This window comes from Hoplias malabaricus, chromosome 1, assembly GCF_029633855.1.
Source record: "Hoplias malabaricus isolate fHopMal1 chromosome 1, fHopMal1.hap1, whole genome shotgun sequence".
In the NCBI taxonomy this organism is placed as follows: Eukaryota; Metazoa; Chordata; class Actinopteri; order Characiformes; family Erythrinidae; genus Hoplias; species Hoplias malabaricus.
In genome coordinates this window covers 43315134-43369787 of record NC_089800.1, presented here as the reverse complement: position 1 = coordinate 43369787, position 54654 = coordinate 43315134, and the positions used below count along the sequence as shown (strand labels likewise).

At 40.9% G+C, this 54654-nt stretch overlaps 1 protein-coding gene across 3 annotated transcripts; it reads right to left on the bottom strand.

Annotated features, from left to right (window-relative positions):
* Nucleotides 1-294: 294 nt before the first annotated feature.
* Nucleotides 295-53611, bottom strand: LOC136690985 (alpha-2-macroglobulin-like). 3 transcript variants are annotated; one of them, XM_066663160.1, is made up of 34 exons: nucleotides 53488-53611; nucleotides 36585-36748; nucleotides 33985-34165; nucleotides 33429-33585; nucleotides 27385-27437; nucleotides 27135-27155; nucleotides 26300-26465; nucleotides 26135-26219; nucleotides 23119-23233; nucleotides 22901-23021; nucleotides 18156-18265; nucleotides 17491-17661; nucleotides 17184-17414; nucleotides 16636-16785; nucleotides 10242-10352; nucleotides 10016-10088; nucleotides 9827-9926; nucleotides 7814-8039; nucleotides 7603-7729; nucleotides 7380-7501; nucleotides 7238-7289; nucleotides 7058-7141; nucleotides 6432-6608; nucleotides 6270-6357; nucleotides 5964-6120; nucleotides 5801-5875; nucleotides 5283-5445; nucleotides 4944-5134; nucleotides 4614-4826; nucleotides 3486-3607; nucleotides 3140-3221; nucleotides 2945-3013; nucleotides 2589-2694; nucleotides 295-2498 (listed from the first exon to the last, which is right to left on the bottom strand). In XM_066663160.1, the coding sequence occupies exons 2-34, from the start codon at nucleotides 36668-36670 to the stop codon at nucleotides 2458-2460; spliced, it is 4026 nt and encodes a 1341-aa protein (XP_066519257.1). In that variant the 5' UTR covers nucleotides 36671-36748; nucleotides 53488-53611; the 3' UTR covers nucleotides 295-2457. The 3 variants fall into 3 exon arrangements, with proteins under 3 accessions (XP_066519257.1, XP_066519266.1, XP_066519274.1); XM_066663169.1 differs by lacking the exons at nucleotides 27135-27155; nucleotides 27385-27437; nucleotides 33429-33585; ... (1 more) ...; nucleotides 36585-36748; nucleotides 53488-53611 and adding an exon at nucleotides 26798-26963; XM_066663177.1 differs by lacking the exons at nucleotides 26135-26219; nucleotides 26300-26465; nucleotides 27135-27155; ... (3 more) ...; nucleotides 36585-36748; nucleotides 53488-53611 and adding an exon at nucleotides 23433-23566.
* Nucleotides 53612-54654: the final 1043 nt, after the last annotated feature.

The window sequence follows — 54654 nt, the reverse complement described above, 5'->3', positions numbered from 1 at the left end:
GTAGTGTCGCAGTCACACAGCTACAGGGACCTGGAGGTTGTGGGTTCAAGTCCCACTCCGGGTGACTGTCTGTGAGGAGTTGGTGTGTTCTCCCCGTGCCTGCGTGGGTTTCCTCTGAGTGCTCCGGTTTCCTCCCACAGTCCAAAAACACACGTTGGTAGATGGATTGGCGACTTAAAAGTGGCCGTAGGTGTGAGTGAATGTGTGTGTGTGTGTCTGTGTTGCCCTGTGAAGGACTGGCGTCCCCTCCAGGGTGTATTCCCACCTTGCACTCAATGATTCCAGGTAGGCTCTGGACCCACCGCGACCCTGAACTGGATAAGCGGTTACAGATAATGAATGAATGCTTTTAGCCCTCTTGAGTGACTGAGGTGCAGCACCAAGAGCAAAGAGGCTTATCTCTCCACAGTGGGAATGGTGATTTGCTGCCAAGTCAATATAAATATATAAATATGGCACAAAAATCCCTTAAACAGACCAAGCTGATCATACAACTAAAAAATAAGAATATTTCAGGTGCTAAAAAGAAAAATGCAGGAGCAGAAAATATAACTGACCATATCAACTTATTTTGAAACATAATAATAATGATAAAGTAATAGCTCTTATTCCCTTGCTGTGTAAGAGTTAAATTTTGCTTCTTTGCACTGGCTCTGGCTAAAATGCTGTTTGAATACTCTCAAAATGGCATGAAAAAACAATTTTGCAAGTCTATAACACGTTTGGAGTGTATTAGTCTAATGAGTAGGAGAACAATATGAGGAACAGTTCTGATATAATGTGAATAGCTTTTTAATTATTTAGAGTTGTTTCTTGGAATTACTGGGGAAACAATGCACAACTACAAGGGCAAGTGGCTCATCAGCCAAACTCAACTCTGTCCATTAGAAAAAGTGCTAATGGACCTTCATTCATTGTTCATAACCACTTATACAATTCAGGATCACGGTGGGTTCAGAGCCTACCCAGAATAACTGGGCACAAGGGCGGAGCACACCCTTGAGAGGGTGCCAGTCCTTCACAGGGCGACACACAAACACCCTCACATCTATGGACACTTGAGTCGCCAATCCACCTATGAATATGTGTTTGTGGAACATGGGAGGAAATCCATGCAGACACGGAGAGAACACACCAAACTCCTCACAGACAGTCACCCGGAGCGGGACTTGAACCCACAACCTCTGTGTGACTGTTACACTAACTGCTGCGCCACTCTAGCTTCATCTAACTGAGAATTTTTTCTGTTTCATATACTCTCACATTTTTGAAAGCTGATATGCAGATCAAGACAAATGTTCACTCTGATCAACATAATACAACCAATGTAAAAATGAGTCAAAATAAATGTATATAATATACACAACACACACATTTATATTAATGTAATCATTTTGTTTACATTATTATAATACTGTACTAGTAACCATAATAAAGCAAGTAGCAGGCAGTGTCGCAGTCACACAGCTCCAGGGACCCTTGAGTTTGTGGGTTCAGGTCCTGCCTGGGTGACTGTCTGTGAGGAGTTTGGTGTGTTTTCTCTCTGTCCGCATGGGTTTCCTCCGGGTGCTCTGGTTTCCTCCCATGGTTGGAAACGCTGACCTCACGCCAGTCTCTGGCTGAAATTCAAACAGCTCACCACTCTCTATCTAGTTCGTTCATTTGAATGTCTGTAACCACTTATCCATTTCTGGGTCACAGTGGGTCCACAGCCTACATGGAATCACTGGGCGCAAGGCCGGGACACCCTGGAGAGGGGCGTCAGTCCTTCGCAGGTCAACACACACACACACACACACACATTCACTCACATCTAGGGACACATTTGAATAGCCAGTCCACCTACCAATGTGTTTTTGGACCATGACACGAAACTGGAGCATCCAGAGGAAACCCATGCAAATACAAGGAGAACACACCAAATTCCTCACAGTCAGTCACCCGGAGCAGGGATCAAACCCACAACCCCAGGACCCTGGAGCTGTGTGCCACCCCTACTCTCTATATAGTGAATTCAGATATCAGTAGATTTCAGATTCCCACATATAAATATTTATAAAAATGTTGTACCAGAAATGACTATTAAGATCTAGATTCAGTAATTTCATGCCCTGCATAGTGTACTATATAGGGAGTATAGAGTGATTTGATTAAACCTCATTTTCCTATGTTTCACTGTTTAATAAATGTCCGTTTCTGCATAAGCCTCTGCTTTCCATGTCCAATTTTTACTGCAAACATGGCATGAACAGCATAGCGAAATATTATTGCAATGGCCATCTTGGGAACTGTAGTTGAAAAGGCCTGAACTGACTACATTTTTTATTGAATGTTAGACATTATAGCACAAATTAACACTTTTATAACAATAATAAACTTCTTGTCGGAAGTTCACATTTATTTAAATGAAATAATCTGGATGTCTTTGTCTCATCCTGAGGCTTCAGATCTGAAAGTTTACACACAGGGGAAGGAGTACTCAGTCTCAGACTGGTCACCTAAAATAAACACATTTTAAATAAACAAATTGAAACCAAATCAATCACAGTAAAAATATTTGAAACAAACTTATTTGTACAAAATCTTACTTGTTTGGTAGTAATCATAAACTCTGATGACAGCTGGCTTAAGGTTCTTGACTGGAAGCACCTGTTTAATATGTAGCTGATAATTCATAGGAACATCCTTTGGGACCTGTGGACAGTAAGATATCACACTGTAGAACTGCTTCATCACCAGCTCTTTCTGAGCTGAGGTGGATTTGGTAAGTGTGCTGTGTAATTAAACCTTTTGTGAATATGAAAAAAAAATGCCTTTATCTCAGAGTCTACAGCATTCTTCTAACTTAAAAATACATATACACTAAAGGAATGTACTTATTTACTGCTGATTATTTCCATTAATACACACAGTAACCAGTGCATTAAACTATTTTGTCTCTCACCTTTTTCATATACATCATAAGATGGTCATCTTGGAAATCAACCCGTTCCACAAGTGGTTTCGTATTCAGCTGGGGAAAAAAAATATTTCTCTTTTATGACTTCTGTTAAAATGTTTAATAGTACATAATAATTGTAAGATGGAGGATTATATAGTGTATAAACACTGTGTTTACTAATAAATCAATACAGCGTACTTCAGAGGGATCTGCAGTGAATCCTGATAAGATTTTTATATCCACTATCACCATGTTAGTGCTATGTAGTGCCCCGGTATATCTGAAAAATGCAACATTTTAAGGTTAGACATTTGCTAGTCTGTCATATTTAAATGTAGACATCAAGGTGCCAGATTGTTTGGTCATTTTGCTAAATATAACTTAGCAGGTGAAAGTATTCTGCATGTATACATGTATATTGTAACATTTAAAATTGCTTCAAGCCATCTGTGTGTGTGTTTATGTTTTCTCAGAATGACTAAAACATCAGTTATTGTTCCCAGTTTCAGTCATCATTTCTGTTTATTAACAAATGCACACTCACTCGACTGTGAAGCTGATGGCTACAACATGTCCAAATGATTTTGTGCAATCTCCACCAGTCTTAGCCTTGATGCTCAATGTGCTGGGTACAGTAGGTGTAGGGATATTGTAGAAAAGGGCCATCTGCATTTGGGAATAAAAGAGATGTGTTTTTTAAAGCTGCTAGAAATCACATTTTAAAAAATTGTAATTAAATGTAAAAAGTACTGTTAATAATGGGAGAGGCAGAATAGTATTATTCTTTTAGAAACTGGATTTGCATTTTGTCTGCAGGTAGTGTGACACATGGATCAACAGTGTAATATGGAAAAAAAACACATGACCCTGTGTAATAATGGGGGTGTGTAGGAGTGGTCAAGGAGTGAGGGAAGGAGGTAGGTGCAGGAGACTAACTAAAAGGAAAGTAAATAAAGGGGAGGTAAACACAAGGGCAAAACACAGAGGCTAAACACTAAACAATGACTACAAAGAACTAAGGGGATAAGCACAAAACAAGGCTAAGAAACAGAGATATCAAGCTAGGTTTAGACCCCCCCCCCCACACACACAAATATGTTTTTACATATGGGTTTATTGATGCATGCCACACATGCTGTTCTTGCAATGGTTTTAATTAGAGCCCTTTTGTTAAAGAACGTTATTGTCTGTTTTAATGTTAATAGGATGAACCCACATGTCTCTCCCCTCCTCAAAAACAATCTCAGCAAAATGTGTGATTGCATGCATTTATTTCGGCACTCTGACATGAGATCTTTTACTGGAAGGTGCCAGTGTAATGGTGCTTTTCCACTGTATGGAACCTATATAGCGCTGAACTTTACAGCTGGAGTTGGGGGTTTTTCAATCATATGGATCTCATTAGAAATTGGGTTTTACAACGTCACCGTCTCCATTTTCACCAGCTAAAAGTGAGTCGAGTCGACCTGATCGCATGCAGTGGAAAAGCAGCATAAAAAGGCACATGGTCAATGCCTCACATATTCTGCCAGTTATACAGTTTCAGTAAAAACTCTGACCTCCCCTAACAGCTTTAAAGCTTAGCAGGACTACTAAGGCTTTACAAGTTACTCTCACTTACATAACCATATATGTATATCAGATACAAGATTAATAAGACACACACACAGACCTGCGCAGATGCACAGGTGGAGCCTGTCACTGAAATGCTGTATTTGCCAGGAATATCCTGCAGTGGTTTCTCCTGGTACAGTAGCTTGTTGCTCTGGTCGACTTCAAAGATGTGACTCTCTTTATCTGACTGCACGGTGACTGTGCTGGAGCCATCAGAGCTGTACACTTTGGTGGCGTACAGAGCCAGAGCCTGGAGGGCCACCACTGTGTCCTGATCCAAAAACACAAAATCAAGGAATGAGGGACTACACGGTCAAAATACTATGTTTATGTATTATCTGACCAGTACAGAAAAGATTTTAAAATGTGCTGAAATGCATTGGAATACCTGGGTAGAGGCGAAGCCTCCATAGGGATTCTGCTGTCTCACTAGCCAATGAACAATCCTGTTAGCATAGCCCAAATCAGCAGCACTAGCTTCACCTGTAGTGAGAACAGCTAGCAGAACATAGGAACTGATCTCCACTGCCAAAGATTCAGAGTCTTCTGTCACAGACTGAGTCCAGTGAAGATTGCCATCTCATTATTAAAGGAATATCAGAGAGATTATTAAAATCATGTTTAGAGACTGATCAAAATATCTCACCATAATATTATACAAATCATGAAATATGACACTGAAATTCCCTTTTATGCAACTGTTACAATTACTATAATCCTACCACACCTCCTGTAATGGCAATACTATCCAGTTTCTGTAGCAGTTCCCCTCGAGATTTATTGTCTCCAGCCAGACTGAAAGTGTAGGCCAACAGGGCAGTGGTGTAGGGGTTTGTTAGTCTACCAATAGAAGACTTTACACACGACAACCCTTTACTCACAACAGCATCCTGAAAATATATATATTTAGGAGTAGATGAAAAAACAATGATTTGTATAATGCCATACATCAAGATAAATGGCACCATCATATACTCAACAATCACGTCCCTACTTCAAATGAACTCTTCACAAAGGAGGATCTCATATATTGACTTGTGTACATGACTAAAATGACATCAGGATGAGGCCCTATGCTCAAAAAAGCTTTTATATTGTATACGTTTAAATTCTAAAGCTGTGAAGTACAGCTGTCTAAAGTTAATGGTAGAGGTCATAGTAGAGCAATGTGGAAAATTAACATAAATTATAATAATGAACTAATTATTACCATTATACTTTACAAAGGCTAATCAATGGTCTCACCTCAGAAGTATGGCCCAATTCAAGTAATGAAACAGTGATGTAAGCAGTCATGGTCACGTCATCGTTTACACCACCCTACAAGAAATATATATATACACACAGGTGACAATATGCTAGATTTACACCACAGTCTAAAAAATGTATGTAGTATTTAATAACGCACCTTCATTCTGTTGTTGAACAGTGTTCCCTGTCTGATATAACAACCACCTGATCTCTGCTGGTTTATCAGCCATTGTTTTGCACTGTTAATATTTTCTGGATCAATAAAGGTGTAACGCTGTGCTTTGCCAAATGTCTTCAATACAAATGTGGTTAGCCTGTAGGTGAAGATAGATTCGTATTTACAAACAGAACTGTCTTTTTATAATCTGTTTCATAAACATGGGATCATTTATAACATAAATTACTTTAAGTTTTTAAAGAAGTCATACAATGTCCACTGTGCAGGTGTTGATGTTTTTCTCACCATGTATTATCTTCTCCTCTGCCAAATGTGCTGTATGCACCATTAAAATGCTTGTAGTTCAGTTGTCTCTGATATCCTGTGTTTAAAACTGATTATTTTTATCATGGTTTATTCAGTAACAGGCGTAATGAAAAAAATTGTCATAAAGTTAGGTTCTTTCACCATTTTTCAGGAAGACAGTAGCTCTCTCACGAATGGCTGCAGTGAGCTGCTCAGTGTTCTCTAGGTACTGAAGAATGTAGATATTGGGGGCAAGAATAGCAATATTTTGTTCTCCACAGCCATACGGCATTCTCAGCAATCCATCAATATTCTTCAGTGCACGCCCCAGTATGTCTCCTACAAACGACACATAAATACTAGTTAATTATTCGTTCAGAAAAACATGTGCATCATTTATGAATAATCCATATTGCAACATCAACATGCCAGATTAAGATCATGTAAATATTATGCTACATTTCTTGTTTTGAAGTCTCAATGCAGCCATATATTTCCCTCCTTGGCTATGGCTCAAAGGATAATGCTTTCTTCAAGGTAATGCCCCCAATGTCTGCTTTAAGACCAATTCAGACCAAGACAGCAGCACAGACACTGACAACAAGAGAGACTGTACAAATCTATAGATTAAAACAATTTTATTCCTTGAAGTAAAAATGAATATATGCTTCTTTGAAACTAGCTGCTCTATGGAACGCTACAGATCTATCAGAAAATAAGTCTTATAGAAATCAAAAGTGTTTTAAATTAAAAAAAAAAAAACTTTTGGTGAGTGTTTTCTCTTTTACCCAGCACTGAAACAGAAGCACGTGCTGATCCCTCTATCACATCTACAGGAAGAACCAGCTCCAGCGTTTCTGAAACACTGTTCCCTGTCAATGAAATAGGCAGTTCATTTGTTATTGAGAAGTACACTGCAAAAATTAAAAGTAAATACGTAAGATCAAGAACACAAAAAAACAACTAACCCTGTGGACACAGCAACAAACTCTGGCTCTTGGCTTTTTCAGTTCCTTCAGCCTACAAGAGAAAATTGGATGATCATAAAAACAATGAGTGACAATAAATGTACCCAACGTACAGTTTTACATCTATTTTCAATAGTTCTACCTTTACAAGCAGGGTCCGTATGACCGTGTCAATGCGGCCTCGGTCAGGCACACTCACAATCTCATTATCACACACTGCTTGTGACTGTTCTGCCTCAGCACTGACCGTCACTTTCAACTCCCCTACAACACATGTAAAGACACACAGAGATGAGTTTATTAGCAACAACTCAAGCCAAAGACAAATGAGAGTTCATGACAGTCTTAGAGGTTTTGGAACTCACCGAGCACAGAGGGAATAAGAGTCCATTTGAAAGTTTTTCTGCCATTTGCACACAGACAGGATGAATACTGGTCATCAGAGGAGGCTTCCAGGGTGTAGTCTGAGGAAGGAGCTGGAGTCACTTTAACCTGTTGGTGAATCAGGAGATTAACTCTTTGTTCACGTTAAGTGATGAGAGACTGGTGAAGACAAGCATATGGAGTTTACAGTACCATAATGCACTTGGAGAGATAGTTGAAGACAGTGGCCTTCAGTTCAAACACCTCTCCCCGGATGATGGAGTAGGGCAGTGAGAGCTCCAGGAAGAAGGGCTGGAAAGCAAGAAGCTGAGAAGGAGGGGCCACTCCTAGACCTTTAGAGGACAGACAGAAAGCCTCCGTCTCCCAAGTGGTGATAGTGTCTGGAACAGTGACAGGAACCTGTGCTGATCCAGAATCCCTGTGGGAAAGAAACAATTATACGGTCAGCTGAAACCCTAAACAATATATGTTTTTAGTTGATGAAAGTTACACAGAGCTGGCCATAAGGTTCCAGTTCGCTACAATGTTTTTGTTCTTTTTGTAGGCCTATACATTTTTGTTTATTATAATGAAACTTCTTCACTGTTAATCATTTCACCACAGTAGATTTCTAGAAAGCTCAAATTGATTCCTTAACAGTTTCATGGTTAATACTGTCTAAAGTTTAAGTATTCCTGTGCATTTGCAAAGACGTCATATTACAATTTCACTTTACATTAGCTCGGTGAACTGAGCAACAGTTGTTGGAAAGTTAGCTTTGTTGTATAAGCAGCTCCATGATATTGTAGTCTAGATTTATTACATTATTAAATCAGTTCCTCTGTCACCCCTCCAATAACCAATCCAGTATTTCCTGCTGGCATCGACCTGATACTAATACAGAAAACCATATGACCTTTGATTTCTGTGAGAGTAAAGGGCACTCTTTCACCGCCTTGGCACAGGGGTGCCATCAGAATTTGTGAAACCTTTGCCAAGGCGCATTTGTGCCAATTAGCACATTCACAGAATTCAACCAGCTATACATTTCAAAAGATTTTCTCAGTAGTCTAGAAAGAGGTACAGTATCCTTCATTATTTAAGGTAGGTTTCATTGTTTACATAATGTAATATACAGGGGTTGGACAATGAAACTGAAACACCTGTCATTTTAGTGTGGGAGGTTTCATGGCTAAATTGGACCAGTCTGGTGGCCAATCTTCATTAATTGCACGTTGCACCAGTAAGAGCAGAGTGTGAAGGTTCAATTAGCAGAGGGTAAGAGCACAGTTTTGCTCAAAATATTGCAATGCACACAACATTATGGGTGACATAACAGAGTTTAAAAGAGGACAAATTGTTGGTGCACGTCTTGCTGGCGCATCTGTGACCAAGACAGCAAGTCTTTGTGATGTATCAAGAGCCACGGTATCCAGGGTAATGTCAGCATACCACCAAGAAGAACGAAACACATCCAACAGGATTAACTGTGGACGCAAGGGGAAGCTGTCTGAAAGGGATGTTCGGGAGCTCCACAGGGTCAATATACACGGCCGGACTGCTATAGCCAAACCTTTGGTCACTCATGCCAATCACAAATGTCGGTTTCAATGGTGCAAGAAGCGCAAATCTTGGGCTGTGGACAATGTGAAACATGTATTTTTCTCTGATGAGTCCACCTTTACTGTTTTCCCCACATCTGAGAGAATTACGGTGTGGAGAAGCCCCAAAGAAGCGTGCCACCCAGACTGTTGCATGCCCAGAGTGAAGCATGGGGTGGATCATCCAATGGTTCAAACACTGTATCCTGAAGGCGGTGCCGTGTATCAGGATGACAATGCACCAATACACACAGCAAGACTGGTTAAAGATTGGTTTGATGAACATGAAAGTGAAGTTGAACATCTCCCATGGCCTACACAGTCACCAGATCTAAATATTACTGAGCCACTTTGGGGTGTTTTGGAGGAGCGAGTCAGGAAACATTTACCTGGCCACTATCCTGCAAGAAGAATGGCTTAAAATCCCTCTGACCATTGTGCAGGACTTGTATATGTCATTCCCAAGACGAATTGACGCTGTATTGGCCGCAAATGGAGGCCCTGCACCATACTAACAAATTATTGTGGTCTAAAACCAGGTGTTTCAGTTTCATTGTCCAAATGAAATATTACCCTGTAGATAATATAAAAATAAGACAATAAAAGAAAACACTGAATCACTTACCCAACTTCAGCAAGCTGCCATATCCAAGTTTCTGGGAAAAATTTACGAACCGTTTCGATGGGTTCAGACTCCCCATACTCACTGTACATATCAAACATGTCTTAAAAACCACAAAACACATAAAAAGTGATCATACAACAGCAGCAGTTAAATGTTGTAAGTAGTAAATATTAATGGATTGACATTTACCATAATAATGTTCATAGATAAAACACCGAGGATCTCTTAAAGCCAGGTTAGTCACCATCTTGATCCCAGCATTCTATCAGACAATGAATTACAAAATCACAAAAGTTAGTTCCACATTAAGTTAATTAACATAATAAATAAAATGTTTATTTTCATTTTTAAATTTAATACTTAGAGCAATAACATTTGCACAAAATCATTTACTCTAAAATATAATGTCTCTTACCTCTACAGTAGTGTATGTATGATCTCTGGGTAAATCAAAAGTACACTTCGGTATATCTTCAATGTCAGAGGTATATGTTGATACTGCTTTTACTGGCAACAAATTAAATATCTGAAACAAACATAATTTAAGTTGTAAATGTTGTCATTATTAAAAGTGCTTTGTAGTGTATGTTTTTTTTTTTTTTCATACACCGTGATACCTATGTGAATATATATTTAATATATATATTTATATATTGTGTTTATAGCGTTGACCTTATTCAAACTCTTATAATTACTGATATTTGAATAATGATAGCAATTAAAGTTCATAATTGGCTTAAACAATTAAAACGTTACTAATTAGTTTGAGAATGAATAATAGTCAAGCTAAGTGAGTTCTTCAGGATTTTCAGACTTTTTAATGAACAGACTATACACACTGTAATTTCAAATAATGAAAGTTTTATTAACAAAGAGAAGGATATTTAATTAACATAGCATAATCTTAAAATCTCACGGCATCAACGCAGGGGAAACCGATTTGACTTTAAAGATAAGCTAGGTACTATGGCTTATGACTAATCGGTCGCTAAATGAAGTTTAATTAACGTATACAATTTATCAAGAAACTTAATTCAATTTTCAGCTCTGGGAATGCGTAGGTTTAGCTTACTTTTTCGTCGATTCTCACCACTCGTTGGATACAGAGGTTCTCTGAGGTCCTGGGAGTGAAGGCGTCTCACTTGGTTTCGCGGTTCTCCCGCGGAAGTTTCCAGGCTGAATCAGCGTGGAGGTCTTTCTTCGTCGGTTGAGTCGCCTCGGGCGTACTCGGAGCGTGATGACGCAGGCGGCAGGATCCTCTCTTTGGCTTACTGTCTTGAGCAGGAGTGTCCAACCATATGGACTTTTTGGACGAAAAGTTTCGCTAGTTACTGCAGATCCAGAACTGAAAATCGATTCAATAGACTTACTTATTCTACGACTTTCTTCTATCTCGGCAGTGTTTCTTAATCTGGCCATGAATAAGTTCACCTGCTTTGATCAGTCGTGAGATTAAACTTAGATTGGGCGATAAAACATAAACACGATTAAAAGAAAAGAAGATATTCAAATCACTCGACGTGTTAGTAAGGCTTCATACTCTAGCTAATTCAAGACGTCTCTTGTGAGCTTTAGTGAAGTCTTTTAAGGTTCTTCTTTGTTCGTCGTCGTGAGGAGGAGAAAACGTCTCGCTTGGAGAGGTTTGGAGCTTGAAGAAAAAAACAAAGAGAACGCGTGCAGGCGTTCAGAGCGGAAACAAAGTTAAGAGTCAGAGAGAAAAAGAGCGAGTTGAGCTTCCGATCTTCTGAGCTGAGCTGCACTGCACGGGCGAACTGCTCTCTGAACTGCACACTCTCTTTTTCTTGTTGCGAACTGTGTTGATGTGCCGAGCTGAACTTCTTTCAAAACCAGCGCGGTCACGCCCTATTGGGAGGTGTCCTTTCTTCGATTGGGTCGAGTCCGAGGCTCACGTGACTCTCCCAAAAGAGAGAAGAGGGGGAGTTTGAATCAGAGATTCACACAGAAGGAATAGAAATTTCGCGTATTGAAATTTCTTATACATGTTAGTAATATACAACAATGAGCGTCCTGGATTATTAATATCAAACATTTACATAAGATTTCATCTTGGGTACGTTGTGTTTACGTCCCATTTACGATATTGTAGAAGGTATTAATTAGTTTTTCTAATCAGAGACAGAAATTTCTTTCATGATTGACAACAGTAATACACATCACTTCATTGGTTGATAGATGTCCATCTGAAGACAATAGGATGACACTCGTACATATTGTTTATGCATATTAATCAGAATTTGATTTCATTTTCGTTATTGTTTAGGCGAACTCGAGCGAGCCGTAGTTTCGCCAGTGTCCACTTGGGGTCGCTGTTTATCCATGTTGTTCGTCCGGTGCGGATGAGTTAACGGGAGGTCACCCCGAGTTCAATCAGTTTGACCATCTGGGGCTGTCTGTTTAGTGGGCTCGAGATAAGGACGAGACATTTAGGTGCCATTGTCATAAACTCCCCCCTTTTGTTCGAGGTTCCTGTTTCTTGAAAGCATTATAAACTTGTTATCTTTAGTTCCTGAAGAGAGGAAGGGGGCCGGGGGCCAGGTGTCGCTGGAAAGTGTCCCGCTCCAGTCTTTGATGTTAGATCTTATGTGCGTGCGTGTGTGTGTGGGGGGCTGCAGGGTCTTTGCCCCCCCGCGGTTTGTGGAATGTTAATTCGGTCGCCGACAGAAGGTCCTGGTCAGAATGAAAAAGTTTTAATTCAAAACTTTTCATTTCTTCATTTGACTGTTCATTTTGTTATCCGGTCTATACTCCATTACAGCTTTGTAAAATGTATAACAAATAAACCTTTAAGAGATATTTTAAATTGCCACCACTTTTTAAATTGCTTCATATATATATATATATATATATATATATATATATATATATACTGTCTCACAGACTGCAATTTGTACAAATACAGTCACATTTATTTGTATTGTACTGTTGTTTCCCCCAGTGTCTCAGAACTGACCTGTTGCTCTCAGGGCCGCAGCAAAACATCCCCCTGTAGGCGGAACTATGACTCCATTAGCTGCCGCAGTAAATGATAGACAGCTAACTCTGGCTATGTATTGGCTAAATAAAAGTGATGACCAATGAGAAGCGCATATTCTGTTTCGGAGCCGTGGAGTATCTGCCCCTCCCTCCGGCTGAGGGAGAGTATCTGAAACTAATCACCCGTTTTAACAATACAGTCTCAAAATTATGAAACATATCAGTTCAATAAGCAACACGGTCCAAATACAAGATGGTTTTAACGTATTTTATTTGACACCCCTAGTCTGCAGTGAAATTAGGGAAGTTCCACTGGACTTTAACGTCGTTAAATTTAGGGCACCTTCAAAAGTGTTCCCCAGTGATCCCCGCTCCTAACTGTCTGTGATATGAAGCTGAATTCAGCGGCTTAGGGACTTTTTGTTCGAACTTCCACATTAAATGTTGCGCAAATGCGTCTCTATTTAAGTTGACCCCACACGTCCTTGTTCGCCTGCTGGCCACATTTGTGGATCCGGCTGCATTTGTATTTGGATCGGGTGAAACGCGAAAGGAAAGTCTCAAAATCCAAAAACCCGCGGGAGGAAATAAACAAATGCACATAACGGAAAACTCGTGAGTGACTCGATTCACAAACGCAGATTCAACAATTTAGTTGTTGAAAAGTGTTTAATTTGTGGATTAACATTTACGCATTTGTAAAGTATTTTGAGACTAATCTCTCTCCATAAACAAGTAGCATTTGTGTCACTGTATTTTTGTTTTAATTCTGGCAATTTCACAGTATATCAAGTACTTGTTTTACATATTTATTTAATGACATGAGTATGGCGTATATTTTTGTGTCAAAACTACATAGAATATTAAAAACATAAGAATTTTATGTGTATAATGAAGCCATTTGGTAATTTAGAGAGCCACACAAAATGTCAGTATAGGTGTTAAGCACAGAAGGTTTAAACACAAACTAGTTGTCACGGATCACGAGGCAGACACACTTGCTAAAACACAAACACTTTTATTTACAAGACAAGACAACCAAACAAAGACAGACTAAGATAACTAGTGAGAAGACAAACAAATAAATACTGAGACTGAGAAACTTGGAAACAATGACTTGGACAGAGAAAGGGAACTGGACATAGAAACCTAGAAAGAGAGAGCTAAACACACAAAGAGAGAAACAGACTAATCTTAGACAGAACTAAATAGACACTTGAACAGCTAGAACTAAACAGACACAGAAAGCAACACAGACTAAACTTGAACATATGCATAAACCGAGTAAACTCACCAACAGACAAAGAGACAAAAGAGATACAAAGACTGACTTAGAGGGTAAAAGAAAATAGTAAGACAGACAGACCAGCGAGTACAACATATAGCTGAAATGTTCAACAAACAGGAGAGACAAGGGAACTTAAATACAGGACACAAATGAGACACACCTGGACAGATAACGAGGACGGGTTAACAAATGACAGATGAGGAGGCGGAACAAAGGCGGAGACTAGAGCATAAACAAACATAGCCATGTGCTAAAAAGAGCACATGACCGGGGAAAACAGAGGTGACGAGACGAGGGCGTGACACTAGTGTGTTCATATATATATATACTTAGCACAAAAAGTAAGGCAATTTATATTTGGTAAATTATTTCACTGTTGCTTATTGGCAATAAAAATTATTGGCAAACAATGCTTATTGGCAATAAATCTTATACCGTTGGATTGGCGACTCAAAAGTGTCCGTAGGTGTGAGTGTGTGTGTTTCCCTGTGAAGGACTAGCGCCCCCTTCAGGGTGTATTCCTGCCTTGTGCCCAATGATTCCAGGTAGACTCTGGACCAACCGCGACCCTGAACTGGATAAGCGGTTACAGATAATGAATGAATAAATGAATGCTTTTGTGGGATGAGCATTGGAGCTGAGTACGTGGATTGGGCCCATTAAAAATATGTGAAATCCTCTCTGCCAATGCCAAACAGCTTATTCTGCCATTGACTCCATAGGTCGACTGGATGATTGAAGTTTGAAGAAACAAGACATATTGGCAATTTAACAATTTAAACAATTTTTTCATTTAACAAACAAGAGCCTCAGTGGCATGTGGAAGAACCATACACAGCCACAAGAGCATGGCACCTCCTCCTTGTGCTGGTCACCAGCCTGGGCACACACTGCTGTGGGATGGCATCCCATTCTTCAACCAGCATTTGTTGGAAGCTAGCCAGCATGGTTGTGTTAGTCACTCTGGCACGAACAGCACACCAAAGCTGATCCCACAAATATTCAATGGGGTGGAAGTCAGGACTGCTGGCAGGCCATTCCATCCTCTCCACTCCCAAATTCTGAAGGTAGTCTCTGATAAACCCTGCTCTGTAAGTGCGAGTGTTTTCATCCACCAAAAGATGTTACTCTATTGATGCAGCAATCAGCATAGTGTTCTCCATGCCTTCTCCACACTTTGACACTACGATCCAACTGCCGAAGGCAGAATCTGGACTCATTGCTGAACATAACGTTCAGGGCCAGTGCATGTGTTGCAGAGACCAGCGCTAACGGGCCTGACAGTGAAGGGCAGTGATGGCAGGCCTCCCGGCAGCCATGATGAGACCAGATATTGGCTGCATGCAGTCTGTCTAGGCAGAGAGCCATCTGATATATTTTCCTGCAAACCTTGACTGGAAATCTGTAGAAGACAGCTTCCGGTACCTAGGTGTTGACTGGTTGAGTAAATTATCTTCTTGAGGTGTCGGTATTCTTGGGACACCCATTTGCGGCTTGCCTCTGACATCCCCCTTTATATTGAATGTGCCAGTTCACATTTAAAATGAATTACAGGGTGGGCCATTTATATGGACATCAAACTTATTGGGAATTTCACAACAAAAACAATGGTGTATGAGAATATGTTAAACAATGCATCATATTATGCTGACAAAGTATACTGTATATGATCATTTTACTTAGACAGTTTTAACTTATGCAGCAGTTCAATACCACAACATGGATTTGTTATAATGAATAGGGAATCCTTTACTTCCATTACTGACTTCAGTGATTCACATGTATTCCACAAGCCTGCTTAAATGCTTCAGCTCAATGTGTCATTTTAAATTCGATGCTGATGTCCGGACATTGTTTTGTCAAAACAGACAGACACAATTTGCACAAAAATGTGTGATTTTTCCCATCTGAATCAACACGCAAGTGCTCAAAAGACGGATTCAAATGCTTAAGAAAATGCCGCTTGCACTGGCCATGCTTGGCTGTGTTTTGATGATGTCATGGGGCATACCGTAAACGCTCACGTTCACTTTTTGTAAACTCGTTCAGGGGCGGTACTATGGCACAGCAGGTGTCGCAGTCAGAGCTCCAGGAACCTGGAGGTTAAAAAATGTGCCCATAGGTGTGAGTGAATGTGTGTGTGTTGGTGGACTGACTACTCAAAAGTGTCTATAGGTGTGTGAATGTGTGTGTCGCCTTGTGAAGAACTGATGCCCCTCCAGAATGTGTTAATTTCTGCCTGACGTCCAGTGATTCCGGGTACACTCTAGACCCACCGCGATCCTGAACTGCGGTTATGTATGAATGAGTTGTTCAGTTCAGTGTTCATTGTGTTCATTGAATGCGTTCATGCACAACACTAGTCTTAAACAGCTAAGAGTGGAATCCGTTTCACTTTGTAGTACGTCTAGGGTTTGTGTTTAGCAAATAAACAGGTATATATTTTCCCACTGTTTCACATGAAACACATGCCCTGTCCATCATGCTATAGCTACATGCTCTAACTATGGAAACTAGGAAATATTACCTTGTTTGCATTCAAGCGTTCTTCTGGCTCCATAATAAACACACTCTGATCCACAGCACTGAGGGCACACAGTGAACCAGGCAAGGCAGAAACTTGGAGAGTATTCTCTTCACCAGGAACTGCTTCAATAGCAGAGAACTGAAGCGAAACCTAAATATCATGATGGAAATATTTTTTTACTCACCAGTCATAAGAATATATGCAAAATGAATGATTTCAAGCCAGCAATTTCTTAAAATATAAAGACCCAAATGTGCAATTACTACCGTGTTTCTGAAGCATTTTTCCACATTAAAAGTCTTGTGTGCAGCAATTAAGTTCTCACTGGGCAGTACACAGTAAACCAAAATCTGCACTACAGGAGCCAGCTCAACATCGACAGACAGTTTAAATGAGACTTTTCCCTTTATTAATTTTTTGGAGTCTTTCACTTCAACCTTTTCATACCCATGATGAATTATGGCTCCTTTAGATAACACCTGTTAAGAGTTAAAAAAAAAAACATATTCACAAATAACATCCAAGTCTCTATATTATTAACTACTCACCATGTAAATAATATCTGTGCTGTAATTCTCAGCTGTTTCTCCAACAATATAGTACTTAATGTTTATGGAAATTGCAGCACCACACCTTAGTGGTTCCTCCAAGTTCTCTATTAATAATTCACTGTACACTGGACTGTAAGGTGTAGCAGGTTGGAGAAGAGATATACTTGTGTCACTGATCCTAAAGAAAGGTGTGGTCCTGTGATGTTGGTAGTTTGGATAGACACTTGCCTAGATGACAGAGGAACAATAATTAGTTTCAGAGGAAAACTGAAATGAAAACCACAATTTGATAATTATACCATACCAGCAGTGAAATCTGTGTTTTAGGGTCTTTTGGTGCATTAACTGTGAAATTGACCAAACCATTATCATCTGTAGTAAGATTACGAAGCAGCTTTGCAGACCACCGGTCACCTTCCAAAAGATACACCTCCTTGTTTGGAACTGGTGCTCCACTGAAACTTGTAACTTTAATCTGTGAAATAGATTTGTTATAAGTTTATCAGGCTGTTCAAAATGGTCTAGTGCAATAATTGAAGTTATGTAATAACATAATTTTGGGAGTAGGACCACGCAAAAACTCCTCCTCTCAGTCCTATATATACCCTGCAATTTCACGTCATTTCCGTGTTGAACAAACTCGCTTCATTTAGTTCAGGAGACGGATTTCGACTCGAGTGCTTCACTACGTCAGCTCGCTGGTCTGCGCTGGGTCATTCCTACTGATCCCCATATTCGGAGCCGTGTTTGGCCATTATCAAACCCACTGAGCCTGTTTTAAAACTTGCTCCCACCTCCACCCCGTCTCCACTCTTTTCTCATATACATTTTTCCAATGCGGGGGTCCGACTTCATACGCATTAGCCACCCTGAACTCTTCCTCAAATACTTCTGAGTTCATCTCCCCACTTCAACCTCTACGGGCGTGGCCGTACTAGCAAAATGAAAAGTAGAAAAAAAAAGATTCACCTTTCCTTCTATAACTATGTGCCTTTCAAAAGTTTTTGGAACATCAACAAACTCTGCTCTACCGATTTCATAGGAGATCTCTGTAGTTGCAGATGTTTTCATGGAAATGTCTAGGAAAATAATTAGCACAAATGACAATAGCATTAACAACAGCATAAACAAAAGGCAGGGTTTCCTGGATTTACAAGATGTCTGGAACATAGCAGCATGATTTGGCATCAGAATCAGACAGCAAAGAAAGAGGGTAGGGATCCACATGGCGTTTTCTTAGATTTAGCTTTGCTTTGGCTCAGTGCCACAAAAACTTATGTGAAAAGCTCCTGAGTTCTTCCAGGTCCCAGACAAGGTTAATAGTCTGGTTAAAGCATATTTTGAGGATATTCTGTTTTGCATTAGTACAGGGGAATTACATCTTGGCAGCGATTAGAAATGGGTATAATGGCTGGATATATAATGGTAATGGAGGCAATAATTAGGCCCTCTAAGAGGGTGAGAGGTTTTTTCATGGTTTTCGGCTCCCCCCAATTAGGGCTTACATGGACAACATGACAACACTGACAACTAATGTGCCTTGCACAGGGCGGTTGGGTAGGTTGGCTAGGATGAGAGATAAACCGAGCAAGTCTGGAAGTCTGATGATTGTCGCAGCAGAAAATTTTGTGATGGAAGAAGAAATGATCCCTACGGTAGTGGAGAGACCAGTGAAGCCTTTAGGTAGATGATATAGTGCATCACTAAATTATAACGAGCAAGTGGTGGGACTAAAGGCTGAATTGGTGAAGGCTATTAATATCATTGATAGTTCATGTTTGCTAGGGAAGCTGAAATTGTGATGATTGACTCACTGCCTCATATTAGGTGGCAATTGACAGTTTACAATATTCCAATTACAGAAGTAGAGAGAATGGAAAGGGTTGTTTATGTAGTGTGGCATGGTATGGGAGAGAGGTACTGGATCTAAGGATGGTAAGGTATAGGTAGAAGCAGAAGCACCAGTCACAAAAACAGCAAGAAAGTGTAAACCTCAAATCGCGGTGCCCGTAGCCAGGAGCTCATTTGAGCTAAAGGATGTGTTTGGCCAAGTACAATGTGGAAGAGCAGGCTTTGGGTCAGGTGATTCATGGAAAGCCTTTGGTAAATGCACATCACTCATCTTTTGAATATCTTGCAGTTAATGCACTCCTCATCTACTGCCCTCCCTTATCTACTTCATCCCTTTTCTCTGAACAATCTGAGCTACTCACTCTTGCTAACTCTTCTTCTTCTTGACTGTTGTAACTAGGTTACTTCAGTATACATTTTAACACTCCTGACACCAAGTTTATGACTGACTTTTTAGTACTCCTTAACTGTTTTTTCTCACTCAACATGTAGATTTTCCTACTCACAACAAAGGTCACACACTTGACCTAGCCTGTTGTACTTCTGCCCTGGTTCATAACCTTCATCCTCTCCTGTTTACACTCTATGACCATAATCTCCTTCTATTCTCTGTCCCTATGAATGTAACTCACCAGTCAGCTAAAAGGCTAATCTCTGTCTGCAATACTAAATCTGTTGATCCCTGTTCCCTTGCTCAGTCTATCAATATGAGCTTTCTTTTTTATGCTTCTTCCTCTCCTGAGGTACATGCCACAATGCTCATTCACATTCACTTTGCTCTTTCTGCATCCCTGAATGCATTTGCCCCTGTGAAAACCAAAATGGTCCAATTCACCACTTCTGCTCCCTGGTTCACCACTGAGCTGCACATGGATGGCAGCTTGAAAGGCTGTAAAAAAATTAATGGGGCATGCTGATACTTATATGCAACATGTGCACAATTACAGATTCCTTACATACCTCCAAGTCTATGTATCTCTCAGGCCTTTTTAATAGGCCTAATACTAAGCCCCATACTCTCTTCTCAACAATCTCTTAACTTTTTAAAACCCCTGGAAGCAAAATGTCACCCTCCTCTGGACTCTAACTCCTTCTTATACTTTGAAGATAAAATTTCCAATATTAATTACTTTCTTACAATTATCTCATCTAAACCCACCTTTCCACCCTTACTGACTCCACAGCCCTCAATCTGTTCTCTTACTCTTATCCTTAAAAACCTGGCCTTGACCCAGCAAATCTACATAATTACTGTCCAATTTCAAATCAAAACCGCTCTTTTCTAAAGTCTTTGAGTGTGTTGTAGCCACCCAGCTGACAACATCCCTAGAATCCAATAGCCTACTTGACTCTTTCAGTCGGGTTTTTCTAATAGTGTTGATTTAACATTGGTGAATTTGCTGTGCACGATTCACTGATGCTTAATAGTAATAAAACTGATGTCATCCTCATTGGCTCCAAATCCTAAAACTGGCTCCCTTACACTCAATTGAGGATGATATCATAGTCCTAAATCTTGGTGTCACCCTTGACTCTGCTCTCACATTTCATTCCCATGTTCGTTTCGTCATAAAAACCTCATTCTTTCGCCTTCACCACATTGCTAAAATCTGTCCCCCTCTTTCCCAGTCCGCTGCTGAACGCCTCATCCATGCATTCATCTCCAGCCATCTTGACTATTGTAACTCTCTCCTGTGTTATTTGTTCCTTCCGTTTTGTTTGATTATTGGATGTGATTGTCTCTATGTTTTCATCTTCAAAAATACCATTTATTATTATTATTTTTAAGGTGGATGATGACTAGGTTTATTCACAAGCAGGAAGAGGAAGCATAGTAGGCAACAGCAGCATCACAGGCAAAACAAGGCCAGTGGCTTCGTTGGGAGAAGGTTACATGGCAAGAGCTATATGTGATGGACGCGGCTCGTATTAAGCTTTTGCTGGAAGAAACTTGCAACTTCCTTCCAACACCACAAAATCTTGGACAGTGGGTAGGTGAAGACCCTAGCTGTAGATTACGTACAGGGGTTGGCACATGGAAGCAAATTCTACCACCTTGTAAGGTTAGTTTGCTGCAAGGTCAGTATACATAGAGACATAATCAGGTTCTTAGGGTATTAGCATGTTTATTGGACAGCAAAAACCTAGAGATTAATTCATTGCTGAGTGGTTGTAGTAATAATGAGGTTAGGTTTGTGTGTGAGGGGAAACGTGTTTGAGAGTGTGCGCTAGCTGGGGCCAGATATGGATCTGTACTCTTAAAGTAAACAGTTTATTTCAAAGAGTTAACAGTTCCGTTGAGGAGCCAGAAGATGAAGTTTCAAAAGGAAGAAGCTGAAGTATGCAAACTTGGCAATATGTAAGATCGGTACAGATAGGTGTTAGGGGATTTTTAGGGGATGTTTGCCACGTCCCTGCTTGTACAGTTCTGCATCAGGGGCTGGAAACTAAGGGCAGCTGTGAAGGACATATCAGAAACAGCTAAAAGGTCTAGTCAGTGGTTGTGAATAAGGAGAGCACAGACTAGTTTGGAAAACACACCAGAGGTGCTGTTGTGGTTGTTGGTGATATAGCATGTAAAGATCACGTGGAACTGGTGGCACTGAGCATGCATAAACAGTGCCAGTGGGGTTAGGTACAGCCTTAGTCTCCAGAGAGGCCTTTGTGGATTTACGGTTGTTTATGGTTAAGGGTAAGGTAGGATTTTAAAACTACATGGTGGGCCATTTATATGGATACACCTTAATAAAATGAGAAGGATCTGTGATATTTACTTCCTGTTTGTGGCACATTAGTATATGGGAGGGGGTAACTTTTCAAGATGGGTAGTGACCATGGTGGCCATTTTGAGTCAGACATTTTTGATCAAACTTTTGATTTTTTTTTTTCAATAAGAAGAGGGCCACGTGACACATCAAACTAATTGGGAATTTCACAAGAAAAACAATGGTGTGCTTGGTTTTAGCATCAACTTTATTCTTCCAGGACTTATTTAAAAGTTTCTGACCACTTATAAAATGTGTTCAAAGTGCTGCCTATTGTATTGGATTGTCAATGGTCAGAAACTTGTAAATAACTCATGAAAAATAAAGTTACAACCAACTTAAAAACAAGCACACCATTGTTTTTCTTGTGAAATTCCCAATTAGTTTGATGTGTCACATGACCCTCTTCCCATTGGAAAAAACAAAAGTTAGGTCAAAAATGGCCGACTTCAAAATGGCCACCATTGTCACCACCTGTCTTGTAAAGTTTCCCCCTTCCATATACTAATGTGACACAAACAGGAAGTTAATATCACCAACCATTCCCATTTTATTCAGGTGTATCCATATAAATGGCCCACCATGTAGATTGAAGAGGGGTTGGTCTGGGAAGACGGACTTCACTTCTGAGCATTTCTGGAGGAGTCGTAGGCTTAATTCAGCATAACACTGATGAGGGGAGATGTTTATCTGATGCCCCCTGTGAAGAGCTAGTGATGCAGTGGGTGGTTCTGGTACTCATGGGCTAGGCTCTGTGAGTAACCTTAGTCATTAGGAGTAGCTAGTTGCTCATCAGAACATTGTCAAAGGAACCTTAGTGGGTAGGTGTAGTATACTAACACACCTAAATGTTGCTAGATGTAGTTGGTTGCTAAATGGATAATAAACGGCCACAGCGACCTTAGTGGTTATGTGCAGGAGCAATGGGTGATAACAGGATTTTTTGTGACTGCAGGTAGGAAGAGATTGGGGTGGGCCCTATATGAAGCTTGAATGGATTTGCATAGGATATTTTACATTTACATATTGTGTATGATTATAATTTATATTTGCCACATGTCACAAGTGCATTCTCTACAACCAGTCTTAGAGACTCACCTGTCCCTTCCTCTGTCACTGTAGCTGTAGTGTCAAGAAAATTGTTAACATTTTGTCCCATATCAAAATTCATGAAATGAGAAAAGTTGAATATAGCAGTGGCGCACCCATTCTCCTTCATCTACAGGAAAAAATAATAAAAGAAAATATTTGGTAAGAACAATTTAATTAGAGTGTAAAAAAATGGTTGTACTCTAAAATGAGTGTTATATACACACCTCTACAGCATCAACCAGGCATGGTGAAATCAGGGTGGTGCCCGGATAATGACTATTAAATTTCTGGCACACTTCCACCAGTGCTTTACCAGTTACTGGCTGTCCATAACTGTACCTTTAAATATACACAGCTGCATGAATGGTTGAACAAACATTTTCTTAAACTAAATGATGACAAAACAGAAATTTGTCTTGTTGAGGCTAATGCAAATAGGTATTAAAAATTAGGAAATTAATCCACTCAAGTTAAACTGGTACACTGTCAGAAAAAAAAACGTCACAGCAGTGGAACCCTCAAAGGAACATAATTGTACCTCATTCTATTATAATTGTAGATTTTATAAATGTTGATATTATATGACGGGGCGGCACGGTGGCGCAGCAGGTAGTGTCGCAGTCACACAGCTCCTGGGGCCTGGAGGTTGTGGGTTCGATTCCCGCTCCGGGTGACTGTCTGTGAGGAGTTGGTGTGTTCTCCCCGTGCCTGCGTGGGTTTCCTCCGGGTGCTCCGGTTTCCTCCCACAGTCCAAAAACACATGTTGCAGGTGGATTGGCGACTCGAAAGTGTCCATAGGTGTGAATGTGTGTGTGTCTGTGTTGCCCTGTGAAGGACTGGGTCCCCTCCAGGGTGTATTCCCGATGATTCCAGGTAGGCTCTGGACCCCCCGCGACCCTAAATTGGATAAGCGGTTACAGATAATGGATGGATATTATATGACACATTTCATTTTGTTACATTTATCTGTAATGAAAGATCACAAATATTCACCTCTCTTTCTGGAGTAGAGAAGGTAATGTTTAGGGAACAAAACTGGACTTTAAAACCAAAGTTGTACTATTAAAGATACCTTTACATTGTTTGTATCTTTAATGATAATAATGTACTTATAGAAAACCTTTATCTGGGTATAGTTTTTGAAACTAAATTTACATTTAAAGCACACATGGGAAATTTTATATGATCAACCTTTTTACATTTAAGGAACATTGCTTGTCTCAGACCATATATTAGACTGTAGGACACCAAGAAATTGCCACAAACATTTTTCTTATAACTTGATTATTGTAAATCACTGTTTACAGAGTTGCCCAAAAATGTGACACACTGCAACTTTACCAGAACGTTGCTGTCAGACTTATGATCAATATGTCACATGTCCAAGCACGTCACACCAATACTGGCTTCATTAAACTGGCTTCTGTTTTTTTAGGTTATATTTTCATGTGTTTCACTGGTTTTTCAGCATTAAACGGATTAGCACCAGCATACATTATGGACTGCTTGTCTCTGATTTTCCAAGAACATTGCAGTGCATGAACTGAGCAGTAAATGCCAAACTGGATGCTCAGGTTTCTTTACACAATTTATAAAATGAAAGTGTAATCAAAAGTGTCCAAAGGTGTGAGTGTGTGATTGACTGAGCGATTCTGTGATATCATGTAATGGACTGGTGTCCCACCTCAACACTGAACTAAATGAAGAGGTGAATGGATGAAGTTTTGTTAAATATCTACCCAATTACTTCTCAACTGTAGCCTCACAAATCTACTTTGTTATTCTATTTCTTTACAAGCATTAGTTCTATAGATATGTTCAGTGATGCTGGGGCAATATCAATATAATTCCTATGTAAATTTTACAGCCACACAATTACACAGCTACATATATGACAAAGCATCACACTCCACACCTGAGCCAAAAAACATTACTGCCATCTACAGGCCTATCTTCAAATAATGAATCTAATTCAATTTAAAGTTTTATTTAAAGTGGCTTTTTGAGAAGTATAGTCCCAACACACTCTCAGATTAAAAGGGCAAAAAAAAAAACCACTTTCCTGTGGACATAGCAAAGGTTTTTGGTGACCGTTGTATGTAGAGTATTCTATTCTGGCAGGATTTTAAGATTTTAAAGCCTTTTGCAACATCTGCTGACACAGCACTGGTTACGTCACTATATTAAATGATTCTACTTTTACTGCATCTAGAACAAGCAAGATCTGAGTTTTAATTATTAACTCTTTAGCCCTTCATTTTTATATGTATAAAACATGTAGGAAAGAGATCATGAGTGCACACCATGTGTTCTGCAGATAATAATAACAGTTTAATTTATTAATGTATTCATTAACTATTCTTGCTTTGGATTGGGGGTGAATATAGTGAGCATCTTTTGCTAACTGTTATTAAAATAAATGTACCCTGTATTACTTGAATTCACTTCCCTATTCCTGTGTTCAGACCAATATCTCAAAGCGAACCAGATCTTTAAAACCCAGAAGACATTTGAAGCATCCCTAATATTAAAGTTTTAGAGGTAAAATTGATTATATACTGATTAACTGTCATTGTGTAATGGATTTCACTTTAAATTATTTAAATTACATTACACTTAATAAATAAGAGAAGAACGATATTATTATATATTCATACATCACACATTATTAATCTCCTTTGTTGCTGTGATTGAGCTACCTGCAAAAACTTACTGCATGACTTGTGAATATGAGCATGGAAGTGCAAAAATGGCTATGCACTTCACAAGCAATTGAAAACATTGAGAAAACATCTTGTGCTGAAAAAGAGAGCCATGGTACAACTTAAAACTAGTCTGTTGCTTTGGGTTTTTAAACAGTAATTTTCATTTTTATTTTAAAGTCAATTAGAATTGGCTGCATATTGTCTGAAGGGATCTTGACGCTTTTAAATGTTTTTTTTTCCTTTCTAAATTACTGAAAGTGGTTGACTTTTCCTAATGTTTATGGGTTTCAGGGAGTAATTTTATTAAATTTAATGTATAATGAGAAATCCAATAGCTTTGTCCATTTAAAAAAATCACAGTTGTGTTGGTGATTTTAAACCCATTAAAATATTTTTTAGATATTCTGTATTATTCAGTATCATGTCATCACACCATAAACGTGTCTGACGCATGTAACACAATTTACTGAAAATAAATAATCAATTTGAAGATTCTGATTAAGATTTGGGTTTTACCCCTGAACCCATCACTCACTTTCCACAAACCTCTATCTTCAGCTTCTGTTCTCCCACACTCTGTTGTTGTGGTGCTTTCAGAGTAACCTCAAACCTGGGCAAAACTAAAGGCAAGTTTACTTTGATTGCAATCAATTACACCTTTTATTATTAACAGAAAAAAACAGTATGTGATGTCACTTACCATACTTCTTCACTTTAAATGTCTGCATTATTTCTTCATCACCAGTGACAGCCATCAATTTATACAGACCCTCGACTGCCTCAGGATTGAGTTTGTGAGAAAGCTGCAGTATCAGACCTGTCGAGGACACATTTGTCCACTGACCAATCCTGTTACCTTTAGAGTCCTGTTTGGTTCCAAGAAAGACACTTATAATTTTGTAGTGACAGCAATAAGGAAGAACTGAATTGTCAATACTGATGTTAAAAGTTAAAGAGCATGTCTACAATTGTGAGGAAATGCTGTTCTCTGGTTTGTTTACATTCAGAGGTGCCGTGTCTTGTAAGATGGAAAGATATGTTTAAGGGAAAAAAAATTGTTGAATTACCACAGAACTAATTCCTTAACCTAGTTGTTTAATTTTAAAGCATTTTCTGTGTTTTTACTTTAATGCAGTTAGTGCTCTTCTGAGTTTAGAGTCAGTTCTGTTTACAGCAACAGTAAGTAAATATTACCCACCTATTGAGCATGAATAGAGCAAATTCCTCTTGGTTCATGCTTTTCAAGGTTTAGAGGTCTATTCATTGTCTAAAAACTTCCAGATGCTGTTTCTTTGCAATAAGCAAAGAGAGAAACCCTAGCATAATGGACCCTTTGTTTTTCTACCCATTTACACATACTGGGACTTCGTAAACATATTAGACAGGTTTCGAGCACGCAAATAGACAGGAGAGCTAGAAAATGGTGAAGAAACAGAATTGAATAAAAAGCGTTTTTGATTAAAATCATGAATGTCACCTTTAACATAAATAAATAAGTTTAATAAAACGTGTTTTTGTGTGTGATTTCATCTTACCTCAAGGGCTACTAGGCTGTACTGGAGAGAAGAGTGAGATATAACATCATATTTTACTCATTTTGATTAAAAAATTATACATTTAATATATATTTAAATATAAATAAAGTCAGAAATCACTCAAAATATTAGTTTCCGGGGTGCTGAGCCCAGATTAGCAAAGACAGAGTCTACAGTCTATATTGAAGGTCAGTGAAACATTGGATTTAACACAAAGATTTTTATAAATTGTCAAAAACACTTCCCTTACCTTTTGTTGAAGTGGGACAAAATTAGCATCCATGGCGACAATTCTGAAATTCACTGTGAATATAAAAATATCTGACATTAACGTCAAAACCAAACAAAACGTAACGAATATTAAGATATTATTGGAGAATTCTAATATATTGAGAATCTAAACTCTGTCCCAGGGTAAATCCTGTACTGGAAGACCAGATTTCTGATTCCTGCTCCTGCTTTATCTACACATACTCAAACCAATGATATTAAATACACTTAAAATAGAAACCATTGGGAATTTTTTACACTAAAAACATTTTTGATTTTAAAAAATAATTGAAAGCAGTTTGTAAATGAAACATTGAATACAGGGAATTCCTGATTAAATTGTTTTTCCCCCGATCTAAGTCACTTACTATTAATATTATCTTCCCATATCAAGTCTTAATCTGATGCCTGTATTTTCCTAAACCAGGGGTCGGCAACCTTTACCACTCAAAGAGCCATTTGGACCCGTTTCACACAGTAAAGAAAACACTGGGAGTCACAAAACCCTTTTGAAATTCTAAATGAAATAACACTGCGCATAACAGGGTTGTTTTTTTTTTTTTTTTTTGCCTTTGTGCTATGTATAACAAATACTGTGTTACATTTATGAAATCAATGAACGACTGCAGAGAAAATTAAATAAATTTTCTGCATGCAACAAAACATTTTTAACTCCGAAAAAAAGACGTTGGGTTGAAGGTTAAGTAAAATATTCAATGTCTATTTGAGTCCTTGTAGTAATGAAAAAAAAAAACGCTGAACTTAAATTATCCATTGGCAGCAAACAAAAATGCTGTCCTCTCTCTGCGTGCCGTCATCCTTTTACTGGCGCTGTGCAGTCAGCTGTCAAAAAGTATAAGAAACCGCACACTGGCGGGTGTCGCACATTGGAAGTTGTGACGTGTATTAAGAGTGACAGAAATATTTTAAATATAAAATATTTTACATGTTACAAGATCGCCATAATCTTCATAGAATTACATTTTGAAAATGAACACACTAAAATAAAATACATTTTAATAAAAAAAAGCTGAGCCGCATCAGAGGGATCAAAGAGCCGCGGGATGCCAACCACTGTTCTAGAGCTTACATAGAACTTCGAGATCGTTTCGTTCACAAACTAGTCCCGCCCTCCCCTACTCCGATTGGTTCGCTTGAGTGAGGAGGGGGCGTGGTGAAGTAGCCTAAAATCTTCGGATTGGACGGTCTGACTGTTTAATGATATTAAATACACTTAAAATAGAAGCCATTGGGCATGTGTTTACACTAAAAATAATTTAGATATCTCTTTAAAAAAAAAATTGAAAGCAGTCTGTAAATGAAACATTGAGTACAGAGAATTCCTGATTAATAATTTTGCCCCAATCTAAGTCACTTACTATTAATATTATCTTCCGATATCAAGTCTTAATCTGATGCCTGTATTTTCCCAGACCATACACCTCACAGTACACACTTTTAGTGCATTAGTTATCCAAAGCAATCCATTGTATGTGTTTAACAAATGAGTAGCTCAGCAGTACTATTACAAAAAAAAAAACATGCATCAAAGTTTTTGCTTACATTCTTTTATTAAAAAAAACTAAGTAAACAAAGGATGTCTTTATAAACAGCTCATATATATTCAACTTAATAAATCACTGCAGTAATGTCCAGATTTGTTGCTGCCCTCCTATGATTTCAGTTTTTTTCCTGTTTTTCCTGTGTTTCCTTCACACATTGTTCTGTGTTAATTCTACTTCCACGCCCCTTTGGGTCATGTGTTCTGTTCACAGGTCTTTCTGTGTACTCAGTCTTTGTGTATTTGTATGGTTTCTCATATTATTTTTATTGTTGTTGGTCATTTTTCTGTGCTGATTTTTTACTTGTTTCTACTGTTATCTCTTTTGTTTTTGTAGTTTACTCTTAGTCTCTTGTCATGTGTGTGATTCTTGTCAGGTTGTAGTTTTCATGGTTATGGTTTGTTTCTAGTCTTTTATGTTGCTCCTAGTTCCTGTTTACTTGCCATCCTGTGTCACAGTGCATAGAGTCTGCTGATTTATTTGTAGTAAATGTGGTGTCATGTGTCTGTCTTTCTTGTTCTAGGCTTTTCTTGTACGGTTTATATGTATTTCCTAGTTTCCTGTGCTCTTTAGGTCTTTAATTAGTAGTTCTCTCTGTGTTCATTCCCTGGATCTCAATTTATTTGATCAGCTTATGTTCCTTTCCATCTAGGTTATTTTGTTTGTCTTTGTCTCGGGGAAGTGATGAGTGGAATTTACGGAAGCGGACACACTCGCTACAACACAGAGTTTAATAATGAAATAACAAAACAATCGAACTAGACGAGAAACACGAAAAAACATGACTTATAAACATAGCAAAGGGCAGGAGACAACACTAGAGGACTGGGGCAGGAAACAGGCAAGAGAGACGGGTAAGAGCGAGGACGAAACCACAACACAAACACAACAAACGACAAAACATGAACAGCGCAAAACTACAAATGACAAACAACAACGAAACATAACACAATACAATACAAATGACTAGGAATGACGGCACGACTGGGATAGGAAACAAACAATACCAATGACAATAACAAATGACCGATCACAGGAAGTGACAAGACCGGAAGTTATATACATCAACAAACAAGAGACACCTGACACAGATAATGATGGAAAATGAACAGGAGGCGGAGCAAAGGTGAAACGAGGGTGGAGATAGGAAAAACAACAAACAGACAGAGCCACATGGAAGGGGAAAACAAACAAGAAAGTGCCAGGGTGTGACAGACACCCCCCCCCCCCCCAAGACGCGCAACTCCCGGAGCGCGAAAAACTAGACTCTCCAGGAGCTGGCGCAGGAGGGGCCAGAAGAAACAAAACAAACATGAAACCAAAAAACTCAGGATGGAACAGGGAACAAGTAACTAGAGTTAAACGGACACTGGACAGAACTAGAGAGAAGAGACGGAGAACGAGAGAAGACAGGAGACAAGGCAGGAGAAAACACACGTGATTGGACTTTTGATTGAACACTAAACGGGGACTGAGATGGAACAGGAGCAGATACACGTGACAAGACAGGTGATGGGACTGGGAACTGGACATGGGTCTGGACAGAGGGTTTAAACTGTGACTGAACATGAGATCGGACAGGACTAACAGGGGACTGGACTATTCTGGAAATAGAGGGACAAACACTGGACTGGAACATAGGCTGGACTTGAGGCAAGGGAACTGGGACCAGGACTTTCACAGGGACAGACATTAAGACGGTGACAGGGACCGGAACTGAAAGAAAGGCAGACAAAGGCACAGGGACAAGCACAGAGACAGGAACCAGAACAGGGACAGATACAGGAACAAAAACAACAGGTGGGTGGTACCCAGGACTGGCATGTGTCTGTTGAGAAGTCTGATGAACCAGCCTGGGTACAGTTCTGGGAATCGACCCCAAAGTCCTTGGGGCCGTCTTACGGGTACAACCAAGAGCGGCCGTAGCCACAGTCTCAGGGGCAGAAACGGCCGTAGCCACAGTCTTAGGGTCAGAAACGGCCGAAGCCACAGTCACAGGGGCAGAAACGGCCGAAACCACCTTCACAGGTGCAGAAACGGCCGAAGCCACAGTCACGGAGATATGAGCGGCTGAGGGAGCCGCACTCACAGAGACTGGAAACCCTGCGACGACGTCCACGGAGACAGGGGAACCTGCAGCGACATCCACGGAGACAGGGAGCCCTGCGACAACGTCCACGGAGACAGGGGAACCTGCAGTGACGTCCACGGAGACAGGGGAACCTGCGACGACGTCCACGGAGGCAGAGGAATCTGCGACGACATCCACGGAGGCAGGCGGAACTGCGACGACGTCCACGGAGGCAGGCAGAACTGCGACGACGTCCACGGAGGCAGAGGAATCTGCGACGTCGTCCACGGAGGCAGGCGGAACTGCGACGACGTCCACGGAGGCAGGCAGAACTGCGACGACGTCCACGGAGGCAGAGGAATCTGTGACGTCGTCCACGGAGGCAGGCGGAACTGCGACGACGTCCACGAAGGCAGGCGGAACTGCGACGACGTCCACGGAGACAGGGGAACCTGCAGTGACGTCCACGGAGACAGGGGAACCTGCAGTGACGTCCACGGAGACAGGGGAACCTGCAGTGACGTCGTCCATGGAGACAGGAGAACCTGCAGTGACGTCGTCCACGGAGGCAGGGGAATCTGCGACGTCGTCCACGGAGGCAGAGGAATCTGCGACGACGTCCACGGAGGCAGAGGAATCTGTGACGTCGTCCACGGAGACAGGCGGAACTGCGACGATGTCCACGGAGACAGGGGAACCTGCAGTGACGTCGTCCACGGAGACAGGGGAACCTGCAGTGACGTCGTCCATGGAGACAGGGGAACCTGCAGTGACGTCGTCCACGGAGGCAGGGGAATCTGCGACGTCGTCCACGGAGGCAGAGGAATCTGCGGCGACGTCCACGGAGGCAGGCGGAACTGCGACGTCGGAAACAGGAGGCCCTGCAGCGACGTCGTCCACGAAGACAGGCGCGGCCGGAGGTGCCGCGGGCACAAAGAGAGGCGCGGCCGGAGGTGCCGCTCTTCTAGGAACAGGAGCGGCCGGAGGAGCCACTCTTACGGGAACAGGAGTTGAGACGTCCAGCGAGGCAGGTGCTCGTGCTGCTCGCCGAGCACGAGTTGTGGATTTATCGGGTTTAGGGGGTCTGATGGGCGCCCTCTTGAGGGATTCCCCCAGAGGTGCGCCCCTGTTAGCCTCACCTCCGTTGTCCTGAGGTAGGCTAACAGCCCCTACCCTTAACCCCCCCCCCAAGAATTTCCCCGGACCTGAAGGGATAATCCTCCAGCGAGGGGGCGACTCCAGCCCGCTTTCTCCTCCGGATCCGTCGATTCCCGCTGGAGCAATTACTCGATTCATGCATCGAGTCCTCTGTTCGGGGGAAAGGAACTGCACCGGGCATGAGCTGCAGCCGTTGACTCCATTCAGAGGCCGCTCTTAAAGCCTCCTCCACGGGATCTCTGGGGCCTGTGAGAAACGGAGTCCGGCGAATAACACATCCCTTAAACGAGTAGTCCGTGCTAGCTATGTCCTTATTGTGATTGGTCATTCTGTCTCGAGGAAGTGATGAGTGGAATTTACGGAAGCGGACACACTCGCTACAACACAGAGTTTAATAATGAAATAACAAAACAATCGAACTAGACGAGAAACGCGAAAAAACATGACTTATAAACATAGGAAAGGGCAGGAGACAACACTAGAGGACAGGCAAGAGAGACGGGTAAGAGCGAGGACGAAACCACAACACAAACACAACAAACGACAAAACATGAACAGCGCAAAACTACAAATGACAAACAACAACGAAACATAACACAAACACAATACAATACAAATGACTAGGAATGACGGCACGACTTGGATAGGAAACAAACAATACCAATGACAATAACAAATGACCGATCACAGGAAGTGACAAGACCGGAAGTTATATACATCAACAAACAAGAGACACCTGACACAGATAATGATGGAAAATGACCAGGAGGCGGAGCAAAGGTGAAACGAGGGTGGAGATAGGAAAAACAACAAACAGACAGAGCCACATGGAAGGGGAAAACAAACAAGAAAGTGCCAGGGTGTGACAGTCTTGATCACCACATGCACATTGCATAATGGTCTCTGCCTTACACAGTACTGTTTTATCATTGTAACAAATGGTGAGGAAACATCTTCCACATTTTAAAAAATGTGTTTTATTATTGTTATAATTATTATACTTTTAAAAGTTGAATATGAACTGCTGATCATTATTTATTTACAGAATTTAGTAACTGCCTGAATAAGTTGTGAATCAACAGTAGTTCACTGGTGCTTCTCTGTGTAGAGTGAACCTAAATAACAGCTTAAAAATGAGATTTGGCAGATAGCAGAGATTAGGTTGAAAAGTGCTGCAAAATTCAGATAAACATTTAACTGGAAGTGGTGAGACATAGTGCAGTGATTACTTACCAGTCTGACCAGGATTGTAGATTGGTTTATCAGTCTGAATGAATATCAGGGGATTGTAGGATTTAAACTTAACTTTTCTTTCCTCAGTCATCATAAAATTTTCCCCTTTGACTTCTACTTTGATCTTCTGCACTGACTGACCTTCAACACGTGGAGCCTGAAGAGAGCACATTCATTCATATTCAAACACTAATAATATCTTCCAGACCATAATAATAAAAACGTGCAATAATTTGTCATTGTACAACGAAATGTGTCTTCCACATTTAACCCATGAATCTCAGTGAACAAACACACATACTAGTGCACAAGGGGCTGTGAATACACACCCAGAGCAACAGGTAGCCATCCCCGGAACCAGGGAGCAGTTATGGTTTCAGTACCTTGCTCAAGGGCACCTCAGCCATGGTTTCAGGGAGGAGGACAGTGCTGTTCCTTCACTCCCACTGCCCCCAATTTTCCTGCCAGTCATGGGAATCGAACCAATGACCTCGCAACCCTCTTTCTAAGACCTCTTCTCTAACCATTAGGCCATGACTGCTCTAATGAAGCTCACCTTAAAATGAGAGCAGCGGTGAAATTCCTTCTCCACTCTTTCCTCTAGAAGTGTTCTGTTCTGGTGGTTGTGAACCAGATAAATGGTCATTTGCAGAGTTTCATTAGGCTTCAGGAGACTCACACACAATTTAGCATCAGAGCCAGACTCTATCACTGCAGGGAATGTCACCATGAAATACCTAATTACAGAAATAACATTTCAAGAAAATATACAAAGCACAATAAGAAATAAATCAAGCATTCATGGAACTGTGATTTACAGGGATTGGACAATGAAAATGAAACACCTGGTTTTAGACCACAATAATTTATTAGTATGGTGCAGGGCCTACTTTTGCGGCCAATACAGCATCAATTCGTCTTGGGAATGACATATACAAGTCCTGCACAATGGTCAGAGGGATTTTAAGCCGTTCTTCTTGCAGGATAGTGGCCAGGTCACTACGTGATGCTGGTGAAGGAAAACGTTTCCTGACTCGCTCCTCCAAAACACCCCAAAGTGGCTCAGTAATATTTAGATCTGGTGACTGTGCAGGCCATGGGAGATGTTCAACTTCACTTTCATGTTCATCAAACCAATCTTTCACCAGTCTTGCTGTGTGTATTGGTGCATTGTCATCCTGATACACGGCACCGCCTTCAGGATACAATGTTTGAACCATTGGATGCACATGGTCCTCCAGAATAGTTCGGAAGTCCTTGGCAGTGACGCGCCCATCTAGCACAAGTATTGGGCCAAGGGAATGCCATGATATGGCAGCCCAAACCATCACTGATCCACCCCCATGCTTCACTCTGGGCATGCAACAGTCTGGGTGGTATGCTTCTTTGGGGCTTCTCCACACCGCAACTCTCCCGGATGTGGGGAAAACTGTAAAGGTGGACTCATCAGAGAAAAATACATGTTTCACATTGTCCACAGCCCAAGATTTGCGTTCCTTGCACCATTGAAACCGACATTTGGCATTGGCATGAGTGACCAAAGGTTTGGCTATAGCAGCCTGGCCATGTATATTGACCCTGTGGAGCTCCCCATGGACAGTTCTGGTGAAAAGTTGAGGTGCACATTTAATTCTGGCGTGATTTGGGCAGCCGTGGTTTTATGTTTTTTGGATACAATCCGGGTTAGCACCCGAACATCCCTTTCAAGACAGCTTCCTCTTGCGTCCACAGTTAATCCTGTTGGATGTGTTTCGTTCTTCTTGGTGGTATGCTGACATCATCCTTGATACCGTGGCTCTTGATACATCACAAAGACTTGCTGTCTTGGTCACAGATGCGCCAGCAAGACCAACAATTTGTCCTCTTTTGAACTCTGGTATGTCACCCAAAATGTTGTGTGCATTGCAATATTTTGAGCAAAACTGTGCTCTTACCCTCGGCTAAATGAACCTTCACACTCTGCTCTTACTGGTGCAATGTGCAATTATAAAGATTGGCCACCAGACTGGTCCAGTTTAGCCATAAAACCTCCCACACTAAAATAACAGGTGTTTCAGTTTCATTATCCAACCCCTGTATGTAAAAGGATTCACCGTACAAAGATCAGGTCAAATCTGAAGGATTGACTGAACTCTGCAATCAATACAAAACAGTAGACTGATTGGCTGAAGATATACAGAGCTGCATACCTATGGGATCAATTTCATGCTTGTGCAATTTCAGAATATAAACTTTATTCACTTTTTGATATCTTGGGAGTCTTCTAACTAACTGAATCTTAAAAATCACTAATTGATAAAAAGACAAAACATCATTCCAGATCAAAGGACCTGGAAACAGGATCTTGCAACACAGTCACATATCCCAACTCCAGTCACAAAAATGTTAACTACACATCTATGAAACAAAGCTGGAGATATGTTGTATGTACAATAGCCTGTGTACAATGTCCTATGGTATGAAATTCAGCCATGAAAATATTAATTCGGCTATAAACATGCGCAATGTTAACTAAACAAACCATAGTAGTGTGATGTATAATGGTGCATTTTAAACAGTTTTATCATCTGTAATTTCATTGTAAAGGTGGTGACGGCAAGCTGGTGTTGCAGTGTATACAGTGCAAATATCTATATACTGTCCAAACTTACCAGTGATTGTACACATTTCTTCAGAACATCATTTAATATACATAAAATCAACAGTGTCAAATTTGAGAAAAAAATTATTTGCCTCCTGTTTTGTTGAAAAACATGCAGTTATACACTTAAGTATCCTCAAATCAAATCCATTAATATAACTGCACATCCTATACAGAACAATCAATACTGCTCACACACAATTACAGAAAACTTGCTTTATATAATATTTATTTATATTATTTCTAAATAAATAAAAACTATCCACTAAATTATGCACTAAAATATCAAATAAAAAAATCTGTCCCATAAAGAATTTAATTTTATTACATATAAACTGAGGAAAACCAGTAAACTGACCTGGGTGTTCATATGTTTGCATAAGGCTGTAAAATTTTGTAAAATCTGAAGAAATGTAAAAAAGTTTCCTCTTTGCTACTATACACTCAAATTTTAACATCAATAGTTGAATCACACATTTGTTTTCTAATTTATATAATATATTGGGATTACTCACGGTCCTGAATCTTGTCCGTACACAGAGAGAAAGAGGAAGCTGGCTAGCAGTAGCCCTTCTCGCACAGAAACCCCACTGACCACCATGATGAAATCTGGTACCCAACACTAGCAAATGAAGTTCCGCTGCCTTTTTAAAAGGACGTGAAGCCCACAGGAGGATCTCTGTAAACATTTTGACTCATCAATCATTTACTACTTTGATCAACACATATTGGCAGCATGAAAAACTAATAGTGTTAGCAATTCTGTCAGCTAAGATTACACTACAGGGTTCTGGTGTACTAGCTTTGTCGACAAAAATACAATTTTTAAAAGAGAAATACAGGCACTATAATTTTATGGCCATCTTGAGTGCTGTGTTACAGTTTATGTCCACTGTGACTTGTGTCGGTATAAATCACAGAACAGTATTTTCATGTATAGCCCTGTCTGGTGTGTTCCTGCTGTCTGTCTCATTGTTTGCTCTGGTTGTCATGTGTTTATAAGCACATGGCTCTTTGTTTTGTTTCTGTCTTCCTTGTCTCCACCTTTGCTCCTCCTTCTTGTGCCTCCTTTGTGCTCCTGCCCCTTTGTTATCTGTCCCAGGTGTTTCTTGTCTGTGTTGTCTTTTTATGGTTTATGTGAGTGTTTCCTGTTGGTGGGTCATTATGGTTTTATGTCTGTTTGTAGTGCAAGTCCTTGCTAGGTTTCGTTTCGCTGTGTTCTGTTCTGTTTAGCTGTCTTGTTTAATGTTCAACTTATTGTTTAGTGTCTTGCCCCTTTAGATCTGTTCTTGTTTAGTGTTTAACCCCAGTGTTTAGCCTCTGTGTTTAGCTCTTGTGTTTAGCGTTCTAGCCTTTGTGCTTAGCCTCTTCTAGTTCCCTAGCCACTCTGTCTAGTTCCCTTGTTGTGTTAATTAAAAGTCTCCTGCGATTACCTCCTTCCTGTTCCTCTCTCCTTGACCTCCCCTACACCCACCCTTGTGATAAGTATGGTATCTATACTCAACAGACATGATGGAACACTGGGCTGAATGAACAGCACATAGTTTAAGGAAGAATAGACAAGAAACAAATTTTTTCAGGACAGGATATTCAAATTAAATAATATTTTAGTCTGTATTTGATCATGTTCACAGGTGTTAGTACATGATTTATGAGCAAAAAAGTTATTTCAACTCATGTATTCAAATTATAATTTTTCAAACACATATGTGTTATCATAATGGTGTGTCCTTGCCCTTCCCAGACAATTACTTCACTTTGTTTGAGAACTGTGTTGCAACTGAAGAGCAAATATCACCTTAGAGTAAGCTACAGCATTATAATATACACCTGATACATTTGCTTTTAACAAATGTTTTGAAAATGGTATTTAATTTTTCTTTAATTATTCACTTAGTGTTTTCTTTCTAAATTTCACTGGTTTAAAAAACATTTCAGGAAAAAGATATACTGCAGGGGTTCAACTGAACACACTATCGTCTAAACATCTGCTAAAAGGACATGATCTTTTGAAATACAGGATTAACCCCATGACTATGCTAACTGAGTGGGCTGAATGTGGGCAAGTCACCGTTTACAAGAAATCTCCCTTTTAGACTGTTTACTTACAGAAAAACGAATGGTCACTGACCTGTTTCAGTTGTACAGACTTCAAACAAATGCCACACACTTTTGCTTCGAGCAAGCAGAAATAACCTGCTTGCTCATTAGTGAGAAAGTATATTGCAAACCTGCATAATAAAATAAATGTGTATCATTTTAACTGGGCTTCAGTTAACTGTGTTTTCCAAATAATATATTTCAGTTAATCTTGAACATTTAACTTAGATTTGTACAAAGATTTCTGATGTTTCCACTGAGCAACTTACATTACTTTTGTAAATATAAACTATTTAAAAACAAACAAACCCCAAAACAGGAGAGGGCAACATAAGAATGAACAATTTATAGAACATTCATGTTACACAATTTGGAATATTCAACTGTAGGCAGGAGAATAAGGTATAAAAGGAGCATCTAACAATGGCTCAATCTTTGCTAGCAAATGTGATTGGTGCCAAATTTAGTTCTTAGAATTGTCAAACATTTCTGGAGGAGTCTGAAGAAATCTAGTCAGCATATGGTAAAATCCAACAGCACTGTTGAATGAGTATGACCTTCGAGCCCTTAAACATTACTGCAAGCTAAACTGTCCTGTCTCTGTGATAAAAACAGCTACATGAGCTAGTAGTTCAGAAAACGGCTGTCAGCTAACAAAGTCTGAATCAAACAATGAAACCTGAACCTCTATTATGCAGGAAAGCCATAAATCAATTCAATGCAGAAACACTCATTTTCTTGAGACACAAGCTCATCTCAGATGGTCCAAAAGAGAGTGTAAATGGTTATGGAGGTCAGATAAGTCCAAATTCCAGCTGGTTATGGGATGTTGAATCTTGTAGGCCAAAGAAAAAGGGGTCATCCAGACTATTATCAGCAAAAGGTGCAAAAGCTAATATCTGTTTTGCAACAGAGATGCATCAGTGTCCACTTAATTGTTAGTTGCATATTTAATAAGGTTGCATTAATGTAGAAATGATGTATGTTTCTGTGAAGATATTTCAGCAAAACAGTGTGACTTTGTAGAAATGCAGTGTGTTTCACATGACTATAGTCCAAATCTGTCTCCTAAGATGCATAATAAAGAGGAGATCCAGGAATTGCAACTGCAGACTGCTGAATAGACTGAAGTCTTGTGTCAAGCAAGCATGGGGCCACGCAGTGCATCTTTGAACCTTTACAGTATGGGATATAGATACTGATCCTCCTGTTTTATAAAACATAATTCTCATGCTTTTTTCAACATGGGAGCAGATAAATGAATCAGCTTGTTTTGGAAACACAGGATGTTTATTGACCTAGCTAGTAGCAATAATATCGTCATAATTTCTAAAGCAATAAAAATAATCAATATTGTGATATTAGTGATATTCAGAATTGTTCACGTAATGACATCATGCAGTTACTGATAATACGGCATATGTTTATATGCATGAGTCATTTAGCCACAGTAAAGTACGGTGGAAAGTGGCTCTGAGGTGGAGGTGGCTCCAAAAAAGTGGAGTGGCTTGTGGAGGTGATTTGGTTAAAAAATATCAGATGTACAATAATCCATATGTCATATTAATAAAACATTGATTTTGTTGCAATAGTCTGTTTCTGAAATTAATAAAAGTATTTTTTAGTGTTGATTGTCATATCGGGGGCACGGTGATAAAGCAGGTGGTGTTGCAACCACAAATCTCCAGGGACCTAGAGGTTGTGGGTTCAAGTCCCGCTTCAGGTGACAGTCTGTGAGAAGTTTGATGTGTTCTCCCCGTGTCCGTGTGGGTTTTCTGCGGGTGCCCCGGTTTCCTCCCACGGTCCAAAAACACATGTTGGTAGGTGGATTGGAGACTCAAAAGTGTCCATAGGTGTGAGTGTGTGTGTCGCCCTGCGAAGGACTGGCACCCCCTCCTATATACGGCATATATATATATATATATATATATATATATATATATATATATATATATATATAATGACTCTGGTGAAATGCCACTTGGGTGCGTCACTCATCATCTGATTCATTCATTAATTTTCTGTAAATGCAACATACTGTCCACCAGGGTTGTTCCATATCATATCATTCACAATATTGTCATAATTTTTAAAGTGATAAAAAAAAATCTATATTGTGATGTTGGTGATATTCAAACTGGTTTATGTAATGATGTCATACAGTTATCCATAATACGGCATAAGTTCTTTACACAAGTCATTAAGCCACAGTGAAGTGGCTCTGACGTGGAGGAATATGCTCAAAAAATGTGGAGTGGAGGTGGTTTGGTTATTTTACAAACCGGATTCCAAAAAAGTTGGGACACTAAACAAATTGTGAATAAAAACTGAATGCAATGATGTGGAGGTGCCAACACCTAGTATTTTATTCAGAATAGAACACAAATCACAGGTCAAAAGTTTAAACTGAGAGAATGTTTCATTTTAAGGGAAAAATATATTGTTTCATAATTTCATGGTGTCAACACATCCCAAAAAAGTTGGGATAAGGCCATTTTTTACCACTGTGTGGCATCCCCCCTTCTTCTTACAACACTCAACAGACGTTTGGGGACAGAGGAGACCAGTTTCTCATGTTTAGAAATAGGAATGCTCTCCCATTCATGTCTAATTCAGGCCTCTAACTGTTCAATCGTCTTGGGCCTTCTTTGCCGCACCTTCCTCGTTATGATGCGCCAAATGTTCTCTATAGGTGAAAGATCTGGACTGCAGGCTGGCCATTTCAGTACCTGGATCCTTCTCCTAAGTAGCCATGATGTTATGATTGCTGCAGAATGTGGTCTGGCATTATCTTGTTGAAAAATGCAGGGTCTTCCCTGAAAGAAATGATGTCTAGATAGGAGCATAAGTTGTTCTAGAACCTGAACATAGTTCTCTGCATTAATGGTGCCTTTCCAGACATGCAAGCTGCCCATGCCACAAGCACTCATGCAATCCCATACCATCAGTGATGCAGGCTTCTGAACAGAGCGTTGATAACAACTTGGGTTATCCTTGTCCTCTCTGGTCTGGATGACATGGCGTCCCAGTGTTCCATAAAGAACTTCAAATCGTGACTCATCTGACCACAGAGCAGTCTTCCATTTTGCCACACTCCATTTTAAAAGACCCTGGCCCAGTGCAAACGTCTGAGCTTGTGAAGCTTGCTTAGAAATGGCTTCCTCTTTTTCAGCTGGCAATGGCTGATGGCACGGTGGATTCACTGACAATGCTTTCTGGAAGTATTCCTGAGCCCATTCTGTTATTTTCTTGACAGTGGCATTCCTGTTTGAGGTGCAGTGAGGGTCCGGAGATCACGAGCATCCAGTAGAGTTTTACGGCCTTGACCCTTAAGCACAGTAATTGTTCCAGATTCTCTGAATCTTTTGATGACATTATGCACAGTTGATGATGATAACTTAAAAGTCTTTGCTATTTTACGCTGGGTAACACCATTCTGGTATTGCTGCACTATCTTTCTGCGCAACAATGGAGGAATTGGTGATCCTCTTACCATCTTGGCTTCAGAGAGACACTGACACTCTGAAAAGCTCTTTTTACACCCAGTCATGTTTTCAATTGACCTAATTAGTGTTAATTGGTCTTCCAGCTGTTCGTTATATGCTCAATTTCCTTTCTCCAGCCACTTATTGCTTCTTGTCCCAACTATTTTGACACTGTGAATTTTTGAATCAACATATTTTTCCTTTAAAATGTTACATTTACTCAGATTAAACTTTTGATCTGTCATCTATGTTCTATTACGAATAAAATATTGACATTTGCCATCTCCACATCATTGCATTCTGTTTTTATTCACAATTTGTTTAGTGTCCCATCTTTTTTGTAATCCAGTTTGTAGTAATGTAATTCACTTTAAATGATCAATTCTTTAGGAAATCTGGTTTTAGATGTCTTGAGCTGGTCTGTGATGGTCAAGGTGGTTGGAAAGCTGTTTATTTAGGCAAGACATGCCCTATGCTGGAAAGGTAGTTGGTTAACCAGGTCTTGACCAGTATATCATATGTTGCATTTGATTTTGATCATGCTTGGTTGTGCTGGTCATGTTGCTGGTTATGCTGGTCATGCTGGTTGGATGATAATCTCAAATATTTGGACTGCCTCGAGGAGAGATTTGGAAAAAGTTAAACCAACACATTCACACACGAAATATCACACTTAAGTGAATGTGTGTTTGTGTCGCTCTGTGAAGGACTGGCACCCCCTTCAGGGTGTGTTATTGCCTTTCAATTACTGGTACCAGTAATTTTTTTTCGCAATAATTCACTAGAAGGTCTGAAGAGTCACTAAATCTAGCAGCAAAATCACTAACTTGGCTATACCGAGTGTCACGCCCTTGTCTCGTTTCGTCTGTTTTCCTGTCTCAGCACATGGCTTTGTTTTGTTGTCGTTCACGGCCCGCCTTTGTTCCGCCTTGTTCGTTACCCTCGTTATCGGTTTCAGGTGTTTCTCATTTGTTGGTGTATTTAAGTCCCCTTCCCTCACTTCCTGTTTTCGTTCATTGTTCCTTGTTTCACGCTCATTGTTCTTCGTCGTGTTCCTTGTTTCGTTGGCGTTGTCCAAGCTTTGTTGTTCTTTGTTTCGTTTGCCCTGTTCTTCGTATTGTTTGTTTCGTTTCTCGTGCTTGTTCCTCTTGTTCGTTTCACGCCCGTTTCATGCTCGCTTCATGCCCCAGTCGTGTTGTGTTTGTTTCGTTAAGTTCTTGTTAATAAAGTCTGTGTTCTTAGCGTTTGCATCCACATCCGTCAGTCCGCACCCCTCGCCCCTAACAGAATGAACGACCCACTTCAGGACGCAGCTAGCACGGACTACACATTCACGAAGTGTGCAATTCGCCGGACTCCATTTCGCACAGGCCCTAAGGATCCTGTGGAGGAGGCTTTAAGAGCGGCCTCGGAATGGAGTCGCCGGCTCCAGATCATGCCCGGCGCGGGTACTTATCTCCGACCAAAGGACTCTATTCAGGAATCGAGTAATTGCTCCAGCGGGAATCGACGGAGCCGGAGGAGAAAGCGGGCTGGAGTCTTCCCCTCGCTGGAGGATTATCCCCTCAGGTCGGGGGAAATTTTTTAGGGGGCGTTAAGGGTACCTCAGAGCTACGGAGGTGAGGCTAACAAGGGCGCACCTCTAGGGGATCTCATGAGTGTGCCCGTCAAGCCCCCTAAACCCTCTGCAGCTCCAGCACAAGCCCGGCGAGCAGCACAAGCCCCTGCTTCCGTGGACATTGTCGCTGCAGGGCCCCCTGCCTCCGTGGCCGTCGTCGCTGCAGGGCCTCCTGTTTCCGTGGATGGCGTCGCAAGGGTTCCAGCTCCAAAGCACCTTTCTGCACTCCCTCCTGACCTCCAGGTGATGCTTGAAATCTTGGCAAGTCTGGAGGTCTCCGCGAAAGCGGCACAGCCAGCTGCTCCTCTCCTCGCAAAAGCGGCGCAGCCAGCCGCTCCTCTCCTCGCGAAAGCGGCGCAGCCAGGCGCTCCTCTCCTCGCGAAAGCGGCGCAGCCTGGCGCTCCTCTCCTCGCGAAAGCGGCGCATCCAGCCGCTCCTCTCCTCGTGAAAGCGGCGCAGCCAGCCGCTCCTCTCCTCGTGAAAGCGGCGCAGCCAGCTGCTCCTGTCCTCGTGAACGCGGCTTCCACGGCCGCTCCTGTCCTCATGAACGCGGCTTCCACGGCCGCTCCTGTCCTCGTGAACGTGGCTTCCCCGGCCGCTCCAGCCCTCGTGAACGCGGCTTCCCCGGCCGCTCCAGCCCCAGAGAAGGCGGCTTCCCCGGCCGCTCCAGCCCCAGAGAAGGCGGCTTCCCCGGCCGCTCCAGCCCCAGAGAAGGCGGCTCCCCCGGCCGCTCCAGCCCCAGAGAAGGCGGCTTCTATGGCCGTTTCTGCCCCCGAGACTGTGGCTACGGCCGCTCCCGGTCGTACCCGTAGGACGGCCCCAAGGACTTCGGGGCCGATCCCCAGAACTGTGCCCAGGCTGGTTCCTCGGACTGCCCCACAGACATTTGCCAGTCCTGGGCACCCCCCTGTTATATTGGTTCCCCTGTCTGTCCCTGTCCTAGTTCCTGTCTCTGTGCTTGTCCCTGTACCCTTGTCTGCTTTTGTCTCGATTCCTGTCCCTGTCACAGTGTTCGTCTCTGTCCCTGTAAAAGTTCTAGTTCCCATGCCTCATGTCCAGTCCCAGTTCCCCATCCCGTTACAAGTCCCATCTCCTGTCCAGTCTAAGTTTCAGTCCCCTGTCTCTGCTCCTGTCCTATATCAGTCCCCGTTTCAACCTTCTGTCCTGTCTCACGTTCAGTCCCCTGTTAGTCATGTCCAGTCCCCGTATCCGTCCAGTGTTCAATCCTCTGTCCGGTCTCCAGTCCAGTCCCGTCACCCAGTCCTGTCACCGGTCCTGCCTCATGTCCAGCACCCTGTTCAGTCACGTGTGTCTGCTCCTGCCTTGTCTCCTGTCTTCTCACGATTTCCGTCTCCTGTTTCTAGTCCGGTCCAGTGTCCGTTACTGTCTAGTCCCTTGTCCCCAGCTTCATTTCCTGAGTCTGTTCCTGTCTTGTCCTGAGTCCTGTCTCTTGTTGGTTTCCTGCCTTGTTTTCCGTGCTCCCTCCTGCGCCAGCTTCTGGGGGGTCTACGTTACGCACCCCGGGAGTTGCGCGTTCAAGAGGGGGCATCTGTCATGCCCTTGTCTCGTTTAGTCTGTTTTCCTGTCTCAGCACATGGCTTTGTTTAGTTGTCGTTCACGCCCCGCCTTTGTTCCGCCTTGTTCGTTACCCTCATTATCGGTTTCAGGTGTTTCTCATTTGTTGCTGTATTTAAGTCCCCTTCCCTCACTTCCTGTTTTCGTTCATTGTTCCTTGTTTCACGCTCATTGTTCTTCGTCGTGTTCCTTGTTTCGTTGGCGTTGTCCAAGCTTTGTTGTTCTTTGTTTCGTTTGCCCTGTTCTTCGTATTGTTTGTTTCGTTTCTCGTGCTCGTTCCTTTTGCTCGTTTCACGCCCGTTTCATGCTCGCTTCATGCCCCAGTCGTGTTGTGTTTGTTTTGTTAATTCCCTGTGAATAAAGGCTGTGTTATTAGCGTTTGCGTCCGCCCTCCGTCAGTCTGCACCCCTCATCCCTAACACCGAGCAGCGATTTATACCTGGACGTGACGTTTCACAAGGTTGATATGTCTCGAATTAACAAGAAGACTCCACCCATTCTTCAGACTGTTTTTGTACTCCACCCATTCTCATGTCTCACCCATTTTTGTATTCCACCCATATTCATGTCAAGCCCATTTTTGTAATCCACTCATTCATGTCACACCAGTTTTCATACTCCACTTGTGTGTGTAGCACCCATTGCCGCACTGCACGTTTTACTCCACTGCGTTCATGTCACACCTGTTTTTATACACCACCCATTCGTGTCATACCCATGTTGGTACTTGGCATTTTTTCATGTTGCATCACCAGGAAGGAAGATCGAAAGATCAATGCTCTAAGAATTCTTTGGGGGCTCGTCCGGGATATCTCATGTGTCTGGTGTCTTTTGAGCGGGGAAAAAAAGGCGGATTGAAAGAGCAAATCCAGCCATCCACCAGAACCCTCCAGAGTGGGGAGGTGGCTCCGTTTCGGGTCCACCGGCACCGCTGAAATTGAACTTGGCACGGGACACCAGGAGGGAACACCGATTGAACCGCGGTAAAGTGTTGACGATTTTATGTTTCCAGAGCTGACAAGCTCCTAGGGCAGGACATTCTATTGAGTAAGGTGTCTTTAGAAAGAATCCGCTAGAGAGGAACATACAGGTGACGTCATGTTTGTTTCTATGGGAGAAAAAAGAGCAGTTTCTATGAGAGAAAAAAAGAGTTTTATCAACCTGGGGTTGGTATAATAAAAAATATATAATAATATGTATATAAGGATTTTTTCTGTCAATTTTGATTAATTAATTCAATTAAACTTGGGATTTATTTTAAAATACAATTATGGGGTGCTACAAATGTGGAAGGGAGAAGCAGATAAAAGAATTCAGAAAAAGAACAGAAATGCAAAGAAGAGATAAGTTAATGAGGATGTTAAATCAAGTGTTTGTGCTATTTCACCAATATCTAACCATTGTGCAAATGTTTGTGATGTTTGTGCTGTTCTTCCATGTACTCCCGTGCCTGTTCTGGCCCTTCCACCCCCTCCTGAGTACGGCCTATATCTGAAGATTAACTGGGACCTGGACGTGAATCCACATCGCCCAACGCAGGCCTCAGCACCTTCTCTTCCTCCGCATACACCTGCACTCCCTCCACCCACTGAGATGCAACCAACCGCTCAACAACAGCTGCAGATTCCGCCAAGGGACCCTCCCATCCAGGCAGCGCGAGAGATAAGGACAAAGGAGGACGAGACTGAGGAGGAAGCAGAGCCACTGTTCCCAGGCTCTCCCCCTCCAGATGCACCTGAGAGCATTACAGAGCCAAGCGTAAAGCCCAAAGCCAAGAAAAGGGAGGTCACGCCACTAAGCATGAATCTCCACTCCAGGGACAACGACGAATAGGATAAGATTCCCGGCCTAGTTGAGGCCATGAACCAGTTTAGCATGCCGATGCTTGAGGTTCCGATGGGTGAGACCATCGGACAGGTGTTCAGACCATGGATTACAGATCTACGCGCCTGTGTTGAAACCAACTGTTTAGATGTGGACGTGGGCCGATTGAAAGAGGTGGAAAAGTATGCAGCGCATGCAGAAAAACTCCTGAACACCAAGAAAAAAAAACAACGAGAAAAGGAGGAGTGCAAACTGGTTGATGCACAGGTGGCATTGTGCAAGCAGGCATCAGACCACAATCAAAGAGGTGAGGGACGACGCGGAGGCCGAGGCAGGGGATGAGGACGCGGAAGAGGCCATGGCAACGCTGGCGGAGGTGCAGGGTGTTTCGTCTGTGGAAGCCCTGATCACTTCATAAGAGACTGTCCCAACAGACATGGAGACCAGAGATAAGCCTCGCAAGCAATGGAGCCTTCCTACTGAGTGGAGGCCTTGGGGGTGGAGGAGCTGGACGGGAAGGGAGTGCCTGGACGAACACCAGGATCGATATGTGAACATTTTTTATCATTAACACAAACTTCTTATGTTCCCATGCTTAGAATAAAGATGATAGTAGCAAGGATAGAATTTAGCTTTTAGTAGATTCATGAGCAACCACTTTTGAGCTTCATGTTTTTCAATTAGACCTCTGCATAAGGGGTGTCTGGCCAAAGTTACAGATGTAGTAACAGAGTCTTTAGGATGCTCCGTGCAGACAGAAAAAAAAATGCATTTTTGTTTTCTACGTTTCACCCAATTAATCTCCTGAGCAGGGATTCAGGGATCCAAGAAAGACACTTATAATTTTGTAGTGACAGCAATAAGGAAGAACTGAATTGTCAATATTGATGTTAAAAGTTAAAGGGCATGTCTACAATTGTGAGGAAATGCTGTTCTCTGGTTTGTTTACATTCAGAGGTGCCGTGTCTTGTAAGATGGAAAGGTATGTTTAAGGGGAAAAAAAGGGTTGAATTACCACAGAACTCAATTCTTAATCGAGTTGTTTAATTTTAAAGCATTTGCTGTGTTTTTACTTTAATGCAGTTAGTGCTCTTCTGAGTTTAGAGTCAGTTCTGTTTACAGCAACAGTAAGTAAATATTACCCACCTATTGAGCAGGAATAGAGCAAATTCCTCTTGGTTCATGCTTTTCAAGGTTTAGAGGTCTATTCATTGTCTAAAATCCTCCAGATGCTGTTTCTTTGCAATAAGCAGAGAGAGAAACCCTAGCATAATGGACCCTTTGTTTTTCTACCAATTTACACATACTGGGACTTCGTAAACATATTAGACAGGTTTCGAGCACGCAAATAGACAGGAGAGCTAGCAAATGGTGAAGAAACAGAATTTAATAAAAAGCGTTTTTTGATTAAAATCATGAATGTCACCTTTAACATAAATAAGTTTCATAAAATGTGTTTTTGTGTGTGATATCATCTTACCTCAAGGGCTACTAGGCTGTACTGCAGAAAAGAGTTCTGCACATGAGCACATTTTACTCATTTTGATTAAGAAATTATAAATACAAGTCAGAAATCACTCAACATATTAGTTTCTGCAGTGCATTTTAACTCATCAATTTTTTACTGCTTTGATCCAACACATATTGGCAGCATTAAATACTAATAGTGTTAGCAATTCTGTCAGTTAAGATTACACTACAGGGTTCTGGTGTATTAGCTTTGTCGACAAAAATACAATTTTAAAAGAGAAATACAGGCACTATAATTTTATGGCCATCTTGAGTGCTGTGCTACAGTTCATGTCCACTGTGACTTGTGTGTCTGTATAAAACACAGAAAGATATTGTCATGTATAGCCCTGTCTAGTGTGTTCCTGCTGTCTGTCTCATTGTTTGCTCTGGTTGTTATGTATTTATAAGCACATGGCTCTTTGTTTTGTTTCTGTCTTCCTTGTCTCCACCTTTGCTCCTCCCTCTTGTGCCTTCTTTGTGTTCCTGCCCCCTTGTTATCTGTCCCAGGTGTTTCTTGTCTGTGTTGCCTTTTATTATAGTCCATGTGAGTGTTTCCTGTTGGTGGGTCATTATGGTGTTATGTCTGTTTGTAGTGCATGTACTTGCTAGGTTTAGTTTCTCTGTGTTCTGCTCTGTTCTGTTTAGTTGTCTTGTTTAATGTTCAACTTATTTAGTGTCTTGCCCCTTTAGATCTGATCTTGTTGTACAAATTATTTCAACACATGTATTCAAATTATCATTTTTCAAACACTGTGTTATCATAATGGTGTGTCCTTGCACTTCCCAGAGAATTGCTTCACTTTGTTTGAGAACTTTGTTGCAACTGAATATCATCTTTGAGTAAGCTACAGCATTATAATATACACCTGATATATGTGCTTTTAACAGCGCAGCAGGTAGGGTCGCAGTCACACAGCTCCAGGGGCCTGGAGGTTGTGGGTTCGATTCCTGCTCCGGGTGACTGTCTGTGAGGAGTTGGCGTGTTCTCCCCGTGTCTGTGTGGGTTTCCTCCGGGTGCTTCGGTTTCCTCCCACAGTCCAAAAACACACGTTGGTAGGTGGATTGGCGACTCAAAAAGTGTGTGAGTGAATGTGTCTGTGTTGCCTTGTGAAGAATTGGCGCCCCCTCCAGGGTGTATTCCTGCCTTGCGCCCAATGATTCCAGGTAGGCTCTGGACCCACCGCGACCCTGAATTGGATAAGCGGTTACAGATAATGAATGAATTATTCACTTAGTGGTTTCTTTCTAAATTTCACTGGTTTAAAAATCTCCTTCAGGAACAAGATATACTGCAAGGGTTAAACTGAACACACTTTTGACATACAGGATTAACCCCATGACTATGCTGAGTGGGCTGAATGTGGGCAAGTCACTGTTTACAAGAAATCTCCCTTTTAGACTGTTTACTTACAAACAAATGCCACACTCTTTTGCTTCGAGCAAGCAGAAATAACCTGCTTGCTCATTAGTGAGAAAGTATATTGTAAGCCTGCATAATAAAATAAAATGTGTATCATTTTAACTGGGCTTCAGTTAACTGTGTTTTCCAAATAATATATTTCAGTTTATTCTCCTCCTATTTCCTTGTGAATCTACCTTTTTTCACTCTGTATGCAAGTGAGGTCTCATTTTTACAACAACTGTTCAGTACTTTTGTCAAAATAAAATGTGACTCAAATATTATTTAAAACAGTAAAAACAGTATATAAATATATTGTTAATTTTCTTGAACATTTAACTGACATATGTACAAAAATTTCAGATGTTTCCACTGAGCAACTTACATTAATTTTATAAATATAAACTATTTAAAAACAAACAAACCCCTAAACAGGACAGGGCAACATAAGAATTAACAATTTATAGAACATTCATATTACACAATTTGGAATATTCAACTGTAGGCAGGAGAATAAGGTATAAAAGGAGCATCTAACAATGGCTCAATCTTTGCTAGCAAATGTGATTGGTGCCAAATTTAGTTCTTAGAACTGTCAAACATTTCTGGAGGAGTCTGAAGAAATCTAGTCAGTATATGGTAAAACCCAACAGCACTGTTGAATGAGTATGACCTTCGAGCCCTTAAACAGTACTGCAAGCTAAACTGTCCTGCCTCTGTGATAAAAACAGCTACATGAGCTAGTAGTTCAGAAAACGGCTGTCAGCTAACAAAGTCTGCCACTGAAGTCATCAATTCAATGCAGAAACATTCATTTTCTTGAGACACAAGCTCATCTCAGATGGTCCAAAAGAGAGTGTAAATGGTTATGGAGGTCAACACTTAATTGTTAGTTGCATATTTAATAAGGTTGCATTAATGTACAAACGATGTATGTTTCTGTGAAGAAACAGTGTGAATTGTAGAAATGCAGTGTAATGCAACTGCTGAATAGACTGAAGTCTTGTGTTAAGGAAGCATGGGGCCACACAATGCATCTTTGAATCTTTACAGTATTGGATATAGATACTGACCCTCCTGTTTTATGAAACATAATTCTCATGTTATTTTCAACATGGGAGCAGATAAATGAATCCGCTTGTTTTGGAAACACAGGATGTTTATTGACCTAGCTAGTAGCAATAATATCGTCATAATTTCTAAAACAATAAAAATAATCAAAATTGTGATATTCAGAATTGTTCACGTAATGACATCATGCAGTTACTGATAATACGGCATATGTTTTTATGCATGAGTCATTCATTCATTCATTCTCTGTAACCGCTTATCCAATTCAGGGTCGCGGTGGGTCCAGAGCCTACCTGGAATCATTGGGCGAAAGGCAGGAATACACCCTGGAGGTGGCGCCAGTCCTTCACAGGGCAACACAGACACACACACATTCACGGACACTTTTGAGTTGCCAATCCAGCTATTAACGTGTGTTTTTTTTTTTTTTTGGACTGTGGGAGGAAACCGAAGCACCCGGAGGAAACCCACGCGGGCACGGGGAGAACACACCAAATCCTCACAGACAGTCACCCGGAGCGGGAATCGAACCCACAACCTCCAGGTCCCTGGAGCTGTGTGACTGCGACACTACCTGCTGCTGCCACTCCCATGAGTCATTTAGCCACAGTAAAATACAGTGGAAAGTGGCTCTGAGGTGGAGGTGGCTCCAAAAAAATGGAGTGGCTTGTGGAGGTGGTTTGGTTATAAAATATCAGATGTACAATAAACCATATGTCATATTAATAAAACATTGATTTTATCGCAATAGTCTGTTTCTGAAATGAATAAAAGTATTTTTTAGTGTTGATTGTCATATCGGGGGCGGCACGGTGATAAAGCAGGTGGTGTTGCAGTCACAAATCTCCAGGGACCTAGAAGTTGTGAGTTCAAGTCCCGCTTCAGGTGACTGTCTGTGAGGAGTTTGGTGTGTTCTCCCCGTGTCCGCGTGGGTTTTCTCCGGGTGCCCCGCTTTCCTCCCATGGTCCAAAAACACATGTTGGTAGGTGGATTGGAGACTCAAAGTGTCCATAGGTGTGAGTGTGTGTGTCGCCCTGCGAAGGACTGGCGCCCCCTCCAGGGTGTCTTCCTGCCTTGCACCCAGTGATTTCAGGTAGGCTCTGGACCCACCGCGACCCTGAATTGGATAAGCGACTTCAGACAATGAATGATTATCATATCGGCAAGTATTGTTATCCACAAAATACCCTGAAATATTGTCATATATTATTTTAGGGCCATATCGCCCACCCCTACTGGCTAATATATTCAACAGGAGCACTGAATTATGTAATTCTTCTGACTGAAGAAGGATATAACCATCCTTCTTCAGTCAGAGATGAGCTCCTCAATTAGGGGAAGAAATTTGCATTTCTAATATCATGGCATGTTGGATCATTAAAGTCCAGTGAAATTTCCTGCACTTTTTTTTAATATCACCATGTGGTCCCATCAAATACTAAATGTATTTATACATACAAAATACAACTTGGTCAAAAGAAACATTGAATATATCAGTTAATTAAGTTTAAAGACAAGCATATATATATATATGCGCAACTGAATGTTAGTTTTTGTGTGTACAGTTAAACCACTCCTTGTAAATGACTCTGGTGATCGGCACCACGTGGTTTGTAGTTGAATATTAACTCCATATTGCCACTTGGGTGCGTCACTCATCAACTGATTCATTCATTAATTTTCTGTAAATGCAACATACTGTCCACCAGGGTTGTTCCATATCTTATCCTTCACAATATTGTCATAATTTTTAAAGCGATAAACAAAATCTATATTGTGATGTTGGTGATATTCAAACTGGTTCATGTAATGACGTCATACAGTTATCTATAATACGGCATAAGTTCTTTACACAAGTCATTTAGCCACAGTGAAGTGGCTCTGACGTGGAGGAATTTGCTCAAAAAAAGTAGAGTGGTTTGTGGAGGTGGTTTGGTTATAAAATATCAGATGTACAATAATAAACCATGGTGTTATGTTAGAAACAAAAGAAGCCTTTAATATTATTAATATGCATTTAATTTAATATATTTCATATTAATATAACATTGATTTTGTTGCAGTAGTCTATTTTTGAAATATTAATAAAAGTATTTATCTGTGTTTCGTTCGTATCGTCAATTATATATTTATCGTCAAAATACCCTAAAATGTTGTGATATTATTTTAGATCCATATTGCCCACCCCTACTGTCCACAATTCATAGCCTGCCCAGAATCACTGAGAGAATGGAGGAATACACCCTGGACAGTGCAACAGTCCATCACATGGCATCACATACTCAGTCACACCTATGGACATCAGCAGCATTTATTTTTGGACCGTGGGAGGAAAACAGAGCATTTGGATGAAACTCACAGACACAGGGAGAAAACATCAAGCTCTTCACAATGACCTGAGGTGGGTTTGAACATATAACCATAGGACCCTGGAGTTGTATAAAAGTGACACTACCCGTTACTCCACCGTGCCATCCACATGTTTACAGCTCGACTAACAAAAATGACTGGTTGAAACCTGTTCCATGTTGTTGAGACCACATTGTTTACAAACATACTAATTGTAGGGACTTATCTTTAATGTGTAAACCACAAGCTAAGGTGAAAACATATTTTATGGCTAGAGTTAAATTACAGGTGAGGTTAGGGTAAGTCTCCCAAAATGAATGCAAATCAATGTGTTTTCCCCACAATGCATTGAAGCAAACGTGTGTTTGTGTGTGTGAGTGAGAGAGTATAAGCATTTTTCACTACACCGCAAACCAAAAGGCCAATATTTAATTAGCTTGTTTAAACTTTACAACGATACTATGATCTGTAAAACCGTTACACACCCCACGGCTGCCGCTGCGACGACGCTGAAGTTGGTTCCTTATTCGCAGCTCCCGATTCCTTTGGCTCCTTATTCTTATTCCAAGACTGAAGTTAGCTGCTTATTCGCAGTTCCAGATTCAGTGAGCCACGGTGAAGGAAAGGGACTGTTCGATGTGCACATAATGCTGCGCACATTGCTTTTAACGCTTCATGGACAAATAAATAGCCCTAAATACAGAAAGTAACGAACTGTTTACCCTCACAACACACAAAACAAGACAAAAACATGTACGAAATATTTTCTTTTTTCCTTTACTCAATCGCTGTTAAGTTTGTTTATTTGATCCTGCAGTTTAAAATACTTATTTTATATATTGTACGGTATATAAAGATTTCAAATTGATTACGTTTTATTTATTTATTTTAAATTGACCAGTAAAGATAAAACAGAAAATAGCAGGTATGTTAAATAGACATTTAAATATTAAACGGAAAAACTGTATTAAATGTACTATCAGGTTGGGACACCACAATTCTCAGTTCTAATGCCCCCTCCCACTGTAGGGACAAGATGGATTTACCCTGGTCCGAAATTATTTTATACTTCAATTTTAACTGGAAACATGGCCTATTGAGCAATAGTGCACATAATTAAATGAATGTGAGGCTGTGGTTCTGGAGGGAATTTGAAGTCCTTAATCACTTTGGGCCAACACAAGATCATGTCCTAAACACAGATCTATTTTCCCACTGTAGGGATGTGATGATGTACAGTACCTGTGACACATCACCAAGAGAAACCATTATATGTATACTTACCTGTACTTACTCACCTGCATATGGGTCATGTGAGAGGGAAAAGAGTACTATCTCTTGATGCTGAGTTTTACTTACCTGGTTGAATCCATTCTCCACAGAGGGAAGGGAGAACTAGCATCTAGAAAAGGGAAAATATATTAACTAATAAATATTGATATTATGAATGAATGTTAAACATGCCATGGCCGTAATTGAATCTTGGTACAGTTGTTAGTTCATTGTTATTTTTATTGTTTATGAAACTTGTGTATCCAAGAGACAATAACTTTAACCTCTTAAGGGAATGGTATATTCTAGGGGGCGGGACTACCAATATATATACCACACAAGGGTAAAAGAGGGAGACTCTGCTAGACCGTGGCGAGAAA

Excerpts from the sequence above, each read along its gene's own strand:
- LOC136690985 (XM_066663160.1), bottom strand. The coding sequence starts at position 36,670 with ATGGTGGTCAGTGGGGTTTCTGTGCGAGAAGGGCTACTGCTAGCCAGC. Across the intron at positions 7,730-7,813 it reads ATCTCTCCAAGTGCATTATG|GTTAAAGTGACTCCAGCTCC; the intron begins GTACTGTAAACT and ends ATTCACCAACAG. Across the intron at positions 5,446-5,800 it reads AATTGGGCCATACTTCTGAG|GATGCTGTTGTGAGTAAAGG; the intron begins GTGAGACCATTG and ends ATATATTTTCAG.